The sequence below is a fragment of the Uloborus diversus genome, chromosome 6, assembly GCF_026930045.1.
Source record: "Uloborus diversus isolate 005 chromosome 6, Udiv.v.3.1, whole genome shotgun sequence".
In the NCBI taxonomy this organism is placed as follows: domain Eukaryota; kingdom Metazoa; phylum Arthropoda; class Arachnida; order Araneae; family Uloboridae; genus Uloborus; species Uloborus diversus.
In genome coordinates this window covers 68,589,675-68,661,763 of record NC_072736.1, presented here as the reverse complement: position 1 = coordinate 68,661,763, position 72,089 = coordinate 68,589,675, and positions in this window count along the sequence as shown.

Here is a 72,089-nt window from a genome sequence, read left to right as displayed (position 1 = left end):
TTCGCTCCATAAGCTTGCACAGTGTACTGGTAAGTGAAATCGGCCTGTAGCTTTTGCAGTCAGAGGCATTTTTTTCCCGTCTTCAGAATCGGAATAACAATGGAGGTTTTCCAAATCTTTGGGAGCTTGCCGGAAGTCCAGGAGAGATTGAAGATATCTAGTAACATTTTCTTGACTTTGTTGCCGAAATGTTGGATCATGTAGCCAAAAATGAGATCAGCGCCTAGAGCTTTCTTCGGATCGAGCAGAATCAAGTTCTTCATCTGTGAAAGTGTCAGAGAAGATGTTTTACTTTGGGGGGTTCGAAAGAGTTTTGGATTAATCTTCTTGTGGTTTTAAGGGTAGTAATGTCTGATTTGCTAAAAGTGAGCTTGCTGTGTTTATTGTAGAAATCGGCAAGCATATTGGCACTTTCAATATTGGTGCGCGCTAGTTTTCCACGGCAATTAATGGAGGGAAATAATCTCCATTGAAAAATAATTAAAACACAAAAAGTTTGAAATTAGTACGACCAATATTCATCGCCGTCAATAACACCTTTTGGGGGAAAATATAGCGGTTAACAAGGGTTTGAAATTATATGTGTGCAAAGAGTGCGGTTTTTCAAATTGTTCGTGGTTTTGTAGTGTGTTTTTGCGTATCACGGCAAAACATTTGCATTTGTATTTGAATAGCAATGAAAACTATAATTACCTTGTTTTTCTTACTTAGACGACTTTTCATTCTTCTAAAAGGGCAATAAGTTCCAATCTCATCTTCTGTATGGTCCCTTGAAACTTTGAACCGGAAGATCTCCTTGAGTTTTGGTCGAACGAATGTCAAGTGTTTTGTGTCAGTAGCAGTTTTCAATGGAAATTATTTCTCTAAATATTAGTTAGAGGACCTAGGGCCTGCATAAAAAGTCAAATTTCGTATTTTTTGACTAATTTTTATTTTTACTTCAAGCTTTCAATATCTTAACTCTGCATCTGATTTTGAATATTTCTGCAATTGAAAGTATGCATATAAGACTAACGGTTGCGAAAATAAAGGTCTTGCAGGTTAAAACGGAACATCCTGTAAATGCCGCTGTCCACGTGGTTGACGTATAGTTCTTTCACGACTTATTGCGTGGTGAGTTTTCTGCACTGATGAAGAGGCTCTGCTGTAACCATAATATACAGTAAAACCCCTCTAATGCGCACACTAACGGGGCAAATTTTTTTGTTCACAATAGAGGGGTGTCAGCAGAACAGGGGTTTAATAATGTTATATTCCTTGGAATCGGGGAATTAAAAATTGTCCGCATAAGAGGGGTGTCCTTTAGGAGGGGTTTTACTGTAGTTATATGATGTATTTAAAAAAAATCTGCTTTAATTACATTGGTTTTTTTTCACTTTACTCGTATTTTACCACAAAGTTTGTTTGCTCATTTTCATAAGAAATTACGTTTACCTTTTTAAAAACTCAAAGAAAGTATACCTTTCAAGAAATTTATCTCTTTTAAAAACTTGAAGCCTTTAGCTCCCATGAAAGACTTAATATGTTTATCATCTTTCACGAAACCTCTCCTTATTGGGATTACTGCTTTTGCCGCGCATCGAAACATTGACAATGAAAGGGGCAAGTTTTATGTATTTTAATCTCACGTGAGAATTATATCATTCAAAGGCAAAGTAATAATTCAATTGGGAAAAAATGAGGAGATAAAAAATTAATGCTTAGCGAGTGTAAATATTATTTTCTGTCTCTTGTCGTTGAATTGTTCTCTCTTTGTAGTACACTTCATTTTCCTTTGACAGAAAAATATTTTTGTTCAATTTAACCAGTAAAAACTTCTTCCTTGATCACTTTATAATCCCTCCTAAAAGCAGAAAATATATCTGCTTAGGATAGAAGAATTATGTATTTTTTTTCTTTTATGTTTTCAAACAAGTACAAAACTTATTTACAGAAAATTATTTAATCTTTTTTCAAATTTTTAATGAAAGTCAATTTCAGAATTTTTTTAATGAGCTAGTAAAATGAAAGAAACATATTCGGGCTGAACAATATCTGAAAGATAAGTCCTTTAAATCTTTTACTTTTTTCCTCATCACACTTTGGTAGTTGAGCTTAATGTATCAAAAATGCAACAGCGAAATAAAAGATTAAATCTAATATTTTAAATGTAGTGAAACCTGTGTAAGTTGACCACGTGCGGTGCACTACTTTATTGGTCAACTTAAGCAGGTGGTCAACTTACAGAGGTTGATTTATACGATAAATGCTAATTCCGTGCCTGAAAAAGGCGGTCAACTTAGACAGACGGTCAACTTACAAGGGTGGTCAACTTTACAGGTTTTACTGTATTATTAAAAAAGGTGACATCTGTACAGGGAAAAACGTTTTGCAGTAACTTAAAGTATTGTCATTTGTCGTGGTTCCAAAACATTTTCGCACGAATTTTTGCGAAAAATCACTGCATCGAATCAACATCGAACAGTTGATAAAGCAGATTCAGAACAAATTCTTGTTTTACAAAACCAGCTCATATGTACACTCCAGTTTAAGTCTGATTTGTGTAGTTTTCTCTTTTTACTTCCTTTTATAAAAAAGGAAGTACTAAAAAAAATTCACTCAAAAAACCACCTTAATTTCCATTTTGCTCACCCCCGAATGAATATTGAGTTTTTTTCGACTCAACCACACGTGGATAAGTGCTAAGAAGTATAGACACGCGAAATATCCATAATAACGATTCCCGAGTTAATTACAATGAATTTTCTCGTGACGTCTGTATGTACATATGTATGCATGTGCGGATGTGCGTATGTACGTATGTAAGTAGCATGACTCAAGTATGTCCTAGAAAGTTGAAATTTGGTACGTAGACTCCTAGTGGGGTCTAGTTGTGCACCTCCCCTTTTGGTTGCATTCGGGTGTTCCTAAGGGGGTCTTTTAGATCTTTTTGGGGGAAAATCATTGTTCATTTCGATGCAAACTCAAGTGGTGTTATAATTTGGCGGACATTTGGCGATATATCGCCAGTTTTTTGGTCGTCAAGTTTTGTCGCCAAGTTTTGCCGCCAACTTGGCGACAAATTTAGCAATTTTTTTAAAAAATTCGTTTCAATTTGGCCATTGTTGGTGATATTTAGAGAGTTAACTATTGAATCACATTAAAATGGCCAATAATGGGGGAATAACATTAATTTGGTGTAAAAGGAAGTCATGTTAAGCACACATCAGCTCGTTTTTTATATCAAAGTAGTGTCGATTTTGTGTCCGAATTTTTTTGCCGTTTTCAGTGTTAATAATTTGACATAGGGGAAGGTGGGGTACCTCGGACCTATTTTCACTTTTCCATTTTTAATTTCATAATTTTTTGCGAATTCTAAATACAAATACCTTTAGTTTAACCTTTATGATTTTTTGCACAACATATAAATTTCTTCAAAATTTATTTAACTTTTCAATTACATTTTTCAGAAAAAACAGAAAAATGAGCACCGAGGTACACCACCGGTGGTGTACCTTGGGTCTTGGTATGGTGCACCTCAAAACAAAGATTAACAAGTAAAGAAAACGTGATTTTCAGTAAGAACATCACTATCTATCAATCAGTAAACCACACATAATTTTAGAAATACATTTTTTATTTATTTCAAAGATAAATAAAAATTTAGATCTTATTATCTTATTACGGTTCACTGTTTTAATAAAATGACAAGACGCTCTAGCTTCTGAAAACCATACTAAAGATTATTTTTTAAAGCTACACTTATTTCTAACTAAGATTGTAATTGGATAAGTCAATTCCAAATGTTAACTTCTCGAGCTGCCTTTCAGATCTACCAGTTAGTAGTGGGTGTGGTAGCTTGAATATGATATCCTTTTTGTCAACTTCATAAAGGGTAGCATCTTCTCTGGTGAACTTCTGACAGTTTGATCAGTTTTTTCAGATATTACACTTCATATTTATCATCAGCAATAGAAATAATTTATAGTTTTCTTGCCAGAGAATTTCACCAATAAAAAACACCAATCTGAATATTGACGTTATATGGATCTTCTAGCTCATTAAAATGATGATCTGAAATATCGGTATCCTCATATAAATCTTTGATATTCTCAGATTCAGACTCTGAGGAATAATAAAGTTTTCTTTTATCTGGCTTGGTAGGAGGTTTTTTACTGTATTAGTTTGCTTTACTTTTCTATTTCAAGATTCTCTTTCTCGGGTGTGTCGGTCAAAATACAAGACTTTCTTTTAGCGGTAGTGCCTTTGGATGTGGCCTTATTTCTTCAGGACTGACAAGGCTTGGCAAAGAAATACTAGCTTCTGATGTTGACACACCAGTAAAATCATTTTGTGCGTTATTTTCTTGTTACTTTTGCATTGTGAGATTAGTGACATTTGATAAGAGGAAATTAAAATCTTGAGAAATATTTTCATTCAGTATATGTAAGCCTTAAAGCAATTAATTATATTTGATAATATGAAGGCCAACTATTCCAACAAACTGCAGAACATGTAGCTTTAGGTGTTGTAATAACTATGCAGAAGTGTGTACCTTGGACCAGTCCAAGGTATAATTGTATTGGGTTCGAGGTACACTACTTGGTTATAAAAAACAAAATAGCTGACCATCATATTACAGTTAGGTCTAACTTTGTTTCAAGCACATGGTGTTATAGCTAGAACAATACTGTATAATGCATGACCTTCATTTCAAAATAAACAATATTTGTTTCATAATAAAAAATGCATAAAAGTATCTGGAAAAACTTACTTTTGAATGGCATATTTCTTTTTTTAATAATACTTCCATCAGATGAGCTTTCAACAAAACAGAAAGGTATGCAATGAGACGTCTAGTGTCAAGTACTTTAACTACACATGTTGCTATTCAAATATTTTAATTAGCAGAGCTATAACCAGCCTAGGTCCAAGGTACACATATGTCCGAGGTACACCACTTACCCCTACTCTATTTCGACGTATGCTTCTTCAAATAGTTCAAGAAAAGTGCCTTTGATGATTTTTTTAACAACGTCTAAGAACTTTTTGAAAAAGAAAAAAAGAACACTTTAAAACTAGTAGGTTAAATTGTTACATAGTAGCAAGCTTTATGTATAAATTCAATCCGGACGAAAACTATTACGTTAACTCGAAAACCGCGAAAAAACGATTAACTTCTACTAGTTAAAAGCTACCCTATTCTTCACAAAACACCGTGTATCTCAATTTATGTGATATAATTACTTAAGCATCCTATAGGGCAGTTAAAATACACTATACAAATTGACTTTTGGGCGGAAAAAAACACTCATTTTTTTACGAATAACTCTCAAAAGAAAAAGATACAGGCTCTTCCGTGTAGGTATGTTGAATAAGTCAGTCACAAGACACTCTCTTATTGAAGCACAAGCAATAGAAAATTAAAGGCATTGTATTCACTTTACTCTTTACCAACGTTGCTGAGCAAAGAGCGATTCTTTTCTTTCAACTCTCCCTTATCTTCATACGATTTGCATATTATTTCAAGCTAGTTTTGGGAGATTTTTTAGTTTGTCATGTATGTGAAACTTGATATTGAGAGTTGATTTTTGTGAATCCTAAAGCAGTTTTACTGATGTATAGATTTTTCAAAAACAGAAAACATATGCTTGCTCCCGTGAATTATTTGAAGTCTTTGTCTTTTTTTTCGAACTAGTTAGTTTTTTAAAATTAAATTTAATGTAAATGTACAATTTCTCAGTGGTTTCTACAATTATATGACTAATTCAGGATAGCATTTCTCATTTTCGAGGAATGTATTCGTTTCAAAGATTAAATTTAAAATTGTAATAATAACAACAGCGGCGTACCTAGCATGGGTGACACCCGGAGCGGTAAGTTGTGGCGTCTCCCCCCCCCAAAAAAAGAATTTTTTTTTATGTTGTACAGAAAACATGAAATTCATACAATCTCCAAGTATGTTAGGAAAAGGAAGATTCGGGGGAAGTCCCCCGGAAATGTTTGGAACTTGTAGCTCTTAAAACGCAGTGTTAGACGACTTTGGTGATGATGTTGCGGGAAGGAGATGTTCAAGGGGGGCCACTCCGGAAATTTTTTCTAATTCATAGCTTTGAAAGGCATTCTAGAATATATTTGGTCTAGAAAATTTTAGGGATTGAAAAGGTTCGGGGTTTTTAAAAATTAGAGGACATTTTTCTGAATTAAAGTATTTATACTTTTCAAAAGATTGCAATTCTACTCTAGGTATCACACCCCAGACAGGTGACATCCGGGGCGGACCGCCTCCCCCATAGCAAGGCCACTGATAATGATAAAAATCCCAACCAGCTTACTACATATCTTTTAGACAGTTTCCAAAAATAAAGATCGACTCTGAAAGAGCTTCATTTTTAAATGCATTTTTTCTTTATTCACAGCCTGAAGTAATGATTTTTTCCCTAAGATTATACAAAGAAAAACGCAGAATCTTGACAAAAATCGAAAAATTTAATCAGTTTCACTCACTTTCAAGACGACTTTTAAGAATTTAAGAATTTTTACTTAATGCTTTTGCGAAATGTAACTTTTTTCGCTAAAAAAATCGATACCTGGTTGGATAAATGAGCTTTTTTATGTTATGTTCGCACGTCTTTCTTTCTGATTCGTTTACCGGTTTTGTTCTTAAAAAGTTCAATAACCTCTCCATTTACGGTAAAAAGAATGGTTTTTGTAAGTGAAATTAAAAAAAAAAAACTTTTAAAAAGAAGGTCCAGACAGATACGGAGAAATCTTTTGGGCACATTTAAAGACGTATCTTTATGTATTTAAATTTAATGAAGTAGTATGAAAATGTACCAAGTTGTACACAGAGATAAAATAAGACGGTTTTGGATGTCGAATTTCTATATGGTTTCGTTGCATCAATAGGAATTATATTAGTATTAGCGCTATCCGCATGGCTCTGCCCGTAGTAGAAAATTAAAAGTCATTTGTTTCCCTGTATATTTACAAATAATGGATGATGAATTTCTCGCTAATATGCTATGTTAACTTGTACGTCTATGTTATGTTCATTTTCTCGTCCATGTTATGGTAATTCGTTCGGTAAGATGGGCTTAAAATTGGAATAGACAAAGAACAAAATCGAATTATCAAAAAAATCGCTTCGAGGTGCTCCCCCCAACGCTACGAACTAATATTGTGCCGAATTTCATGAAAATCGGCCTAACGGCTTGGGTGCTATGCGCGTAACAGACAGAGATCCAGATATCCAGACATATAGACTTTCAGCTTTATTATTAGTAAAGATAAAGATTTAATTAGGGTTTTACCCGTATCTTTATTTATTCGTCCACTTGCTTGTTAAAAACAATGGTTTTACTGACAATGAAAATTTGAAAATCTGTAAAGGAAAGTTGCGATAGAAATCTTAAATGTTGGTTAAAGATCTTTTGAGACATTTTTGAGTTGTTCAACAAGTTTCTGACATTTTGAGAAATACATACTATGTTAATATAAATAAATACTACATACTCAATTTTTTTGAGGTATTGGCATTAAATAAAACTATCAAAATACATCTTCTTGTTTTTTTAAATTTATTAACATTTTCAAATAAATTTTATTTTGATATTTTTGTTATTAATCCGTCTAAATTATTTAAAAAAAAAAAAAAAAAAACAGAGCTTTCTGTTATATGTTCTTAAAAAAGAAAATAATTATAAACGAAAAAGTGACGAAATACAATATTGCACAAATACATTGCTGTTTTCGAAGAGTGAAAAAGAATCAATCAGATTTCAAGGAGTTTTAGCAAATGCTATTGATGTGCGGGATTTACTTCAGCCGTGAAACCTGGTATATTGACCACCTGCGCTGTAGTACTTTAGTGGTCAAGTTAAATAGGTGCTCAACTTATGGAAGGTGATATATAGAATCCAAGACTCACTATGCACCTAAAAATAGCGGTGAATTTAGTGAGGTAATCAACTTACACAGGTGGACAAATTTGCAGATTTCACTGTATTATGATTTGTATCGTCTGTATTCGAGTTTAGTTTCCAGAATTAAGATTAATTCATTCTTTGTAGCATTTATATATAGATGTAAATAACTTTTCTGTCATGAAAATACAATGTAACTTGAAATCTTTTGTCTCGTTACCTAGCGTGCCCTATTGTAAGGTTGCAAGTCTGATAAATGGAACAAAATTCCTTTTTGTATGGGGAAACTTTTACATACATGGAAATGTCTTCAAAACTAAGATTTAAGTAAGCGTCATTTTGCTGTCCCCGCTTCCTAAATCGTCTCGTAAACAATTTGCCTTGTTTTAAAGAAGTTAACGAATCCCGAAAGTAGTCTGATAATCTACATTATTGCAATCCATTAAAAAATTACATTATTTTCACTCATAAGTATTTTCATCTAAACGAGCAGGTTTATCGCTGTGATGCATCCGAAGAAGTTACATCCAATAAATTCCAATCCTTATAATATGTACCACGCTTATCCGAAATGTCGGTTAATCCGAACCGTTATTTTTTCTTTTGAAAAAAAAAAAAAACTTTTACAGCATGCATAAGTTTGAATACATAGATGAAACCGATGCAATATTTCAAGGATCATATATCTCTTTTTATAATTCTTTTATGAATTGTGATCTCATCAAGTGTGAATCATATCAACCTAGCAACAATCAGTTTGATTGTGTTATAAATTAGCTTATAGCATTGCATTAAAAATATTTTGCAGTCTGTACAAATAGAATAAAAATTATTTTAAATCAAGAGACAATATTTATATCAAAACTGGTGAAATGGGGAGTGTTACATAATAGAAGAGTTGGACTTATGCATTTAAACGTTTTGTAATACTTGCATATACGACTTTGAATATACACGTATGTCTTTTACAGTTCTGTTTCGTATTTATATGAATAAACAATACAAAAGTCATTGGAAATAGTATTATTATTTGAAATATTTTGTGAAGTTCACTATAAAAGAAATGTTGGTGCATGAGGTTACATAAACCCCACTTAACAGCTTACGTTATAAAAGAAATCGTCTCACCAGTTATGGGCTAATTCTTCGACGCATAGCGGCTTCGTTCGAAGTCATCAAGCCTCTTATTTTTTCTCACTCCATTGGCATAGCGATTTCAACAGTTAGCTGGAAAAAAAAGTGCAACCAGCACAAAATATCAAGCATTCAGCCCCTGGCATTAATTTGAATTCTGACATCTTGAAATTCAAGTTATATTTTTCGCAATCACGAGCTGCGGTAGGACACTAATCTTTTAGTCCAAGAGCCCATGAGTACCAGAGCAACTTCATAGTATAAAGGCTAAACATTATTTTACGTAAGGACATCCCAACAGGTAAGAAAGATTCACTATTATTTAAGCTAAGTCGCGCTGGATTTGGCAGGAAAAAGGTAGCAAAGATGCGTAAAATTGCTGAAAAAGCTAAACATTATAGATTCATTCCATGTCACGTGATCTTATGGTCCTCATCCAACCATCTCCGATTTGGAGGACGTTCTATTGAGATGCAGCCATTCCTCTGAAACTAACCTGTGCAAATTTTTAGTTTTCCAGACACAAATTATTAGGATCTAGGATATCTCAAAAAGAGAAAAAAAAGTGAGCTCAATGAGGGCCTCAACGAGGGAACTGTGCTAAACATGGCAATTCGTTTCACAAAGCTGATCCGGCATTTTGGAGACCCCCCCCCTTTTTTTTTATCCATCCCAGATCCTCAGGATTTGCGTCTCGGAAGCTGAAAATTTGTATAGGTGAGTTTCAAAGGCATATATGCACATCTTTAAAATTTCTTTCAAATCGGTGATGATCGGGCGGAGACGACGAGGTTACTTGAGATGGAATGACTCAATTTTTGACGCAACTTTTGCAACCTGTTTCTTTCCAAAACCAGCGCGACTCAGCTTAAATAATAGCATACCTTTCTTGTCTGGTGCGATGTGCTTACGAAGAAAAATTTTGATCCTTTATACTATGACGTAGGACTAGCGCTCACGGGCTCTTGCTATATTTGAGTTTCTTGTTCTTACAAATGGCTCCTGTCGCAATAATGATTACGGAAGACACAACTTAAATTCAAGATGTCAAATTTCAAGCTCAGGCCAAGGGCTGAAAAAAAAAACATCCTGCACAGAACATCTAGCATTGAGTCCTAAGCATTAATTTGAATTTTGACATCTTGAAATTCAAGTTAAGCTACCGCAACATGAACTCCAATACAAATGGATCCCATTGAACTAATAATTGCGAAATACATAGTTTAAATTCAAGATTTCAAATTTCAAATTAATGCCCAGTGCTGGGCGAGGAACCAGAGGAGTCACCGTCCAGGAGTAGGAGCACCCCCGCGCGGACTCCTGTAGACATAAAAAAAGTTTGGACGCCCAACTACGGTCAAGTTATAAGCAATAACAATCGTGAGTGGTTAACAGAATTCTAGGTGCCCTAAAAAAGTTACCGTTACTCAAAGAGCTTACTAAAATAATGGAAATATTAATAAATATTCAAAAACAATTTTCTGCATACATGTTCGGAATAAAATCGTATCCGAAAAAGAAAGGATGGTGGAAATCTCACTCATCCTCACAATCCGGAGTGCTCCTCTGATTCTGTTCCACTCTTTAAGCATGACCTTTTCCCCAATACGTTCTGTCGAAATCGTATTGATCTGCAAAAACAAAGATGGGAATTCCTTTCCAAAGAAAACAATGAGGCATAACGCGAAAAAACTTTTCTACTCTTCGTGATGCGAAAACAGTAAACCTGCGATGAATTTGCAATGAGGTATGTTTGTGGAAAGCTCTTATGTGCACTGAATAGCTGTTACCTCAATTGGGAAATATTTTAAACAGATATTAATGAATTTCTTTTCAAAAATTCTGAGACATGTCTGCTTTTAAGTACTATCATATATATTCGGTTACAAAATGGTAAAGAATTGTTTCATAATTGGAATATTTCATTTCTAATTCGTCGGAAAAAATAAAATATTTAGGTATTTAAAATTATTTTCCAACAGTTAAAGAACATAAATTACAATTTATTTTGAAATAACTTAAACTGATATTGATACTAAATGTGAATTTATATATGCTCTTTATTTTAAATTATATATATATACACACACACAACGCGATCCGACTTACGCGAAATGGCTATAACGCGAGTTTTTCCTGAGTAATGATTTTTTTTAAATTCTATTTTTTTTACCGCCAACTTCTCGCCTGCAGCGCGAAAATTTTTGGAAAAGCGATGCGGGGCGCGAAGTTTCAATTATTGAAATTTCGAATAGCTATAACCTATGATTGAACCACTTTCGCTAGGGCAACCCTGTAGGCTTTGTAATGTAACGGATTCGGTGCGACTTCCACTTTCTTGAAAGGATGACACAATTCTTGATAAAAACACAGGAAATTTATTTACACTATGTACAGGAAATATCTTCAACAACTGCTAAATTATTCATCAGCAATTAAGCAATTATCACACAACACCATAAACTCAACGTTTACACACGTATTTACTTCCAAATACGAAAACAACACAGCGAAATGCTTCGCTATAAACAGAGCTAATACACTCTCAGTTCGAAATCCTCAATCGAAACTCCACTGTTTATCCATCGCTAACGGCTTATATACACCGAAAGAAATCTCTCAAATATTCCACACCCTTCTCGAAATGCGTAGACCGTTATTAAATTTTATCAATGAAAAGAAAAGGAAATAGGGGTCGTATACTTTAGCCGAATGAAAAGGGGTTGTATATTCATTACGGGAAACTATTTACAGGTTACGTTACTACAATAATTAATATTTACAAGATTTGTAACATTGCCCCCTTCCCAAGGACTGCACGTCCCGGGCAGTACAAGCCTCAGAAAGGGTGCCAAACTTCTATCACAAGTTTACAAATATACACATTAATTAATAACTAACAGATACAGAAAACACAATAATAACAAGAAATATTACTAAACATTAAAAGCAAAAATTATCTACAATTTTTATGTTATCAACCATGGTTGCTTACGTAATACTCATGAACTATGGCCATAGTATAGGGCTAACCGATCATAATGTACAACCCTAGGTTTTGCATTAGGTGATTTTTGGATCCTCACTACGACGTCATTTAGTCGGTTAAGGACTTTGTAGGGTCCATCCCAATGCGACTGCAATTTGGGTGACAGACCTTTCCGTCGGATGGGATTCCATAACCAAACCTTGTCGCCTTCGTTGAATTCATGTCCAGTAGACCTTGTGTCGTATCGGGTCTTCATCTTCACCGCTGCGATGTTGATTCGCTCTCGTGCGAAGTTATGAACGTCTTCCAACCGGGCCTGGAGATCCTGGATGTACTCCTCAGGCGATGCAGGCGCATCCGGAGGACGACCGAAGACGAGATCACAAGGTAGCCGAAGCTCTCGTCCGAAGAGCATCTGAGATGGGGCATATCCGGTAGTCTCGTGGACAGCACTGCGGTAGGCCAGCAGGAACAAAGGTAGCTTCTTGTCCCAATCCTGTTGATTTCTGGATACCATAAGTGAGAGATTGCTCAGGATTGTGCGGTTAAATCTCTCCACCATGCCGTCCGATTGTGGGTGTAGTGGTGTTATCCTAGTTTTCTCAATTCCGAGAATTTGACATATGCCCTTAAACACAGCAGAGATGAAATTCCTCCCTTGATCGGAATGAATCTGCAAGGGTGTTCCATATCTCGAGATCCAATGTTGGACTAGAGTCTCTGCTACGGTTGTAGCCTCTTGATCTGGAATGGGATACGCTTCCGGCCATTTGGTGAAGTAGTCGATGGAAACAAGAATGTATTTGTCCCCATCAGCAGTTCTTGGTAGAGGACCCAGGATGTCGATCCCAATTCGTTCGAAAGGAGCTCCAACGTTGTACAGATGTAGCTTCCCTCTGCTTCTCTTCTTCGGTCCTTTACGAGCAGCACAGGCGTCACAAGAATGGCACCACTTCTCCACGTCATCCTTCGCCTTGCTCCAGAAGAAGCGCTCCCGAACTTTATTGAGGGTTTTCAAGACACCAAAATGTCCTCCAGTCGCACTACTATGTATTTCTTTCAGAACATCTGAAATCCTTGATCGGGGAAGTAGTAACTGCCACCTTGACGCTTTGCCGTCATCAGATTCCCATTTTCGGTGTAGCACGCCGTTCCGTAAATGGAGCGAGTTCCCAGTCCTGCCAGCTAGGGCGTCGACTGTCACTTTCCATGAACTCCAAAATTGGTTTTATGTCGGGGTCTTCAAGTTGATCTTTTCGAACTTGGTCGTCACTCCATGGATCAGGTTCTGATATGATATTGGAGTCACTGTCACCTGATAGGCGATAGGGCTAGTCATTCCATACTGTTTCTCGATTCGGGAACAATAGTGGCAGTTCTCAGGACAGGGTCTCCTTGATAAAGCGTCAGCATTACCGTGAGATAACCCTTTTCGATGTTTGATCTCCATGTCATACTCCTGGAGCCGCTGTATCCATCTGGCTATCTGGCCTTCCGGATTTTTGAAGTTTAAAAGCCAAGTTAATGAGGCATGATCTGTCCGAAGCAGAAATTTTCGGCCGTAGAGGTAATGATGGAAGTGTTCTACAGCTTTCACTATGGCCAGTAACTCCTTTCTGGTGACGCAGTAATTTCGCTCCGACTTTGATAAGCATTTGCTCCAGTAAGCGATGACATGTTCATTGCCGTCAATTTCTTGGGATAAAACAGCTCCGATGCCCTCGTTGCTCGCATCAGTGTCCAGGATGAAGGGTTTTTCAGGCTGAGGATAGGCGAGGATAGGCGTTGATGTTAAAGCCTCCTTCAGTCGTAGAAATGCATCTTCGCATTCTTTGGACCATTCAAACTTTTGCTTGCTCTCCGTCAGATGCAAAGGTCGTGCAATGTTGGAAAAACCCTTTACAAACTTCCTGTAGTACGTGCAGAGCCCCAGGAAACTTCGCAGCTGATGGATGTCTTCGGGACGACTCCAACTCTTGACTGCAGATACATTTTCTGGATCGGTTTGTACACCTTCAGAAGAGATGATGTGACCAAGGTAGTTCACTTCCCGGCGGAACAAATTACATTTGGACGGGCTTAACTTCAGATTGGCTTCCTTAAGCTTTTGCAGCACCTTCCTAAGATTTGCCAGGTGTTCTTCGAAACTGCGTCCCACGATGATGATATCGTCTAAGTAGACCAGACAGGATTCGTAGGAAAGTCCTCTTAACACTGTCTCCATAAGACGCTCGAACGTAGCTGGTGCATTGCAGAGGCCGAAGGGCATCACTTTAAACTGCCATAAGCCTTGTCCAGTTGTAAACGCTGTCTTCTCTCGGTCATCAGGGTGTATCTCAACCTGCCAGTAGCCGCTTTTCAAGTCCAGGGTCGAAAACCACTTGTGTCCGGAAAGAGTGTCCAAGGTGTCGTCTATCCGTGGAAGAGGGTAACTGTCTTTCTTGGTGATTTCATTCAGCCGTCGGTAATCGACACAAAATCTGGTGGAGCCATCTTTCTTTCGGACTAAGACGATGGGAGAGGCCCAAGGACTGGAAGAGGGTTCGATTACATCATTCTCCTTCATCTCTTTCAGGAGGGTCTCAACCTCTTCCTTCTTGGCGAACGGTAGTCGTCTTGGATGCTGTTTAATAGGGGGGTGTTCTCCAGTGTAAATCCTATGCTGCGTTAAATTCGTACGGCCAACATCCTCCGATGTAGATGAAAACAGATGCTTGAAGTCATCCACCAATTGTTCCGCAGCAGTTCTTTGATCTTTCGATAACGGCGCACTCCCAATTAACTTCGATGTCAAGGACTCGGAAGACACAGTCTCGGGGGAATTGATTCTTCTAATGATGCAGTTTACTGGAGTACAAGTTGCCAACACTTCACCTTTTCGGATATTCCTTGGCCTTTCACTCACGTTGGCGACCCTCACAGGAATTACATCCTTAGAAAGGTCCACAAGCGTAGATGCTACCAGCACTCCTTTTAGGCTACTGCTTAGGTTAGGGTATTCAATGAGTCCAAATCGAAAACTATTGCTTTCTTCAAGGGAGCCAGGTATTAATGATTCTGACCTTGAGAGAACCGATAAATCTGTTTGGGCTATTATTTGATGAGCGGATTTTACATCATTTTCAACGTTGAAGACGGCTATGTCTTCTCTCATCGAGTGCAGCTCATTAGTCTTGAAGTCGAGAGTGAAGTCATATGTCTTCAAAAAGTCCAATCCGAGAATGAAGGGGTCCGTGATATTAGCGACGAATGCCGTATGATGGTAGGTGGCATTCCCAAACACTATTTCCAAGTCCACATTACCGTCAATCTCGATCTTGTCACCTGTCACAGTCTGGAGACTTACGCGTGGCGATGTCCACAGCAGTTTCGATCCAAAGTCACGAGCCACATCTGTCCTAATAATTGTCACATTGGCTCCAGTGTCGACAATCAGTCTGCAGGGATTCCATTTACATGTGCGTAAATGAAAAGTCCATCACTGCCACTACTAGAAGAGGAAATCTGCAGAGCTCTAGTGGTGGTGATTTCCTTCCCTCGCGTAGCTTGGCGAGCCGGACAACTCCTTCGCAGGTGTCCTTCACTACCGCATTTCCAGCACTTCTGCTCTTGTTTCTTTTGGGCTGTTATGCTGCTCAAATGTCTTGTCAAGTCACCGAGTTGTCTCTCAAGTTCAGCGAGGTGGGACGACCTGGAATCAGACTCATCAGCTTCCTGAGTCCGTATTAGATGGCGATCCACACGGGTTGCTTCTTGGGCGGCCTCGTATCTCATCGCATACACAACAGCAGAATTCAGGTCTTTGACATCCGCCATCCGTAGAGCTTTCTGGATTTCCGGATCTCGAACCCCGTCGATGTAGTAGTTGAGTGCCAGGTTGTCTCGAACATCCGCAGGGCAGTCGTAAAAAGCAAGATGAGACAGTCTCTCGATGTCCGTCGCAAGCTCTTGCAGGGTTTCCCCAGTTTTCTGGAAACGGGACTTCAACTGGAGTCGGCTGAAATCTTTCTGGCACTTCTCACCGAAGCGAAGATCCAACGCAGATGTGAGGGAGGCGAAATCCAGGCGCTGACTGTCCGAAAGGGTCTGAAGAATGTCCGCTGCGTCACCTCTCAGGGATGCTGCAAGATGGCAGGCCTTGGTAGCAGAGTCCCATCCGTTCGCTTCCGCCACTATCATGAATTGGGTCTTGTACACCTGCCACGAACTTTTCCCATCAAATGTGGCCAGTTTAATGGACGGTCGAGCAACAGATGTGGGAGCGCAAAACTGTACAGAGCTGCTTTCCGCGGTCGCCAATCTCCTTTCCATGTCTTTAATTATTTCTTCCTTAAATGAGGTAAATTTCTTGTCTTCTTCTTCCAACTTATTTTCCACATTGGCGATACGCTCTTCCACAGTATCAAATTTTTCTTCCCGAGCATCAACTTTATCTCCCATGGTGGTTAGTTGATTCTCCATCATGGTTTTCATCGACGTTAGGTCACTTTTTATTTCATTTTGACTTGTAGTAATTTTATCAGTTAAATCACTATTTAACTGTTCTTGGTTAGTCGCCAATTCATTTTTTACAGAGTTGATTGCGTCAAGAAGTTGTTTTAATTTTTCATCCATTGCGCGAGTAATCACCATAAAAATAAAATCCAAATTTAAAAAGTCTTTATGAAAATAATGTCCAAAGTCACACTTACTCCAAGAAAGTCCAGAAGTAGCCCCACGTTGGGCGCCAAATTGTAACGGATTCGGTGCGACTTCCACTTTCTTGAAAGGATGACACAGTTCTTGATAAAAACACAGGAGCTTTATTTACACTATGTACAGGAGAAATCGTTAACAACTGCTAAATTATTCATCAGCAATTAAGCAATTATCACACAACACCGTAAACTCAACGTTTACACACGTATTTACTTCCAAATACGAAAACAACACAGCGAAATGCCTCGCTATAAACAGAGCAAATACGCTCCCCATTCGAAATCTCAATCGAAACTCTTTTTATCCATCGCTAACGGCTTATATGCACACCGAAAAGAAATCTCTCAAATATTCCACACGCTTCTGGAAAAAAGTAGACCGTTATCAAATTTTATCAATGAACAAAAAGGAAATAGGCGGGTCGTATACTTTAGCCATATGAAAAGGGGTTGTATATTCATTACGGGAAACTATTTACAGGTTACCTTACTACAATAATTACTATTTACAGGATTTGTAACAATACAATTTTACCGCCAACTTCTCGCCTGCAGCGCGAAAATTTTTGGAAAAGCGATGCGGGGCGCGAAGTTTCAATTATTGAAATTTCGAATAGCGATAACCTATGATTGAACCACTTTCGCTAGGGCAACCCTGTAGGCTTTGTAATGTAACGGATTCGGTGCGACTTCCACTTTCTTGAAAGGAAGACACAGTTCTTGATAAAAACACAGGAAATTTATTTACACTATGTACAGGAAATATCTTCAACAACTGCTAAATTATTCATCAGCAATTAAGCAATTATCACACAACACCGTAAACTCAACGTTTACACACGTATTTACTTCCAAATACGAAAACAACACAGCGAAATGCTTCGCTATAAACAGAGCTAATACACTCTCAGTTCGAAATCCTCAATCGAAACTCCACTGTTTATCCATCGCTAACGGCTTATATACACCGAAAGAAATCTCTCAAATATTCCACACCCTTCTCGAAATGCGTAGACCGTTATTAAATTTTATCAATGAAAAGAAAAGGAAATAGGGGTCGTATACTTTAGCCGAACGAAAAGGGGTTGTATATTCATTACGGGAAACTATTTACAGGTTACGTTACTACAATAATTACTATTTACAGGATTTGTAACAGTAATATTTTTCCCTAGTTTTTTTTTTTAAGTGGAAACTCGATAAAGGAAAATTATTCATTTTTGAACTCCTTTCCCCCCTCCTCCTGACAAACCTGATTAGGGACCAGAAGAAGGTAAGCAGCCTTACTTTAACGTTTTCTTTACAGATTTTACTTTTCATTTATGAAACAATTTTTGGAAACTCGATGAAGGTAACTTACTTCTTTTTGAGCACCTTTTAGCCCCGTCGATACCTTGATTAGTTCACATGCAATAGGTAGGCAACCTTATTTAAGCATTTCGTTTACAACTTTTACTGTTTATTTAGGATGATAATTTTCGGAAACTCAATGACGGTAAATGTTTCATTTTTGGGCACCTTTCATCCCCTGGTAATTCTGATTAATTCACGTAAAAGAGGTAGAAATTCTTTTGTTTGCGTTTTATTTACAAATCATACTCTTCATCTCTGATAACAATTTTTGGAATCTCGATGAGGATAGATCAAGAGCCTAGTGGGATCTTAGACTGCGACGAGTTGCCTGATGTGCATGCGCTGTCACACTACTGATAACAGTCTGATCGAGCTGCATAAACCTTCTTCATTTTTTAAATTATAAATATATTTACTATATCTACAGTTCAGTGCTATTATAATGCTGTAGTGCACATACAGTAAGAAACATACTGCTTTATTTTATGTTTCTCTCCCGCATTGATCATTGATTCTGTGCTCCTTAACATTATTTTATGTTAAATAATAACGTTTTTTCTTTCTTCTAAGCTACAGAAAAAAGTCAGTTTTTTTAAAAGATACTAAAATATATAGTTAAAAAATGGTTTGAAACAATTTGAGGGGTGTTTACAAATGTCTGAAGCAATTAGGTATGCCTTTAAAAAATTAATATTCTAACCTTGTTCCACAGCGCGAAATTTCACCTTACGCGACGAGTCTTGGAACGCATCCCTCGCGTAAGTCGGGACTCGACTGTATATATATATATATTGAGTAAGTGTACGAAAGTACGAATTATTTATTCTCCACATTAATCATTTGAGGGTATTTTTTTTTATACGGAAGCTTTTCTTAACTTACTATATGCACTGGTTTTCACTCAAATTCACTCAAATTTAAATCCCTGTTAGAACTCACGACATAGTTTTCAAACCTAATTTTAATGGCTTTCTCGCAAAAAACAACATAAATAATAATGTATTTTGAGTATTTTTACCGATTTCAACTAAAAATCTGAACTGTAACTGTAGAGGTATGTTTTCGCTCTACATATAGAAAGATTTTATTCAAAAGATTGTCTGTCAGTGTGAAATGAATTCACGCAGCTTTCACTTATTGGTTAGTACTTTAGATGAACATTTTTTTAAACTAAATTTTTGGCTGAAGTACATAATATGTATACATTATTATATTAAAACTTAAATATTATAAATGCTTGTGATTATACATTAATAATAGTACTATGCATTAAGATTATAGTTTTATTGCGGTAATACATTAGATAGTTATTTTAGCTGAAATAAACTTCTTTCTCTTGAATAACAATTTTAATTAAAATAACGAAGCATTAAAATTTCACTCGAGAAACTAACAAAGCTTTTTTATAAAAGATACGCAAGAAAAAACACGATAGAACGTAGATGTGAATTTTTTAGTATTCATAAAATTACTATGAAGTAAAAACTTTAAAATTCTTTTCATAGGTATATTATGTCAGTTTAATTTGGGTTTTACATTTCATTAAGTAAGAATATATTTTACTTCACTTTTTCTTTCAGAAAATTAATCATTTTTTCAGCATCCTGATTTTTACTATGATCGCTTTTCACCTTTTCGTATTTCTCTCATCTTACAGGGGTTACAGCCCATCTTAACGGGGAAGGGGGGGGGGGAAGCATCCCAGGTTAAGAGCTGCTAATCATAAACCCTCCCCCATTGTTTACTCTGAAAACAATATCTTCGCATGGAAGATCTTGAGGAATGATTTAAATTTGAGTGACTTATTTGAGTCGTCGATATTCAAAATACATGGGAGCAAAAGGTAACTTTCAGCAGAATAGATGATAATCTGTAGACCAGCAAGAGATTAAAAAAATGACACTAAGCAAAACAATTAAAACTGGCTGAGCAGTTCGGAACACAAGAAAAACAATTAAAACTGTCTGAGCAGTTTGGAACGCAACAGAAAATGGTCACGAAATTTTTAAGCAATTAGCCCTTTTTGATAAGTAACTGTTCTTCACCTATTTCAGTTTTGATAAAAATATCGCAGTTGTGAACAACTTGTAGTACAGCTAAAAAAAAAAAAAAAAAAAAAGAAAAAGAAAAAGAAAAGAAAAAAAAGCACACACACACACACATGCACACACCTTTCATTTCACGATAATGAAAGGAATATTAGTTGAAACATCTCTACAAGTGTGTTAGAAATAAGTATTCTGTTTTACTTATTTTTTTTATAGAAAAACATTAAAGGAAGGAATGGAAAAAGAAGTTTTTAAAATCAGATTTTGGTGAAAAAGTTTCATAATTAATTTATTGTTACATAAAAGTGCCTGGTATTTTATTATTGGAATGTCAAGAACTTTATAATATTTTCAAAGCAATCAGAATGGCTTTGCATAAAATAAATTCTATGTTTTGAAATATTTACATAAAATCGTCAAAATAAATAAATAAATAAATAAATAAATAAAATAAAATAAAATCTGTAAAAAATTGATTAATAAATAAATGAATGAGAATATTTAAAATCATTTTTCATTGCCAGAATTTAAAGGGGTAAACCAGTTTAGGAGGCCGAAATTTTAGTTTTTTTCGTGATTTTTTTTTTCAACAGGAAAGAAATAATCAGAATTTCTTTAAACTTGGAGGCTATTTTATTCATCTTTTGAACGACACCTTATAATTTTTTGAAGTCATTTTCACCAGAATTAGTGAAGTAAGAAGCTGTTGTCCATGGGCAGGTGCCATCAGAGCTTGTTGCTGGTGTGCATTGCCGAAGCCACAATTTTTGCTGCAATCATTACAGCTTTTCTTTCTCGTAAACAACATATTTCCCTAGAGTATAAACCTAATTGTTATTAAAAAAAAGGTGAAAATTGCTCGTTTTTGAGGTGTTTGATTACAATGTTATGTTTTCTACTATTTTTTTCACACATTTTGTATTAAAAAAATACTCTTATTAATCTACCATCAAAGAGTTAGTTTCATATAGAGCATAATTGAATAAAGAGTATTCACACAAATTTTCAGAAAGATTGGGCAAAAAAACTCTTTGAGCTAGAATGTATACCAGTTGAAAAAAAGTTGTTTGGAGAAAAACGAGTTAGAAAAAAAAAAAAAAAATGCTGTGAACAGTTTTGAATCTACACAGTCACTTTGAGTGTTCATAGAATCGGAACTAATCGGATATTTTTACTCAAATTTTGGCAACATAGTCTTGAATATGAGGTTGTTCTTCGAGTTGAACCGAACCATTGCTTCGGTCACTCGTCTGGTCTGCTAATTCTATATTAGCTACCAGTTTGTTTGGCACTCTTGGCTTCATTAAGAGAGCTCAGTCACTTTCCTATGCCGGGCTGATGAGTGCTAATGAGCACGAAACTGCAGTCCTCGGCTGAAAATGACTGAGCTGGCGGTATATTTCACGAATATTCTTGAATAGTTTTATTAACATTTTATGACAAAAAAAAGAAAACGGATTTTTGTGTGACCGGTCTAAACTTTTTTCCTTCCCTAAATTCTTCTAAAATGTTCTTCTAATGAGAAAACCTCAAAGTCTTGGGTATAACAAACAGTAAATAACATCCATGTTACTGGTGTCATTTCATTTTTAAGCAAGAGAGTTGTGAAAAGAGTCACAAGTGTTTAATTGCCACAATTACTTATTGTTAGTGGTCAAAGGCAAAATTTGTGCCATGCACCCCTTTAGAAATAATACTCTTAGGACTCATCTTGCCTTAGTGGCGCATGAAGTATATGGCTTACCCCTCACATAGCAAATTAAAAAATTTATTTGAAGAAAAAAAAACTTAATCTAAACTAAATAATTAAGAATTCTTTTGCATATTTAAAAGTATTTTTTCGGAAGATAAGATTACTTTGTAGCTCTCTAATAAGAAGCAAGTATTATAATAATTAATTATTTTCGTTGTGAAATTAAAAATAAAAAATATCAAAGGAAAGGTATAATTTTTTTTCTGCTACTATAACAGAGAAATTGTCCCCTGAGTGAAGAAAATTGTTGATAAGTAACGAAAAAGCTTTTACACAATGTTATCTTCAGTCCAAAAATATCAAACCTAAATTTAGATCGCAGAATTTTAATTAGTATGACATAGAAATTAAAATTCCCTTGAGTTATGAAACTCATTACAGATGTCTTTCAACTTGTTCCTTTTTTGAAGTGCTACAGATCGATTTCTTTCAAGAACATCTCTCTCCTGTTTGTTTTAAAATTTAACTCATGCATTTTTAAGTGATGATTAGAGTAATTAGTTTGCTTTTTACCTGACTACGGAAAGCCTAAAAGAAGTTTATTATTTTAGCAGTCTAGGTGTATTTTTATGTACGTATGTTCCACCGTAGCGCTTAAACAGTTCATTCGATTTTGATGAATAAGGTGTCAATTATTTCGCTATTATGGCCCGGGTAACATATACTACATTTTAATTGACTTCAATAATAGGAGGAATCGATTTTATTTTGTACTACAATTCACAATCTCAAAAACATTACTAAAACTTCCATGTTTACTTCTATGGGAAGGAGAAAGATCAATGGTATATTCGGAGCAACTGATAATTTGTTATTTTCTTTGGGGATTAATTAACTGACTAGGACCAGTCTAGCTGGGCCCAGAGACTGATGCTGGTCGTCACATTTGTATTTGTATTTGTAAACCTCCAATTTTAACCGATTTCATTCCTTTGTTTGTTTTTTTGTAGTACGGATTTTAAATAAATTTATTAAAACTAATCCGACTACGGGAAAACACCAAAAGGTAATATAAAAGTTAGGAACTGAATTTCCTTATAGGTTTATTATCTAAGATCAGGATTTCAATGTTAAATTTTCTATCAGTTTGATATAATAACATTACACTTTAATTTACTATGCCGACGTCCCCGTTTTATACAACTTTTCCTTTACGTTTTAGAATTTATTTGAATTATTTGGTAGAATTTATTAAATAATGTATCAGTGTACGAACATTAAAAAAAAGCTAATAATAAAATGCATAAACCCTTTGTTTTTTTTTTAAAATTCTGTTAATAGATTTAATTGTTTGTTTCTAAATCAGCTGTGAAAATCCAGCCGAGGACTGCTTTAGCCCTGGCTATTGGGCGGTAATTTACTGAATATACATTTCAATGCCGTAAAAATATAAATAATAAACAAAGTCTATAAAACTCACTCTCACACTCCCTTATAATGTACTTAAATTATTAATGCCGTTCCCAGCTTCATAACGTGAAAAAGTGTCTTTATGATCCAAAACTTTGAAAGAAGATATCTCCCACCTATTATAAAAATGTTTCTCTTTTCGAAATTTACAACTCACGTAACATAATAGGAGATTAACGAGTACGAAATTTTTCAAGAGTTCATTTCTAATAGGGATTATTGCTCCTAGTAGCATCGATACACGAAATTGTAAAATGCACAGGCTCTACGCATTAATCCCACATGAGAACTGTTTCAATTCAAAAGCAAAAATTAATTCCATTTCTTTGCTTAAAAAAGTAATATTTAGGGAAGAGTAAATATTAGTTTCCGTCTTTTGTCATGAAATTGTTCATTGTTAATGTTTTATGTCATTTTCCCCATCTCGATGGAATACTTTTCGTGTAATTGAACGATAAAGAACGTCCCCCTTGATTGCTTTGTAATCCTGCTTGAAACGAGAAAATGGATATTCTGAGCGAGGATGAATTGTGTGATATTTTATTTTTAAATATTTGGAGAATAAAGTTTTGTTTAAAAAATGTTGTTTTCTTTCGTTTGAATCATGAAAGAAACATAATTGACTAAAGTTGAAATGCAAAGGAAGTGTACGCCAGGTAAAATGTCGTGGCTGCGCTTTAGAAGCCGATGGGCCAGTAAAAATGGCGGAAAGAGTCATTCCATGCTAGATTTCTTAACACTAAAAGAACGAGTCGAACCAGCTCTGTCTTGTTAGACATCCGGGCAGTGTTTGAAAGAATTATATCAAAAGCGCAGTAGTGTAATTTGTAATGCAGAAGGTAACGCAGAGCTGAAGTGAAGTGAGGTTGAGAGTCTGACGAAATGGATAGATGTTAATTGTTCGTTCTGTGATGCGTATATTGTTCTTGTTCATTGCATAAAAATAGGTGTTTGTTCTTCTAATTACAATATGTCTTAACATTTGTGTATGTTTTTAACGCTTTGTAGTTTTATCAACAGAATCTCTTATGTTATTTATTGACGCTGTTTATTAGGACGTCTAGTGCGTGATCGAGAGTAAGTAATGGTTCCTTGAAAAAAAAATGTGCGCAAAATAAAGAAAACAAAACGTAGTATGGTAAACATTAAAAAAAAAAAAAAAATTGAATTTTGACATCTTGAATTCAAATTATGTTTTTCGCAATCACGAGTGTGTGTATGTAGGCGTGTGTGTTTGTGTGTGGGGGGTATGTGTATGTGTGTGTAGGCATACGTGTTTGTGTCTGTGTGCAGGCATGAATGTGTGGATAGTTGTGGGTATGTGTGTGTATGTTTTTGTGTGTGTGTATGTGTAGGTGTGTGTGTGTATGTGTAGGTGTCTGTATGTATTCGTGTGTGTATGCATGTGTTTGAGTGTGTGTATATGTTTGTGTGTGTTTGTGTTTGTGTATGTGTGTGTAGGTGTACGTATTTAAGTGTGCGTGTGTGTGTGTGTGTGTGTTGTGTATGTATGCGCGTGTGTGTAGCATATGGATGAACCTGGAGACGGTTTTCGCTGTAGGAGCAGCATCGTGAGGTGCCGGTCGACGGTGATGGTGCGGAGGGTGGCGGTGGTAAAATAAAATGATAGGACGCCAAAAACAGTCAAATGAAAACAATAAGCAATCGTGATTGCTCAAAAAAAAAGAAAATTAATTTGAATTTTGACATCTTGAATTCAAATTGTTTTTCGCAATCACGAGTGTGTGTATGTAGGCGTGTGTGTTTGTGTGTGAGCGTATATGTGTTTTTGTGTAGGGGTATGTGTATGTGTGTGTAGGCATGTGTGTTTGTGTCTGTGTGCTGGCATAAGTGTGTGGGTAGTTGCGTGTATGATTTTTTTTGGGGGGGGGGAGGGGTATGTGTATGTGTGTGTAAGCATATGTGTTTGTGTCTGTGTGCAGGCATGAATGTGTGGGTAGTTGTGTGTATGTATGTGTGTATGTTTTTGTGTGTGTGTGTATAGGTGTCTGTATGTATGCATGTGTGTATGTGCTTGTGTGTGTGTATGTGTATGTGTGTGTATTCGTTTGTGTGTGTATGTGTGTGTATGCGTGTGTGTGTGTAGTTGTGCATGTTTGCGCGTGTGTGTAGAACATGGATGCAACCTGGAGACGGCTTTCGCTATAGGAGCAGCATCGTGAGGAGCCGGTCGACGGTGAAGGTGCGGAGGGTGGCGGTGGGAACATAAAATGATAGGACGCCAAAAACAGTCAAATGCAAACAATAAGCAATCGTGATTGCTCAAAAAAAGTAAGTCTACGTGTCCCGTCCTTGGAAGTCACAATGAGAAAACGGAATCTTACCATACCAATCCGTTAAGTGATATTTTTGTAGCTGTAAAGAGCAATTTTTCAACATGTTTATGTTTTTAACAGTCGAATTTATCTTATTGGAAGAAAAAATAGATGTAGTTCATTCTAAAATTTTTTCATATGCATTGAATGTCTATCCCCTTTTCATAATTAAGCATACAATTCTAATTTCCTGCCTACTGTGACATAAAAGAATCTAGTATTCTATGTGGATACTTCAGCAGCATTAATCTGAAAATGTATCCTAAAACGAAATTTTTGCTGGAGAACAGTGATTTGGTTTTCTTAGATCTTACCTGATTTTTGAGTAACTGATAGGCTCTATGTTCAAAAAGGATTTCAACTTCAATCTCTCACACCAAATTTTTAAAGTTAGGTGTAGATCAAGGCGATCAATTCACAAAATATGAAACATTTATGAAAAAATAAGAAACAATTTTTTTTAAGCAAGCAACAATCATTAAATGTTGCCTATGGAATAAAATCCACCTTTTTGGGATATTAGAGAAATCGAAATTATTAAACCTTCCTTGTGGATCTTTTAATTTTAGATAGGTCAACCAATAGAGGGGGTTAAAATTTGTCAAAAAGAGTAACCATAATATTTTGGAAATATATATACATGCATATATTTTTGATTAAAAATATTTTATGTCAGCCAATAGGAGAACAGAAAGACTTCATGTGATGCTTTTTTCTCCCGCGGAAAGTAGTCTCATTCAAATTAAGTATAGAGGAAAAAAACCTGACGTAGTAGAAGAAAAATGACTAACTTTTTTGAATCAGCAGGTCTATTTAAGTCTAAAACAGCTGAAATATAGAACTCAACAGAAATTGTTCTCCAGTGGTATTTATTTTGAAACAAAACATTAACATATCATAAAAGCCATAATATCTTCATATATGGTTTAATAGTAACTTATATGTTTGGATTAAATTCAATTACGAACGATGAAGCACCTCTCTTATCATAAAAGCAAGCAACGATATTTACCTTTAATTTAGAAGACGTTACCATCTTCTGTTTCAAATTCACTTCAGGAATCTAACATGTCAATATTTACTTAAATAACAAAATGAAGTGCAGGTAGAAATTACAAAAGTCTTTTCTTAAGAATAAACGGAATAGCGCTCTGCGCTTTATTAACAATTCATTTTATTTCATACAATGGTTTGATATAATACGATTCCATGTTCTAATGACATTCGCGTCTTTGCAATTTGTACTGTTCGAAGATTTCCCAAATAATTCTTACGCTTGTGGGTCGAGCAAGTACATGACTTCGGGTATCTAGTGATGCGTAAACATACTGAATAATTCATAGAAACTCGATTGTACCCGCGAGGACTTTCTCCTAAGGTTGTCTTTTATTTATTTAACTAGATGTTATCAGAAATTAAACATCGAAATTATAATTAGCAGTTGTGAAACAAAAATTTGAGAAAAGGATTAGGAATTACATCTAGCCTCGAAATAAAACATGAAGCTTAAGTTAAATATTTTGATCTCACATATGGAAGCTGTGTACACAGGAAATACTTTTTGTAGGCGGCGGTCGAATGTGAACTATGCCTAAAGATTTTCATGTTTTCATTCATACGTTGATTTGAAGACACCACAAGGTAAATGATAAAGTAAGTGGCAGCTTAAGGGCATTACTTCAACTACATTAAACTTTAAAAAAAAAAAAAAAACTTTGCGATAAGATTGTTTCTCCGCTATTGTTTGAACCTTTATCCATCATTATTAATACTCAAAAAATATTAAATGTGCGACTTAGTTGAAAATCAAATTCTACAACTTGACTCAAGTGAACCTTAAATGAGTGTTCTAAATAAAGAATATGCTTCCACTTATGCTGGAAATTCCGCAAAGAAGAGGTAGATAGAGTAGATAAAAGTTAAACAACCCTTAATCTTTAGACTATACTTCCTAATTACGAAAAGCAGTCTTAGTGATGTCTAATACTCAACTTGTGATCAGTCTGCTTGGAAGGCTAACAGTTATAATTTAAAATTGCCCACGTAGTATCCATTTTTTGCCTACGTAAAAGAAAGAATAAAAATCAAAAAGTCAAAATTAATATGATAGTCTGACCACCGATTACTTGAAAAGGCAAACGTTCGGTTTACATGCGGAAACACCTATTCATTTTCAGGAGTGTCAGCTTTTTCAGATTTATGTTAGCATCTAAATTAAGCAGAGTCATATTCAAATGTGCAGAACACGCGCATCAAATATTTACTTTTACCTCTCATTCATATAGACTCGTCTTAACTAGACGTTTGTTAATTCCATACAATCCGTGGGCAAACTGTAATTAAATATATATTCAGAAGTTAAAAAAGAAAATTAGGGCATTGAGATGTGGAAAATGTGTATCTATTTCTTTGTCACAGATAATAAATTTTAGTTCAATAGTCCGATGCGAGCGAATGTTTTTTGCTTTCGATGATCTTGGCCAGGACAACTCATTCTGATATTTCAGTTTTTTGATTTGAAAAATTTGTCGCTTAAAAATTTTAACTTTAGCGCCTACGGGAAAATTTAGGGCAGATATAGATCCCGAATTTAAAAACAAATTTGCATCAAACATTCGTTGTTAAAAAAACACTTGACGATGAACATGTTCAAAAACAAACATTCAAACTAAAAAATGCAAAAAAATTTAACATTAGCGTCAACGGGGAAATTTTACTCAAATAAAGATCCCAATTTTAAATGCGTATTTGCTAGAATCCAACTAATTGCTAAAAAGCTTTCTACGCAGAATCGTTAAAAAACAAGTGTTCGAGAGAATTTCAAACCTACTGATACCAGCAACACAAAAAAAGATTTTCCTAGTACCGAAAAAATAGTGTGCAGATTCTGAACATATTCTTAAATTTTAGTTTCAAGAAATAGCAAAAAACTTACCAATCAAAGTTGAAACACCATCTCTCAGTTTTTAATTTTGACCAAATATTGATCAACCGAATAAAAATCCAGTGAAGTTGAAGCCCAAAATGATGTAGTATTGAAAAAAAAAAAAAAAAAAAAAACTGTTGAATTTTTTGTTAATTATTCTAAAGTTTAAATTCAACTTTCCTATTTTTGGCGAAGGAAAATGGAAGAAAAGTTGAGCGCTACATTCAAGAAAGATTTGCAAAATATTTTAATTTTGAAAACATTTATTTGCTTAGGTGTACTTTTATTAGTACAGTTTTTAATCGTTATATTTTTTTTCCAAAAGAGAGCTGTAAACGCGACTTTGTTTTTTAAAAATAAAATATTTATTTTATTGACACGAAAACAATATCTATTTTTCTAGTTTTTAAAGCATTTTCAAAACTTTCTTTTTGTTGTTGTGATATTTGAACTGAAAACATCTATACTTTACCAGTTTTTTGTATTAAAAAACGGACTTCCAATCAATAACGTGTTGATATAATTGTTTTGCAAGCATGACGAAGATTTTAACCTTCTTTTGTCGTAAACTGCCTTTTTTTTAAAATGGAAACTAAATACTTTCCTATCTCATAGATTTTTTAAAAAAACATTATTTATGTGCATTTTGTTGGCGTACACGTTTGAAGCTTAAATACTAAATTGTTTTTAAACGGGAACTTTCAAAAATTTAGAACTCTAATAAATATTTCATAAAGTTGTGACAGTTAGAAATTAAAATTAAAAGACCAAACCTTTTCTGACGGCCTCTCTTCTATTTTAATAATGTAAGCCAATGAGTAATAAATTATAGGAATTTTTCAATCTGTTTTAAAGTAATAACTTTTGAATTTTTGCTGAGAGTTCCAAAAACCCTCGCGTAATGAAAAACGAAAAAAAATCAAATAATTTTCTGAATGGGTTCTAAACATAACAGAAGAGTTGATTTAAAAAGCTAACCGCATGAGTTTTTGAAATTTATTAGGTTTGTGTTATTATTATATGCTAGTATTTAGTAAAAGTAAGTTTGTCATTTGAATATTTCTTTATTGTATTTTTAACGAACACCCAAACGTATTTTATGTTTCGTTGTTTTCCTACCGCAGTTAATTTATCGATGCTCTTGAGCAGAAACCTATACATAATAGCCAATTCACTGATCGAGTAACGCTCCTGGCGTCACTGACAATGAAATTCGCGTCATAGCATGATAATTTGACACTTTTTTTTTGTTAATGTTTGACATGCATGGAAATGCTTTATTTTAAGAAGGCTGAGCTGGATGCCGTATTTTAATTGTTTTACCGGTAAGACTGTCAATTATGAGAACTAAGAAACGAAAGATTGGTCAAAAGTGAGGGTTAGAATTTTAACTATCAAAATATCACCGAACAGGCAATTGCTTCGTTCGAATGTAGAAGCAATTTTCTAGTTTTTGTAAGAAAACTCGTCCCATTATAAAGTAAGGGAACATGGGGCAAAATGAAATAGCGGAGCAAAGTGAAATGGTGAAATATTTACTCTACTCTGCTCTTAGCTCCACCTACCTGGTATTATTTTCACTATATAGTACCATATGAGGCAGTAAGAAGCAAAGGTTTGTAAGTGGACATTTTTAAGTTTTGAGTAAAACGCGTTTAAAGATAACATCCTAGGGAGGCTTTCATTGAAATTTTTTCTTAATTATGCTGTATAGCAGCATATACCAGGGCTACAAGTACCATCTCTTGCACGAAGACAGAGGAGAGGTTCACCTACCATGTATCCTTTATATCTCAAAATTTTTAGTTTTGCCACTTACTGCTCTTTGCTTCTTACTGCCTCATATGTAGTCTATTCCAGTCAGGAACGAAAATTCCGCCAAAGATTAAAGCATTTGGAAATACATGCAATTTAAAAAAAAATGACTTATGCCTGTATTGCAATATTTTGTAAGTCAAAAATTATTCTCGTTATTATAAAATGATAAAGTTCTTGTTATTAACATTAAGTATTAATTGAGAGCTCTTAATATTCAATGCAGTATTAGATTAGTTAATGTTAAGCTTATTTGTATTTTAAATGCATTGTTCAATTAGTCAAGACAATACATGGCAAAGTGGATGGGACAAAGTGAAATAGTTTGTTTCATTTACTGACTCAATCATTTAATATAAATCACTTACGTTTTCATTTATTAATTAATTCATTTACATTCCTTCATTTAGTAATTCACCTATTTATTCATTCATTCGCTTATTTTTTTAAACATTCATTCTGTTACTCGCTCATTTATTTTTCTTCATACATTAAATGATTTATTCATTTAATTGTTTGTTTATTGTTTCATTTCTTTCATCTTTTCAACTCTATAAAAAAATTATGAAATTTTTCCAATTTTTTTTGAAACCTCAAATTTACTGCCAAAAATTTAAAATATACTGTTTTAACGGAAGTTTTATCATAAAATATAATGCTCTTTCTTTATGTATTGTAATTTTCAAAACAAATTTCCGATTTGTTCATTTTGAAAAAACTCAGTCCTCTTAACCGTTTCTGTTTGCCCCACATTCCCCTACTAAAAGAAACCGGGTTTTCATGCTTCAAGCAATCTGTAGAGATATTCATCTTGATTACATTCGAAAATTTTATGAAGATGATTGCAGATGAATGTTTTTATTTTTCGTTATTAACCGATAAGAAAAAAATATTACTTTTAGTTTAATTTGAAGAAAAAAATAAATAAATGAATAAATAATAAAATAAAATAAAAGAAAACGAAATAAGTCATTTTGTTTTTTTGATACAATGATAAATGCTTAGCAAAATGCCTTGGACCCAAACTTCATAACGCAATTAATTACGCAGTCGAACGAACAATTCTTCTCGATCTGATCTATTACACCTCTGCAATGCGTGAAATAATTCTTCAGCTTTAAAAAGCATTGCATTCTGTTGTTTGTGATAAATGTTAGAAGAGGTCACAAGAAAGAATAAACGTATCGTATATATTTTTATTTTTCGTTATTAGAAGAAACGACAATATTTCTTTCATCCATCATGTTTATTTTTCCAAAATAATCCGAAATTTTGAAGAAGCATAAAGATTAATAATGTAGAAAAAAATACATTAATATTACTCAAACTTGAACAAGAGGTTTGTTTTAGATGTAATTTATTCTTTGTGTCTTAGAGTGACACTATGACGTTGGCACGTTTATAAAATGGAAAGAAATTGCCGATATTTTTCCCTTACATATCCTGAGGAGGAGTTTTACTTTTTGCCTCCCACCTTTTTTGCTTTCTCTGTTTTTTTAGTAGGGAAGAGTGGTTCACATTAGGAAACTTTTTTTTCTTCTTTTTCATATTTTTTTATTGATTACTTTTTTTTTAAAAAACTTAACCAGGTGTTCTTTTAACATTTGCCTACATTATTAAAAAAGTTTCAATCCTATGTCTATTACAGAAGAAAAGATATATTTTGTGAGCTTTTGTTTATTTCGAAGTTGTATCACAAGATGGAATTCTCCATATTTTCCCATCGTGATCATTGTGTTTCAAAAAAGATAGGAAAAAGCATTGGAACGGACAACTTTTTTAAACATTTACGCATGATATTTTCTTTACGAAAGTTTTTCACATTGGGGAAAAAAAAACAGTAGTAAAAATTTTTTTAACTCTATTTACTGCTTAATTTTACTAAGAAAAATTCAATATTTTGTAAAATTCAATGAAATATCAAACATATCAAAATATAATCATCAGTGTTAAAAAAAAAGTAAAAAAAAAAAAAATTCAAAAAAATTTTTTTTTAAATTTTTTTAATGAATTTTTACCAAATTTTTGTACTTTTGCTTACAAGCTTGCTTATTTTGTTTCCTCAGAAAACAAATATGCGCGGAATAAACGTCTGATTCCAACATTTCCCTGTTGTTAGTATTGAATCCAATACGTATTTCTTCAACTATCTGGAAAACTGAAGATACTTCCGTTTACTTGTCCACGGCCATTTAGGGGTTACTAAGCAAATTCAAAGACTCTACATTGGCGTAGTCATAAAGAATTTTACTTGAAGCAAAAGTTTCTGGGTTTTCATAATTGAGAAAAATGAATAACTGACAGCAAAAAACAGAGCGAAAACAAGTGTCTTTCTTTATTTTAATGTTCCAATTGTGGTATGCACGTTTTGCTTTTAATAGAAAGAGATATTAAATAGTAAGTCTTAAAAATTTTATTCGTTTCCCCAAGAGCTTTCGCAATGCGTACGTTTGAAAAACAATTCTATTATATCGACAAAAATGTTATTGAGAAATGTTGGGTTGTAAGTACACACAAATCGAAACAATTCTAGGAAGATAAATTTTGAAACGAAAAATTATTTTTCTGAAACTCCGAGAAACATTTCAAGCATATGTGTTTCTAAATTATCTTCATCAAACCACAACAATGCATTTAAATTTTGCAAACGAAGAAGAACTCAAATAGTTCAAATTAATTACTTTGCACTTGGCAAAATAAAAAGTAACCTCATTCGTTTACAAAGTAAATTCATACGTTTCGTCCCATAAGTAGAAGTTTAAAGGTGAAGAATATTTCATACTATCAGTCTTTTTCAAAAGTTAGAAATGTACTTCAATTTTTTCACCAAGAAAAAGTTTATCCAAAGTGCCAGCCATCGCTATTTAATACGAATATAAATATTTCTTTGTCCCTAATCAGAAAGCATGTCATTTTAATAAATATACATAAACAAATAAGCTAATAAATTAGTAGAGAAGAGAAAATATTCTTTTTTTTATAAGCTTTTGAATTCAAACTGACTGTTCTCAATCGCTCATTTCATATTTTTCATAACTTAAGTATGCGCTTGATGTACTTTAACAGCAAAAACATTCGCTCGTCGATTGTTTAATACGCCATCTTGAAACGAGAGAGTGGATCTCAAGAGTATGGTTTAATTATGTCTTATTTTCTTATGAATATTTCAAGAAATGAAGTACTTACTTTTAAATGTATTGCTCTTCTGTTTTTTTTATTATAAAAAAAAATAAAAGTTGAAGGATTTTGAAATAAAGCTCACTGTTGCTCCTACATCTAAATTAGCTTACAATAATTTATTTAGAGACCCAATTAAGTAGGAAATTTATTTAGTTTTTTCTCCGGAATTAATTTTTTAGTTTATAGTAAACTAGTTTAGTTAGAAACATATTATTACAAAAATGATTAAAGAAAGATCTTTAAATTTTTCTTTCATATTTCCCTTTTGCTTTTTTTATTTTTAATTTTTTCTGCTTTTTAATTTTCAAATTTTGTTGTTCAAATGTGCAGATCTCTGTCACAGTAGGGTAAAGGCATCATATTTCGTTCCCCCTAAGTATTTTGGTCTGATTAGCATGCGTTACGATTAATTAATAATCCAGAAAAAGATATTTTGCACCACCAACTAAGCCTGCATGTGGTATTTAGGCTGAAATACATTAAAACAAAATTTGTTTTTCGCTAACGAAAAGTTCCTCAAAAATGCAAGAATTAAAAACTTTTACCAGAATTAAAATATGTTGTCCTATTTTCGCCCACCTCCAATGCACCATCTAAAATGTGTGATAATGGGTAAAAAACTTGGTAATGATAAAAATTAATTCAGAACTGTATTAAAGGGAAACATAACAGATTGTGCATTTTTTTAAAACAAAATACTTATTTAACAAATGTAAGATTCATTTTTCAAGCCTCCAAACTGGCGTCACAAATGATTTTTTTTTGTTCTTCGCTGGCACCTTCGCAAGTGCATTGAAGGCAACGTACCTATATTTATCCATGTTATTGTTAATAAAATCATTTTTGGCCCATAAAACACACTACATCAACGTTTTTAATAACGTTTTTAAAAATCCAATTAGAACCCATTTCTTATTCCCTTATCATCTTCCATTTCATCAGCAGAAAGTGATTTATTTTTGTATTTTATTATATTTCACTCCTCCAAAATAAATTTCACTCCGATAAAAAAGTGAAGGAGCATTTTCTCTCCTTTAAAAATATCCCTGGCACCAGTGTGCATAATTAACTGAGTGTAACTACCAAAATTTTACTATGGTTGTTACAATTTTACCACAAAAGTAAATATTTTAGATAAATGTTCACGATGGCAAAGGCCTTTAAAAATGTAAGAATAAACTTTTTTTCTCTTTTTAAGCTTTGAAGACTTCTTAAATAAAGAATTAAATAATAAAGAAAAAAACTCGTTTCTCTTACCACTTACTGCCTAGGAAAAATTTTCCCATGGGTGAAGAAGATGGTTTGATAAGTAAAGAAAAGCTTCAAGGGAAAATTTCACTTCAGACGAAAAAAAATACAAACTTAAATCTTAGAATTTGAATTAGAATTTCTTATTCGATAAATTTCCCCGGAGTTTAAAAACACATTAAAGGATCTAGGATTTCTTTCATCTTGTTCCTTTCAAGTAATATTATAGATGTAATTTCTTACGATTTTTTTTACCACCATTTTCACGTTAAAGAACATCATGAAAAATATTTTGTGAATATTACTTGACATTGAACGCCTATTAATCAATCGTATACAGTACATTTTTTGAATTTTTCATGTTTCTTATATAATGTTAAAAAGAAACTTTCATGATGAGAAATTAAATGTAGTAAGAAAACTACACATATTTAGGGTAACAAAAGCACTGAGAACTATTGGCGAAAGAAAGAAACTTATTCGTAGGAGAATTATAAAAAATCAATACGGTGGATCAAAAAAAAAAAAAAAAAAAAGGTTACGAGCAGTTGTTGGTAATGTACAGAAATATTTTCTCCATTAGTATAAATTAGTTATTTTTCTGACAATTGCAACCAAAACTATTGCAATTTAAACCAGTCAATTAGCTTGTTTTGTCTATTATAACCTGCGGTGTAAAAAGATAAATCAGTCATAACTACTACAGGCGAAATAAAATAATGTTCTCTTGCTAAAATTTAATTTTCCTCAAACCTTGTCCTGTTGCTGCTGAAAATTCAGAAAAAAAGAGTGATTATTTTAAAAAGTTTATAGTTCTTCATAAAATTGTCTTTTAAATGCAGTTCATCTAAAAAATAAATAAGCTACAAGAATAAATTTCATTGTGAATTTCATCCATAATCAACTGCAATTGTATATTCTACATCGATATCAGAAAAAAACCTTCTCAATTACAGGTGCTAATTGCTTCTTTATTTTATTCATACCACAATATCCTTACAATACTGGTACAACATCCATCAATAAATGTCCTTTAACATTCTATACAACTCAGAGAAACGTTGAAACGCATATTAACTGTTAAAGTAGAACAACTTGTTACTTTTGGTCACTTCTGGCATTTAACATGTCGATCTCAAATTTAAATAACGTATTCTAGAGGAAATAGGAACGTATTTCCATATAAAATCAATGAAATAAATTCCTTTCTTCATTAACATTTTATTTTGCTTGGTGTACACAATGTTTGCTTGCTTCTAATTTCTATCGACACTAATATCGCTGTTATTCGAATTCAAATATTTCATTGGCAATTCTCACACTTGTGGATAGAACATGCAAATACATGTCTCTAAAATCCAATGATGCACTAGAAAGGTGGATAATTATTCATCTTGATCGTCTCCATTACGAATTCCTTGTATGTTTCTATATCATGTAACAAGATTTTAGCAATTGACAATTTTGCAGTAAAAGTTTGTTAGCAGTATAGCGAATGACATCTTGTTTTGCTTAAACATATGTTACAAAACATAGCACAGACACGGATCAAACTTATATAGCAAAGCATGTAGACAGATTTCTCGTTACATTATCATCGTATATGAAACAGATCTCTAAATATTTTGAAATATTTCAACTAGCATTTGACATTATTAGCTAGCGATAAATTTCCAGCGGAAGGTAAAATGTTACAAAAAATGTTACAAAAAAAAGTTTTTTTTTTTCTTCGGACCACTTCGTTGTGCAAGAATATTCATATTAAAACTTCATGTTTAAATAATCGTAAAAACTGATAACATTTTTTTCTTACAAAAAATGTAAGAAATAAATTTTACTCTTTAGCTGCTGTGGAAAAGATAAGTATATATTTTAAAATATTTTAAACATGAACGTTGCTAAACGTGAGTGGCGACGAAATTGACGGGCAATGGCAATTTTTTGAAGCGCCTTCTGTTGACATTTGTAAGGAACAAAATCTACGCATTTGAGGCAAATAAGAAAAAATCCTAACACTTCACGTGGATTCTGTGACTACAATGATATCTTTTCCGTTCTATACATCATAGAAAATCGAAAAACGTCCGAAGAAAAAAAAAAGTTTTTTTTTCTTCGGACCACTTCGTCGCGTAACAATATTCATATTAAAAATTCACTATGTTTAAATAATTGTATAAACTGATAACAATTACCAAAGAGTAAAGTAATATTAATAGACAGCTTAAATAAAGGGAAAAACAAATGCAGTAGCCACCGCTTATACGAATCACGTTTGTTCTAAACAGTTTTTATCCCATAAAGCGGCTGATTTAATAAAGCGGATGATTCAATAAAGCTGGATTTTGTTCTGTTTGGGCGCTGTGACGATTTGGTTCATTAAAGCGGTGGATTCAATTAACCACTGACTCAATTAACCGGCGTCCATTGTACCTGAATAATTTTCATAACTCATAGGAATTATATGACGAGTTCAGAAGGCATACAGTATCTGTCTAACATTTGAGTCTCACTTCATTGGGTTAATAAAATCGTCTTTTCATGAACTTTGTATCTTTCGCTGTTATTATTTTTTAACAAACAATTTATGAACAAGTGTATGATAAAAACATTACTTTAAAAACGCTTTTAAACTGAGGTTGATTTGAATAGAAAAAAAGCTTCGAAAACCTGTATTATTTTTAATGTTTCAAAGCCCAAAATCCGCAAAGATATGATTGCTGAAGATCAATTACGAAATTAATTAGTCATTTTAGTAACAAAATTGTATTTTTTATTTTAGTAAAAAAATTAACTATATAACTACTATATTACTCCTTTTCGTTTTGGTTAACGATTAAAAAGGGGTCACTTGTCCACCAATGACAAAGTAAGCGAAACAAAAGATAATGAAAATATCAAACTGTAAATACCATAAAAACGAATAAGAATTTAAAAAAAAAAACGACAATGAGGGAAGTTTTCTTATTAAGATGATTGAAGCTGCACAAAACGCAAACAAAATTGTTGAAAAATAGAAACAGGCAACAGATAAAATTTTAAAATCTTTGAGCTTTCTCTCCTCAAGCAGTAAGTTACCGTTCTCAAGCCAGGGCTAAGATATGCCTATACTACATGCAGTATACTAACAGCTTGGTTGTGACACACTGAGACTTCAGTTTTGACCTTGTAATGTAGTAATGAGCCTGGAATAGTGGACAACATAGCTTTAGGCAGATGCCATCTCATTGAAGCTGAGAGTGCCAACAAACAGGTAGTTAAAGTAAATTTCTCTCACTCACGAGAGACCGCAGCATGGTGCAATTCAACTCATAAATTGAAGGCAAAGTTGAAGTATGAAGCGGTAAGTTAGCGGCCTTAAGCCAGGGCTAAGGCATAACTACAAGCAATATACCGACAGCCCAGTTATCACATTCAGAGGTCTCTTCTTGCATGCAGACAGGAAAATCCGCTTCAATGAAATGACATCTGACTCCAGCTCGGTTATTAATTATTCTAGCTAGACAAATGAGTCCATAATAAGGATGAAACTGCAGTCTCTGGATATCACATTATCACAACCGGGCTGTAGGTATACTGCATGTACTTTCTCTTCTTGTCTGGCAACAATGAATTCGCTGCTAACAGCGTGAATAAAGGCTTTAAATTGTATTTAAAATTTATTCTAAAAATGTAATAATTTCAGTTCTTTTTCCATAAAAAATCAAACTTAAGCTCCATCATATGCAAAAAATCACATGAAAATTCGTTCTTTTGGTTTGCACTAATATTTAAATATACAAAAAAAAAAAAAAAAAAAAAAAAAAAAAAAAAAAATTCACAGTTTCAAATTCCAAATTCCAAAAAAAAAAAAAAAAAGTTAGCAGTTTTTAAGTTAAATGTTTCACAATGAAAAAATAAGACCTTGCTAAGGGACACCTCTTTTAATTCCCATTTTAATCAGAAAACATAAGAATTAGCCAAACCGGTTCATTCGTTTCGGATTTACGATGCCAAAGACAGCCACAAATATATCAAACTAATAACCCCCTTCCTTTTTGCATAGGAGGTTACAACTGGGTGTGATTTACTGTTCAAAAATTACATGAAAGGTTTAACGCTGATCGAAATCTGATTGTAATTTATACTTGATATTGGAATAGCTAACACTTAATTTATTCAAGAGTTCTAAGTCTTTGGAAGTTCATTATTGCCAAATAAATGCTAGTTCAAATCTTTCTGAATAGTTCAAACCTTTCAAACACAGAAAGCATTTCATAAACTAAGTTTCTGGTCCTTATTCGGAGATAAGCAGATCTGAAATCCTTTCTTCGGTTTCCTCTTTCAATTTCAAGTGAATGCTATTAAAGAATTCAGGATCAACCATCTGTGCCACTGCTGATTAACGAGAGCCGTTAACGGCTCAAAAGAGCGTACATTAATATTATAGCAGGATTAAAATGAAATTTCAATGTGCCTTCGAGCAAATAATATGAAGATGTCAAGATAATATCTTTCAGTTATTCTGTATTTTCTCTTAAGAAAGGGTGAACAAAAATGGTTAAGTTCACCAATGTCTGAGTGTAAATTTCACGGAAATGACAATTTTTACCTCCTTGTATGAAGTTCAGGAATTACTGCAATCATGAAAAAAGATTTCCCTTAAATTCCATCCTCAATCTCCCTTTCACTGACCCCCTGAATGAATGAAGACACGATTTACCGGCACGTTCGTCCATTACCAAGGCCTCTAAGAGCCAATGCGGGCCGCTTTTCAGTTTAGCCCCCGGGCCACCTCTCCTCCACAAAACTTATACAATTTATACTGCTCCGATTCCGAGCCCGGCCCTCGCAAAGGCCGGGCCCCCCAGTTTCTGACTAGTCTGACATGGCTTCTTATCGGCCCTGTACGTCATGTGTAAAGACAACCCAAATTTCTTTATTGATCAAGCTCTAGGTCATTGTCACGAGGACCATCGTCACATAAGGATACAAAATGAAACTTCGTGTGGATGCGAAATGAAATTTAGTACATAACACTGAAATTCATTAGTAGTAATTGAACGGAATTTTGCAACTTCATTTTTTGCTTCAAATTGGATATTTAAAAAGAGCTACTTACTTTTTGTGAGTAATCAACATTAATTTCAAGGCAGACTGAAGGAACGTTCTTAAATTGAGGATCACTTGGCGATATAACACCAAATGGTCAAGGGTCTAAAAGAATGAGATTCCGAATCCGGTAAAGATTTGGTAATATTAGTGATGTTTAACGAGGTACCGGTGCAACCAAAGTTTTAACCGTCAAAATTTGTATTATATTCTAGGCCCCACAGTGTATGCCCGTAAAAATTTCTAGGTCCAGAGATTTTATCCTTAGAATCTTGATCTGTAGGTGTTCTAATGTGAGAATATCTTGGGTATACATGTTGTATCCTGCGCGAAATAATTTTACAGGCCATCAAAGATAGCGGCCATTTTGGTTCACTTGCTCATTACGTTTTTCTCAACGAGCGTACCTATAAATTTAATTTTAGTTTTGAACTGAGATTTTTGGGGCTTAGAAAGTCAATTAATGTAATAGTTACGTCATAAAAGCCGCTATGGCTATTTGCACAATTTTTGAGTGAGATATCTCCGACGTTTTTTGTTTACCATTCTGGTTACTAAAAAGTGAACAAAAATTAATAACTCTTAATGAAACCAAACGATTTTAAAGTGTAAAAACTTTTGTGTAAATCAATATTTTTCAAGGTCACCAGCGCAGCCAGTAATACCTTCTGGAGGGGGTTTTTTGATCAAAAATACCTTCTGAAGGGGAGTTTTGACCAAAGTACTGTATGAAGGGGATTTTTTGATCAATAATACCTCATGAAAGTGTTTGTTGATCACAATAGCCCTTTCATTTGCATAAGCTACTGTATTAATATGTGCATTCATGTGAAAACCAGTGGCTATAGGGGTTTTTCTTCCCCCCTCCCTTCGCTCCACCACTGTTCAAGGTTATTTATCGTCTGCTATCAAAGTAATTGTTTTCCAGTAAAAATAATCCACAGTTCCAAAAACTTTTTGTTTCATGTTTTTCTGTGACAATAACTATTTAAGCAATTGCTGATATTTCTAAACTGAGTTCAAAAAATTTTAGTGGGCAATTGAAGACATCTTTAAGAGAGTTTTGACCAACGAATATGTAATTTGTCAAGAGGAATCAAGAGAAAAATTATGTTCTCCGACAAAAACGAGTTCGTGAAGCTGCTGAAATACGCAAAGACGCAATATTGAAAAACGCTGCAAGAAAATATAGTGTGTCATTGCAGCAACTAGTGCTACAAGAAATACACGTGAGGAGAAACGCTAAAAAAATGGTAGAAAAAAATGCACAGACTGCTGCGAGTTTATATACACATCCAAATTGTATAAGTTCTTATATTCGAAAGTATGAGCGAGAAACCAATACAGTCTGTGCAACATCTATCCTCAAAATTTGAATTGTTGAAAAAGGCAAATGGAATATAAAAGCCTCTTTTAAATTCTGGGCATGGATTTATTCTTTCAGAAATAAAAGAATTGATGCTCAATGCTCAATGTAGATGAAAATGCATTGGTTTATATTAAGGAAATAAAACTGTTTCTCTTAACAACGTATAATGAAAGCATTCTTTTCTGTGCTTCAGAAAGAAATGATGAACCTTTGTTGGTTTTTTCTCGACATTTATCTCCAAACGTTCTTGCTGCTGCTTTTAGCTCACAAGAAGCCGTGAAGACTGCAGAAAATCATTATAAAATGTCGATTTTAGTCTACAAGAGAAGTTTACTAAGCGAGTAAAGATGGTTCAGGATGCTCTTGGGTCAAAGAATGAGGAAAAAAGTCAAATAATGATTCAATCGCTACGCACAAATATTGAAAGCATGAAAACAGAGATTGAGTTTTTGTTCAGGGATGTAGTGACAAATCGGAACTGTGCAGGTATTGGGAAGTGTTTCGTTCACTGGTATCTCTTGTAAAAACACTTGATTATTGCTGGTCGGGAAGAAAATTACAAATTATACGTTCAGACTGTTGAATTACTGTTTCCAGTCTTTCGTATATTTGATTGCATAATTTATCTACTATATGCAACATGGTACTTAGAGAGGATAAGGGCGGTAGAAAATGAGTGTCCCTACCTGTAGGAAAAATTCATTCAAGGTAAATTTGTTGTTAAAAAATAGAATGGTAAGTTCAATGCTTTGAAGCCTGAGAAAAAGTTGGAAGAAACGATTCAACGGTCACAGAAAAGTGCCGGAGAAATTGCAGGGAGCGTACGAGAAAAAGTATGTTGCCGAGTGGCATTTACACTGCAAAAAATAATTGTTGTTTTTACAGTAATATACTACTTTTTCCTACAGTTGAATACTGCTCTACTAAATAACAGAGAAAAACTGTAAAAATATTTTAGATTGCGCAAAACGATGCGCAAAAGGTGTTTTTTTCATACGGGAACAGAAACTAATGAATTCAAGATATTGGCAGCCATGTTTTTTGATGATTCGGGTGTGCTGAGGCAGTACTGTTCAACTGTAATCCAAGTTAAAGGTAAGTGCTGGTTATATTATATTCATTCCCTTTTCCTCAAAATATAGTTTTCTTTATCATCGAGAATGTATGTAAAATAACAGTTTATTTTGAAATTGCAATTCGTATCCTAATATTCGTTGATGCTGACTTAGCAATTTCTTATAGTTGCTAAGTTGTAGCGATTGCTTTCTAGCAAAAATCCGAGTAGTTGTTGTGATTCTGAATATTTTATTGCACCTGTGATAGTTTTTAAACATTTTCTGAAACTCAAATTTTATTTAAAAATAAATCAATTCCTTTCTTGATCGTATTTAAAGTTATTAGAACATCAAACTTTGTGTACGATTATATTTTGTGTTATATACTATGTCAGTACTTAAAATTTAAATTTTTATTTTCTCTAGTGAATTTTTAACATATCGCGATTGACTTCTTTCTTCTGTTTTTTTTTTCTTATGTTCAGTTTTAAATTCTTTAACATTTTGCATTTAACCATTTTATTGCAAAACTTTACGTTATAGCATCATTAGCTTTTATACATAATTCGACGAATAAAATGAAAATAAATAAAATAACAACGTGACAGAGAGACATGCAAACAGTATACAATTTACTGATATTTTTTGCTGAAGAATTTGACACTGTGGAAATACAATACTCTGATGTCTGAACGACTCAAAATTCTCTGAAATCTGGAGCCAGCTTTCATACTTAACGGTCGAAAGTAAAATAATAATAATTGAAAAAATCATCAATAAAGAACTCAAAAAAAAAAAAAAAAAAAAAAAAAAAAAAAACTCAAAAAATAAGCATCTTAAAATACAAACACGAAACCCTTGTGTTTTAAAAGTTTTATATTTGCGTCAGCAGGAAATTAAAGTTTTATTTCAGGAAAATTGCACTAGTACCATTGAAACTTGGGAACGTAAAAATAATTTTAGAAACTATATTCAAAGGCACTCGATTGGAGGTCACGGGAAGTCTCTATGACCTCCCCAAAAATGCCATACTGGGAAAATTTTGTCTGGCTATTCGGCAAATTTGGGGACATAATTGTAATGCTGCAATTTTTAAATTCTCGAATGTGCAAATTACATTAGATATTGTACTTAATTGTGCGTACTTAATATGTGCATTTACCAGTATTTTATTAATCGGCAAATATTTATGTTCCATTTGGCAAATTGAGATTATCCGCCTTCCCAACATATTTAAGTTCAGGCCGTGCCTGGCTATATTTTAAAATTTTCAGCTTTTCATTTCTGATCTGGCAGTGTTTTGTTCTCGTCAAAATTACAGCTTTTAAATTTAGAGTAGAATATTTACATTACTATGCATTGTTTGTCATATTTTATTCGCTTTGAAGGGCATGCTCATTTAGAAAAGTAGATGCTCGAGAAACTACAGTAGAATTTGAAACTCTTACAACCTTGAAACTCATCAGTTTCCTTACATTTTAACTTTTAGAACACTTTTAGCATCAACGAGTTCAGGATGAAGACAAAAAGTATATTATAAAAAATGAAAAGTGTGATTCTGTACTTCACTGTCTTTCACTGCTTATCAAAAGTAAAAATATGTCAGATTGTTATCCGTGTAAAATGAAAAAATCGGAAAATTTCGTTTAAACCTGTAACGGAGATTCAAGCCAACACCCGGTAAGATCTTTTGCATTTGAATACGATGGGTTCCTTAGCAGTTGAGTTCTTTAAAGCGGGGGGAGGGGGGGCGATTATTTTCACAATAATAGACGATTTTTCAAGAAACTCTCCAGTTTATTTCTTTAAGAAGAAAAGTGAGGTTTAAGAACATTTTGTCAGGTTTCAAAAGATAAGAGATTTGTGGCAAAGCTCCGATAACGGAAAGGAATTTCTAAACTCCCGGTTTGAAATTTACCTTAGCGACCAAAGCATAAGAATCGAAAAAACCAACAAATCTAGTTAACAAAGTAGCGTCATAGAACACGATAAGTCAACATTAATTAAATGGAAACTTTGAAATGAATCGGGTTTGCCTCAGCAGTTTTGAGCCGAAGCAGCTATGTACTTCAACTGCTTACGGACTAGAGAGGCTTTAAAAGGAAAAACCAAACCCTTTTTTGAGCTTTTTGGAGGAAGAAAGCCATCTATTAAACAAAACCTATTTTGAGCTATTTGGGGTAAGAAAGCCATCTGTTAAACACTCCCGGGGTTTTTTTTATATGCATTTCGCATATTGGACTTCCAAAACAGAAAATAAACAAATTGGATATGAGAACTCAACAAGGAGTAATGGTAGGATATGCGTTTCATACGAAAGGTTACAGAATTTGGGATCTCAAAAATCGCGAAGTGACAGAAACGCTGAATGTTAAATTCGATGAAAATAAATTCTGGACGAACCCCCCCCCCTCCCCCCAGGAACGAGAAACAGAGGGACACAGTTTTATTTCACTACTGAGTAAATCTGAAGTAGAAGAAGAATATCCTGAAAATCATAAAATAGCATGTTGAGAATTAAATGGGTTAAAGCAAGTCCAAGGCAAAATAAAGAATACAGGGATAAGTATTATTCTATTAACACGACGGTTCTAAAGTCCGAATCGTGAAGCCGAGGTTTATTGTTCTGAAAATAACATTGAATATGACACAAAATATTATAATTTTACTTGTGATGATAATTCAAGAAAAGTATAGGATTTTTATGAAGATAGGGGGGATAATTCAAGTATGCTAGAAGCTAACATTTCCGAGATTTAAAATTGGCAAAACGGAATGGCTCAAGAAATTCAGGTGATATGAGAAAGAAACGTTTACGTATTGGTTCCACTGAATGAAAGTTTTAGAAAGAAAAAAGGGTACAGATATTTTTTTTATTTAAAAACAAATGAGCAGAATGAAATAATGCGCTTCAAGAACAGACTGGTAATTTTAAATACCCACCAGGTGGGGGGGGGGGGGTACTTTTCGAAAGTGTTCTCTCCAGTAATTTCCTTTCCTGTGATTGAGGCTTTCTTTTCAATTTTTGTGTATAAGCTACATTGCGTCCATTTCCATGTAGATGTTTGCAATGCGTATCTACATGCGGATGTAAAAGCGGAGATTTGTGAGACAACCTGAAAGGTTTGTCCGTCCCTGAAATCTAAATTTTGTCTGTAAATTGAATAAATCATTGTCATTTTGATACAGGTTACGCCTCGAATCACGACAACCGGATTTCAATGGGGGGGGGGGCAGGCGGGCTTGTAGTGTTTTTGGATAATGTACGAATAATATGGTGGTACATTCAAACAAAAATGCGTACAACTGTTAACGATGGAAGCGGAGTATATTTCAATTAGTGAATAATCTAAGGATGTGGGTTAAAGGAATTTTAAATCAATTGGCTACGAAAAGAGTTCAGAATTTTAGATTGTCACAGTACAGAGTACTATTAATAAATCTAGTTGCAATCGATTTTTCTAGTTCTGCAATAGAAAATTGCAGAACTAAGCAGATTGATGTGGGGTACTATTTCCTAAGGAATTTGATTGATAAAAATGAATTTGGAATACAATTTGATGAAACTAAAAATAATGTAGCTGATTGTTTTACAAAACCTTTCTCTAGGGAAAATTTACATAAAACTTGAATTGCAATGACATATTTTTCTAGGTTTTTTTTTTCTTTTTTTGAAATGTTTCAATTATTCCATTATGTTTAAGTTATAATTTGTGCACATAAACGGATGGCCTGTAATATATTTCTATTTTTTTTATTCATGTCTTAAAGTATTTCATTCCAGCCGCCTGAATTTCCTTCATCTAAATTTATTCACTAATGCAATATTATTTCTATGAGTTTAGTGGTATGCAAATGTAAAGAACTACGTAACTTGTGACCAGAATTGAATGGATGGTCTCATTTTATCAAGATGGCAATTCGTGGTTGTGTTCCGCTTGGAATTTCAAAGAAGCCTCTAGTCTGAACGATGTTGCGATGATTCACTTAGTGACATGAATGCCGGTAATGGAAGTTTACAAGTACCTTTTTCATTTATATTTTTATGTTTTAGGATGTAATTTGTAATCACAAATGCTTTTGAGCTTTAGAGCGTTCTTAGCCACTAAAGCCTATCCTACGGTCTGTGTGCCATATTGGGCCCCTGAAGCTGATTTTTGTGTGCCCGTTTTCAGGTTTTATGTTACAATCAAGAACTATGTATTCGAACAAGATAAAATAAATTTTGTTTTGATTTAAATGTGATGGATCATACAATTCATTTACGTCTGGGTTTTTTAACCGACTTCAAAAAGGAGGCGGTTATCAGTTCATACCGTATGTATGTTTTTTTTCTTTTTTTTTTGTTTGTCCACTCATAGCGTCTCACCTAGTGAACCGATTTTGATGATTCTTTTTTTAATGGATAGGGGATGGCTCAACTTAGGTCAAATTATTTTGTTTGACCATATTTGTTCTTTAGAAAAAAAGTTATGGGCAAAAAACAGTAAATTTTATGCAATTTCCCTATTAAATGATTAAAATGATAAAGTAGAGAAGTTCGCACTTTTCATCCGTGGATAACGGTGGCTCAGTGGTAGTATTCTCGCCTCCCACACAAGCGACCCGGGTTCAAATCCCGACTAGGACAAAGTGAATTTTACTAAAATTTCGTTTCTACTGTTTCCCGCATTTTCTAGAATCTTCTATTAATTTCTGTATCTTTCCAAGTCTGAAAAGTTCCAGCACTTTCTCAAGTTGTATATAAGGAGATGTAACGTTTATTCGTGGTTCTGAATAAAGATCTCTAGTTGAGACTAACGAGTATTCGCTTCATTTGGCTTTCTCATTGTCTTCGCTATCTTCATCTACGCGACAAAATGAAATTCATTGTTATAAAAGTTTGGTGCCATATAACAGTAACATTAATAGTAATTGTAATGATAATTTTGAATGAAGGCTTCTCTGAAGCAAGCATCAAATTTCTTCAAGGGATATTTCGATAATGGGGAATCTGGCGCTGTCGTCTCATTTTTGGCGTAAATAATTTTATTTTAGTAACCCTGCTGATTTATAGTAACCTTATGTGAATTATCAAAATCTTCCTTTCTTCAGTGCTATTGCTCCATAGTAGGGGTAAACCTAACCTGGAAGCGAGGTGATGCAGTGATTAGGATCTGCTTAGCCTTCACAATGCTACCATTAGGTTTGACTCAACTACTCTCTAGTATTTTTATCGTTATCACCTATTATGATAACAGATGATCGGGGCTAAGTAAGAAAATACAGGATTGCATCATGAGCAACTTAGATGCTGTGGAATGTAAATTAGTTAGGAAAAACATAATACTTAAATGGTTATAATTAAATTAACTACACATGATTTCCAGAGAGGAACAAAGATAAGTTTTTAGTTCCAATCGCTTAAAGTTTAACACGTGTCAATAGTTTTTTTTTTTAGTATGGAGCATTTTTAAGAAAAAAATGTGAAGTTTCGTGATGGTAACTTCTTATTATTTCTGAAATACCTACATTTACACTAAAAAGAATGAAATAAAAAAATTAAAAAAAAAAAAAAAATAGAACCGACTTCAAAATTGCTCTAAAAAGAGAAAAATAATTTTATTCTTTAAACACCATCGATAATGCTTTTAAACATAATTTTTGAAGTTGGCGCAAAAACGATAAATAAAATAATTCACAGTCATAACTCAAATACAACTATAAATTTAACCAGGACTAGTTTCTTCACTATCACATACATTATGCATTGATGACAGCATATTTGAACAGCGATATAAATGTTTCGTTCGTAACTTTGGATGCTTTTCTGAAAAAAATTATGAACGAAGCATGGTTACACTGGATTTTAGGTTTTGTTTTTGCGCCAACTTCAAAAATTATGTTTAAAAGCATTATCGATGGTGTTTAAAGAATAAAATTATTTTTCACTTTTTAGAGCAATTTTGAAGTCGGTTCTATTTTTTTTTTTCAATTTTTTTTTATTAAACTTGTAATTCAATATTGGTTTTTATATGTAGTTGAATAATATCATTTCAAGAATCACCGGAATATAGAAATTTCTGTTAGTGCTAAATTAAACGTAATTTATTTCATTATTTATTTATTTTTTTATTTTCCAGTAAATTTTGGAGCACTGATTCTTTGTTTTTACATGTTAGTAAAATTGAAGGAACCAAATCAGAATGTTAAGTACTTTATTATTTATTGTACGTATGTTTGTAAAAATTTAAAGGAACAAAATTTAAAGTCAACTTTATAATGAGAGCAACAATAAAGATTAGAGTTTAAAGTACGATGCATTACAGCGTATGAAACTTTCTTCGTATATTCAGACTTGTGACACTTATCAAACAAAATTATAGATTATTTTTATTGTAATGTAAACAAAAAGCAGTTATTTTGCAAATGTGAGCATATTTAAATTTACAGTTAAAAGAGGTGCGGTCTTCTGGCAAGCATTTCCAAGAAGGGTAGCATTGTTTACAGCAAGGACGGCGGGCCAAATGTGGACTTACAATTTCTTAATGATTAGAACTGGCAGTATCAGATTTAATCTATTTCTTGACATGTTTGTCGATTTATTCTTTTGTTAAAAACTTTCAACTTTTCTGATCGATTTTCACTTTTTACTGAATTGACTTGAACTAAGTCATCTTGATTTTAGGAATATAGAACTGCTTCTTCCGAGTTTCAGGTAAATTCTGAAAAACTTAAAGATAAATTGTCTAATTCCTATCAAAAGAAGTAGCACTTAAAAAAAAAGCCGCTGGCGGATTAAATGGGGATATCGATAGCTGTTCAAAACGGGGGGGGGGGGGGGGCGTCCACATTTTAAAAGACATAAAATATAAATGAAACATCTTAAATTATGCTTAAATATTAAGACAGATATAAGATAGAATGCTCTTACGGTATTATTTTATTTCAGCTCAAATGATTTTTTTATGCAGTTCCATAGTACTTGGAAAAAAAACTCCAAAAAATTAAATTTAAACAATATAATAACACAATTGTGGAATAAAATATATGAAAAAAAAAATATTTTAAAAAATTACAAGTAAAATATTTCATATTAAGTACAGAAATCTAAACTATTTTACCTCACACATTGTTTCATATTCAGATTTCTAATAATGGGCAGCTGTCGAAGAAAAAGAATATGAAGCTGGTATTAGTTGAACATAGCTCGAGCTGTTAACAAGTGTTGGAATGGAATATGAGTTAAAGAAAAAGAAAGAAAAAACATCTACGGTTTTCAGTGCTACTATAGCAACTCGGGGAGGGGGGGGGGGGACTAAAAGAGGCTAGATGCAGTATTCATTATTTTAAATGAATACCTCAATATTTCCCAATTGGTTGTCCTAAACGTCGACCTTGCTCCATTTTCCAAAAAAATAATTCTCTACCGCATCCTAATTATTGCTTTAAAGTAAACATATTGCAATCCAATAATCTGGAGTCTATTATAAGAAGAAACTAGTTTCAAGTTTTATTATCCTTAAGATATATATTCTCCCGATCACCAATCACTTCAGTTATCCGATCGAAAAAAATAAATAATACTCTTAATCAACGGTCTCCTATGTATTATAAAATCCTTCAAAACTACCGAAAGTTAGAAGGATTTTTTAAAATTGGATTTCAGAAACCAGTATAAGTGCATTTCTTGACATGGAAGATAAAATGTAAGATTATGTTCTTTCTTTTTTCTTTTTTTGAGTTCTTATGTAAAGTATTCAGATTAGGTCTATTTCAATTAGACACTAATAAACCACCCTTTCAATTGCGTAGTTTCCAAATTGCTGCACAGCAGTTTTTTTTTCTCCTTAAAAAAACATATTTAGCGCTTAACTGGTTCCTGAAATAAACGATTCAGTTACAATTTAGGTATATGTTAAGCGGTTCCAAAATAAAAGCAACTCACAAGGCAATCTTAATTTCAGATCATTCAGAGTCATAATTTTAATTATTTTAGGGCGTATTTTTATACCTACGTAATTTGATTTTTCCATGAATATTTTTTGTTGTCCACAAGTTTTATGAGATTCTAACCATTTTTATTTTGACAGATGCTTTCATGATATAAGGCCTAATGATGGCACCTAAGTCTGCAAGGATGTCACAAAGAAGAATCAAGTTTGTAATGTAAAAATATTGGCCTTGAAAAAAATAGCATTCGGTTTTAAATGAATTTCTGCAATTTCACTGTAAAAACTACTAATCGATATTTATAGGTGATGTATACGAAATAAAATAATTTGGCAATTTTTAATGGTGTGAATGTTTCATTTTTTCTCATGAAAACAGTATAACATAATATAAAGTTATATAATTTTTGGAGTAGTAAAACCAATTTTAAACTTTAATACTAGTACTCATAAACCTGCAGATTTTATTATACCGAGTGAAAAATTGTTTCTGTTTAGTAGCTCTGGAATTTTAAACCGTCATATATTTATAGTTTTCATCTATGTAAATTTTAAAAGGTTAATAGGATAAAGTATTATCTAATCTATAATAATCAGTTTAGAATAAAAACCATTCTGTGCAGTCTAAATGCTGTATACTGCACATATGGTGTGAAATAAAATTAGTTTGTTACTAGTATTTCTCAAATAAAGTAGATCCAAATGCAACTTATAACATTAAAAAATGAAGAAAACCATGAAAGTATTCTGTTTTACCATAAAAGAAAAATAAATGCATATAATTGCATCCATCAAGTTAAAATAAACTTAAAGGTTTAATGGATTGCATATTGCAAAACATTTCTCACGTTATGCTGCACATTTTAGCATTACAATAATGCTGAAAGTGAAAAAAGTACTTTTAGTGAAGATACGATGTAGTATTTTCAGTTATATATAAAAAAAAACTTTCTCATTTTTACTACCTCCATGGATCAAAAAGTTTTGTATTATGAAAAAGCTATAACTGTTCTTAAAATAAAGCTTCAGACCATATTTTGCAATTTCCTTCAATTTGTAAATTTTAAGGTCTGCAATAGAGCTAAAAGTTTTTTGTTGAAATGAAAATGCACCACTTTTTCTTATTTAACATGTGTTTATAAAATATTGAGATGGGGCACTGATTTATTTTGTGTACAAGGAAATTAATATCAATAAAACATATATTTAGCAGCAGTTAACTATTTTTATGTAAAAATGTTTTATATTTGTTTATTTGTCGATTTTCATAGCCTAAAACATTATTTTTGTTGTTGAAAAACTTAAGAAAAGGAACAGATTTCGTATGTAGGCTGATTTATACAACGTACATACTGAGTCAATTGCTTTACTTTTCGATATTGTTCTTCAGCTGTAAAAGCAGTGATTTCGGCTATGAAAAGAAACGATAGGGTGAAAAAACCCTTTTGCATAAAAATTGATAACTTCATTTTATGGTTTACTGCTGTTAATTTTACTGTACAAATCATTTATAAAACCGTATACTACTGCTGCTTTTATGGCACAATATAGTTGATTCCGCAGCATAATACTGCGAACTTTACAGTTTGATACTGTTAATTTTGCAGGGCAATTCCGTTACAAAACAGTATATAACTGTTAATTTTACATATTATCTCTGTTAAATTTACAGGTCAAGTCATTCCTAAAACAGTATATTACTGCTAATTTTACAGTTTGATACTGTAAGTTTTACAGGGCAGTTCTATTAAAAAGCAGTATATTACTGCTAATTTTACAGTTTATCGCTGTAAATTTCACAGTAAAAGTCTGTTTTACTGCAAATTTTACAGTTTAGAATTGTAATTTTTGCAGTTTTTCTTTGGAATGCGAGCTGCCAGTATTTTACTGTAAAAACAACAGCTTTTTTTTGCAGTGTAGAGTATCATGAAATTTTAATGATATGCAATGTGTTTCGCGGTCTTATTAGTTCTCACTTAATGGATCACTGTGAGAGATTTCCGCATCATTATTTTTATAGGCAATCGTAGCCAGTATTTTGATAAATGTCAAAAGACTTGTTGATTTTATCTATCAACATATAAATCCCTATGAGATTTCTGAAACCGGGCAACATGACAGCTTTCTCACTAACTTACTTGTCAATGGTACACTGCAAAAAAAAAGTTGTTGTTTTTACAGTAAAATACTGGCAGCTCTCATTCCAAAGAAAAACTGCAAAAATTACAATTCTAAACTGTAAAATTTGCAGTAATATACTGTTTTATAACAGACTTTTACTGTGAAATTTACAGCGATAAACTGTAAAATTAGCAGTAATATACTGTCTTTTAATGGAGTTGCCCTGTGAAATTAACAATGATTAACTGTAAAATTAGCAGTAATATACTGCTTTTCAATAGAACTGCCCTGTAAAACTTACAGTATCAAACTGTAAAATTAGCAGTAATATACTGCTTTTTAATAGAACTGCCCTGTAAAACTTACATTATCAAACTGTACAATTAGCAGTAATATACTGTTTTAGGAATGACTTGACCTGTAAATTTAACAGAGATAATATGTAAAAATAACAGTAATATACTGTTTTGTAACGGAATTGCCCTGCAAAATTAACAGTATCAAACTGTAAAGTTAGCAGTATTATGCTGCGGAATCAACTGAATTGCGCCATAAAAGCAGCAGTAGTATACGGTTTTATAAATGATTTGTACAGTAAAAGTAACAGCAGTAAACCATAAAATAAAGTTATCAATTTTTATGCAAAAGGGTTTTTCACCCTATCGTTGTCTCTTTTCATAGTCGAAATCACTGCTTTTACAGCTGAAGAACAATATAGAAAAGTAAAGCATTTGATTCTGTATGTACGTTGTAGAAATCAGCCTACATACGAACTATGTTCCTTTTCTAAAGTTTTTCAACAACAAAAATAATGTTTTAGGCTATGAAAAGCGACAAATAAAGAAATATAAAACACTTTTACATAAAAATAGTTAACTGCTGCTAAATATATGTTTTATTGATATTGATTTGATTGTACACAAAATAAATCAATGCCCCATCTCAATATTTTATAAACACCTGTTAAAGAAGAAAAAGTGGTGCATTTTCATTTCTACAAAAAACTTTTAGCTCTATTGCAGACTTAAAAATTTACAAATAGAAGGAAATTGCAAAATATGGTCTGAAACTTTATTTTAAGAACAGTTATAGCTTTTTCATAATACAAAACTTTTTGATCCATGAAGGTAGTAAAAATGAGAAAGTTTTTTATATATAACTGAAAATACTACATCGTATCTTCACTAAAAGTACTTTTTTCATTATTGTAATGCTAAAATGTGCATCATAACGTGGGAAATGTTTTGCAATATGCAATCCATTAAACCTTTAATTTTATATTAACTTTATGCATGCAATTATGTGCATTTATTTTTCTTTTATGGTAAAACAGAATATTTTCATGGTTTTCTTCTTTCTTTAATGTTATAAGTTGCATTTGGATCTACTTTATTTGAGAAATATTAGTAACAAACTAATTTTATTTCACACCATATGTGCAGTGCATTTAGACTGCACAGATTGGTTTTTATTCTAAACTGATTATTATATATTAGATAATACTTTATCCTATTAACCTTTTAAAGTTTACATAGAATGAAAACTATAAATATGTGACGGTTTAAAATTCCACAGCTACTAAACAGAAACAATTTTTTACTCGGTATGATAAAATCTGCAGGTTTATGAGTACTAGTATTAAAGTTATATAATTTTTGGAGTAGTAAAACCAATTTTTAACTTTATATTATGTTATACTGTTTTCATGAGAAAAAATGAAACATTCACACCATTAAAAATTGCCAAATTATTTTATTGCGTATACATCACCTATAAATATCGATTAGTAGTTTTTACAGTGAAATTGCAGAAATTCATTTAAAACCGAATGCTAATTTTTTCAAGGTCAACAATTTTATATTACAAACTTGATTCTTCTTTGTGACATCTTTGCCGACTTAGGTGCCATCATTAGGTCTTATATCATGAAAGCATCTGTCAAAATAAAAATTGTTAGAATCTCATAAAACTTGTGGACACCAAAAAACATTCATGAAAAAATCAAATTACGTAGGTATAAAAATACGCCCTAAAATGATTAAAATTATGAATCTGAATGATCTGAAATTAAGATTGCCCTGGGAAGTTGCTTTTATTTTTAAACCGCTTAACATATACCTAAATTGTAATAATTGAATCGTTTATTTCAGGAACCAGTTAAGCGCTAAATATGTTGTTTTAAGGAGAAAAAAAAACTGCTGTGCAGCAATTTGGAAACTACGCAATTGAAACGGTGGTTTATTAGTGTCTAATTAAAATAGACCTAATCTGAATACTTTACATAAGAACTCAAAAAAGAAAAAAGAAAGAACATAATCTTACATTTTATCTTCCATGTCAAGAAATGCATTTATACTGGTTTCTGAAATACAATTCAAAAAAATCCATCAAACTTTCGGTAGTTTTGAAGGATTTTGTAATACATAGGAGACCGTTGATTAAGAGTAATATTTATTTTTTTCGATCGGATAACTGAAGTGATCGGGAGAATATATATCTTAAGGATAATAAAACTTGAAACTAGTTTCTTCTTATAATAGGCTACAGATTATTGGATTGCAATATGTTTACTTCAAAGCAATAATTAGGATGCGGTAGAGAATTATTTTTTTAGAAAATGGAGCAAGGTCGACGTTTAAGACAACCAATTGGGAAATATTGAGGTATTCATTTAAAACAATGAATACTGCATCTAGCCTCTTTTAGCCCCCCCCCTCCCCGAGTTGCTATAGTAGCAATGAAAACTGTAGATGTTTTTACTTTCTTTTTCTTTTTTTAAAACTTAGATTCCATTCCAACACTTGTTAACAGCTCAAACTATGTTCAACTGATACCAGATTCATATTCTTTTTGTTTGACAGCTGCCCATTATTAGAAATCTGAATATGAAACAATGTGTGATGTAAAATAATTATTTAGATTTCTGCACTTAATATGAAATATTTTACTTATAATTTTTTAAAATATTTTTTTTTCATATATTTTATTCCACAATTGTGTTATTACATTGTTTAAATTTAATTCTTTGGAGCTTTTTTCTAAGTACTAAGGAATTGCATAAAAAAATCATTTGAGTTGAAATAAAATAATACCGTAAGAGCATTCTATCTTATATCTGTCTTAATATTTAAGCATAATTTAAGATGTTTCATTTATATTTTATGTCTTTCAAAATGTGGACGCCCCCCTCCCGTTTTGAACAACTATCGATGTCCCCATTTAATCCACCAGTGACTTTTTTTTAAAGTGCTACTTCTTTTCATAGGAATTAGACAATTTATCTTTAAGTTTTTCAGAATTTACCTGAAACCCGGAAGAAACAATTCTATATTCCCAAAATCAAGATGGCTTAGTTAAAGTCAATTCAGTAAAAAGTGAAAATCGATCAGAAAAGTTGAAAGTTTTTAACAAAAGAGTAAATCGACAAGCATCTTAAGAAATAGATTACATCTGATACTGCCAGTTCTAATCATTAAGAAATTGTAAGTCCACATTTGGCCCGCCGTCCTTGTTGTAAACAATGCTACCCTTCTTGGAAATGCTTGACAGAGGACCGCACCACTTTTTAACTGTAGATTTAAACATGCTCTATTTGCAAAATAACTGCTTTTTATTCACATTGCAGTAAAAATAATCATGAATTTTGTTTCATAAGTGTCACACAAGTCTGAATATGCGAAGAAATACGCTGTTATATATCGTACTTTAAACTTTAATCTTTATTGTTGCTCTCATTATGAAGTTGACTTTAAATTTTGTTCCTGTAATTTTTATAAAAATACGTACAATAAATAATAAAGTACTTAACATTCTGTTTTGGTTTCTTTGATTTTAATAACATGTAAAAACAAAGAATCAGTGTTCCAAAATTTACTGAAAAATTTAAAAAAATAAATAAAGAAAGAAACGTACGTCTAATTTCGCTCTATCAACAGAAATTTCTATATTCCGGTAATTCTTAAAGTGATAATATTCAACTACCCGTAAAAACTAATGTTGAACTACAAATTTAAAAAACTCAGATTTAAATGAATAGTATGCCCGATCACATTTCAATTAAAACAAAATAAAATTCAGTTTATCTTGTTCCAATCCATAGTTCTTGATTGTAAAATAGAACCTGACAAGGGTTCACAAAAATCAGCTTCAAGGGACCCAATAGGGCACGCAGACCGTAGGATAGGCTTCAGTGGCTAAGAACGCTCTAAAACTCAAAAGCATTTGTGATTACAAATCACATCCGAAAACACAAAAATATAAATTAAAAAGGTACTTATAAACTTCGGTTGCCGGCATTCATGTCACTAAGTGAATCATCGCAGCATCGTTCAGACTGGGGTCTTCCTTGAAATTCCAAGCGGAACACAACCGCGAACTGCAATCTTGATAAAATGACACAAACCATTATTCCATTTAGTTCTGGTCACAAGTTAAGGAAGTTCTTTACATTTGCATACCACTAAACAAAAAAAAAAAAAAATAATATTGCATTAGTGAATAAATTGAAATGAAAAATTCAGGCGGCTAGAATGAAATTTGTAGTTTAAATTTTTTATGTTGAAATACCAAACCGCAACCATATCACCGGGCACAAATTCAAAATGAAATCAACTACAATTTTATTTTCTCCGTGCGCTGGAGGGAAAGGAACAAAATATTCGCTAGCAAATTCCCCCATTCGTGGCACGCCAGCACACGGAAAAAAAGAAATACTTTAATACATGAATAAAAAATATATTACAGGCCATCCGTTTGTGCGCGCAAATTATAACTTAGACATAATGGAATAATTGAAACATTAAAAAAAATCTAAAAAATATGTCATTGCAATTCTGAAGTCATTGCAAATTCAAGCTTTACGTAAATTTTCCCTAAAAAAAGGTTTTGTGAAACAATCAGCTAAATTATTTTTAGTTTCAACAGATTTTATTCCAAATTCATTTTCATCAATCGAATTCCTTAGGAAATGGTACCCCACATCATTCTGCTTAGTTCTGCAATTTTCTATTTCAAATCTAGAAAAATCGATCGCAACTAGAATGTCACAGTACAGAGTACAATTAATCAATCTAAAATTCTGAACTCTTTTCGTGGCCAATTCATTTAAAATTCTTTTGATCCATATAACTTCCTTAGATTGTTCACTAATTGAAATATACTCCGCTTCCATCGTTGACAGTGCTACGCATTTTTGTTTGAATGTACACCATATTATTTGAACCTATACAAAAACACTAGACCCCTCTCCCTCTCTCTGTCATTTAAATCCGGTCGTCGTGACTCGAGGCGTAATCTGTATCAGAATGACAATAATTTATTCAATTTACAGACAAAATTTAGATTTCAGGGATCGACAAATCCTTCAGCTTGTCTCACAAATCTCCTTTTTTATACCCGCATATAGATACGCATTGCAAACATTAGTTTGGAAATGGACCCAATGCAGCTTATACACAAAAATTGAAAAGAAAGCATCAATAAAAAAAAGGAAATTGCTGGAGAGAACACTTGCGAAAAGTATCCCCCCCCATACCTGGTGGTTACCTAAAATAACCAGTTTGGCCTTGAAGCGCATTATTTCGTTCTTTTTATCTGTTCTGTTGTGTTTTATCAATCTTCACTTTCTGGCGTTCTCAAACTTTGTTTCAAATTCGAAGGAATTACATCTTCGGAAATGCTAGCTTCTAGCTTACTTGAACTATCCCCCCCCCCCATCTGCATCAGAATCCGATACTTTTCGTGAATTACCATCTCAAGTGAAATCGAACTGTTTTGGGTCACATTCAATGTTATTTTCAGAACTATAAACCTCGGCTTCGCGATTCGGAATTTAGAGCCGTCGTGTCAATAGAATAATACATATCCCTGCATTCTCTACTTTGCCTTTATATTTCTTTAACCGATTTAATTCTGAACATGCTATTTTATGATTTTCAGGATATTCTTCTTCTACTTCAGATTTACTCAGTAGTGAAATAAAACTGTACTCCTTTGTTTCCCGTTCCTGCCTCCCCCCACCTATAATTTATTTTCATCGAATTTAACATTCAGCGTTTCTGTCACTTCGCGATTTTCGGAATCCCAAATTCTATAACCTTTCTTATGAAACGCATATCCTACCATGACTCCCTGTTTAGCTCTCATACCCAATTTGTTTATTTTCTGTTTTGGAAGTCCAATATAAGAAATACAGCCAAAAAAAAAAAAAAAAAAAAAAAAAAAAAAAAAAAAAAAAAAAAAAAAAAAAAAGTTTTTAATAGATGGCTTTCTTCCCCGAAATAGCTCAAAAAAGGTTTTGATTTTTCCTTTTAAAACCGCTCTAGTCCGTAAGTAGTGGAAGCACATAGCTGCTTCGGCTCAAAGCTGCTTAGGCAAACCCGTTTATTTAAAAGTGTCCTAATTCCATTCATTAATGTTGAGTTATGATGTTCTATGACGCTACTTTATCAACAGGAGGATTTGTTAGTTTTTTCGATTCTAATGCTTTGGTCGCTAAGGTAAATTTAAAACCCGGGGGTTCAGAAATTCCTTTCCGTTATCGGATCTTTTCCGCAAATATCTCTGTTCTCTTTTAAAACCTGACAAAGTATTCGAAAACCTCACTTTTCTTCTTTAAGAAATAAACCGAAGGATTTCTTGAAAAATCGTCTATTATTGTGAAAAAAATCCCCCCCCCCTAAAGAACTCAACTGCTAAGGAACCCATCGCATTTAAATGCAAAAGATTTTGCCCGGCTTTGGCTTGAATCTCCGTTACAGGTTTAAACAAAATTCTCCGATTTTTTTTTTCATTTTACACGAATAACAATCTGACATATTTTTAATTTTTATATGCAGTGAAAGACAGTGAAGTACAGAATCACACTTTTCAGTATTTATGATATACTTACTTTTTGCCTTCATCATAAACACGTTGATCCAAACTTTAAGACTCAAAGTTAAAATGTAAGGAAACTGATGAGTTCAAGGTTACAAGAGTCTTAAATTCTTTTGTAGTTCTCGATTCATCTACTTTTATAAATGAGCAATTCCTTCAAGGCCAATAAAATATGACAAACAATGCATAAAAATGTAAATATTCTACTTTAAATTAAAAAGCAGTAATTTAGACGAGAACGCAACACTGCCAAATCAGAAATGAAAAGCAGAAAATTTTAAGATTATAGCCAGGCAAGGCCTGAACTTAATTAAATATGTTGGGAAGGCGTATAATCTCAATTTGTCGAATGGAACTTACATATTTGCAGATTAATAAAATACTGGTGCATGCATACGTTAAGTACGCACAATTAAGTACAATATCTAATGGAATTTGGACATTCGAGAATTCAAAAATTGCAACATTACAATTATGTCCCCAAATTTGCCGAATCGTCAAAGTTTTCCCAATATGGCATTTTTGGGGAGGTCATAGAGACTTCCCGTGACCTCCAATCGAGTGCCTTTAAATATAGTTTCTAAAATTATTTTTACGTTCACTAGTTTCAATGGTACTAGTGCATTTTTCCTGAAGTAAAATTTTAATTTCCTGCCGACGCAAATGTAAAACTTTTAAAACACAAGGGTTTCGTGTTTGTATCTAAAGATGCTTAATTTTTATTAGTTTTTTTTTTGGAGTGCTTCATTGATGATTTTTTTTTAATTATTATTATTTTAGTTTTGATCGATAAGTATGAAAACTGGCTCTAGAAGAAAGAAAAAAAAAACAGAAGAAAGAAGTTAATCGCGATACGATAAAAATTTACTAGAAAACATAAGAATTTAAATTTTAAGTACTCACATCCTATATAACACACAATATAATCGTAAACAAAGTCTAATGTTCTAATAACTTTAAATACGATCAAGGAGGGAATTGATTTATTTTAAAATCAAATTTGAGTTTCAGAAAATTTTTAAAAACTATCATACGTGCAGTAAAATATTCAGAATAACAACAACTACTCAGATTTTTGCTATAAAGCAATCGCTACAACATAACTAAAAGAAATTGCAAAGTAAACATCAACGAATATTGGGATACGAATTACGATTTCTAAATAAACACTGTTATTTTACATACCTTCTCGATGATAAAGAAAACTACATTTTGAGGAAAAGGGAATGAATAATATTACTAGCACTTACCTTTACAAAAAGATTACAAATGAGCAGTCCTGCCTCAGCACAGCCGAAATATCAACAAAAATGGCTGTCGATACCTTGAATTCATTAGTTTCTGTTCCCGTATGAAAGGAAACACCTTTTGCGCATCGTTTTGCGCAATCTAAAGCATTTTTACAGTTTTTCTCTGTTATTTAGCTGAGCAGTATTAAACTGTAAGAAAAAACAGTATATTACTATGAAAACAACAATTATTTTTTGCAGTGTAGTGTCAAGATTTGCCTTCTCAGCATCATGAATATAATGAATCATTGATTAAAACAGTACCGCCAGTTTAGACTGGATATATTTTGTTTCAAAAATTGTCTGATTTACTTTCGAAAGTCAACCTACCATGCTTTGATGCACACAGTTCTTCATAAAATATCACTTCTAAGCTAATGGGAAAGAATCAACATTAACAAGGGTGCAGAGACATGGAAATAGCGAAAGAAAGGGGAGAATGCATTAAAAATATTTTAGCTCATGACTTTTTTCCAACAAACAGATTATGTGATGGTCAGAGGCGTGGACAGAAATTTTGGGGCACGTCACAAATGACTTTTCCGGTCCCTCTTCCATAATGTTTACCCATATATTTCACCCTTAGGTTTCAAAATATTGGGCCCACTTCAGGCTCAGGAGCGGGCCAACAGGTTTCTCTTCTCCCCCAATTTTCACGCCCCTGGTTATGGTGATTCAGCTACCAAGCTAGATTACAGAAATATCTGTTGCCATAACATTTTTAATTTAGCAAAGTATCCCCAATAAAAACTGCACTCGTTATATATTTCATGTCACAAGTCCGCTAAATAAAGAAAACTTTTGGCGAAGTTATCAGCAATGTTCTGCACGGATTCATTTCTGTATGCTCTTTTCATGAACCTCATGGTTCATGAAAAGAGCATACAGAAGTTCGATAGTTATTTGCAGCATTTTGTGAAATATTCTGAAAGGATGAGAAGAGACCCAACTAAGAGCACAACAAAACTTGCTGTAATTAACAGAAAAACAATAGTGCTTATGCAGGTAGAAAATTTCTGGTCTTTAGTATCAAATAAGGAAAATTTACAGTATCTAGCACGCAAGGAAATATAAAAAAAGTGTAAAAATGCCACATTTTCATCTATTTCTAGTGGTTTAACAGTTAATGAAGAAACAATCTGCAATACTTTTCATAGGAGATTTGAGACATATCAATGAAGAGCTTAATTAGAATAACTCATTATAAGATGCAGATCAACGAATTTTTCCACACATAGACAGGGCTGATAAAAATGATTCAAAAAGAGTGGCTGCGGCCTCATATGATTCAGACGTCCTTCGTAGTGCAATAACATGAAATGCAAAAACAGATCGTAACCTTTTTTCAAAGTAACTAATCTTGTATTTTTCGTTTATTGTGTTGTTGAAGAAACATGTGTGTGATAAACACGAGTTTAAAATGAGCATTTTGGATTATTTATTAATTTTTGTACACTTGATAGCAACCAGAATATTCAACAATAAATGTCAGAGATATCTCCACTTAAAATTGTGGAAACAGCTAGAGCGGCTTTTGTGACATAATTAATAAATTAATTGACTTCCTAGACTCCAAAAAACTGCCGTTCAAAATTCCTAAGTCGGGGCTAAAGGAGAAATATATAAAATACACGGCCAGCTCAGTTATTCCATCCGAGTACTGCAATTTCTTGCGTTTTAGCACTCATCAGCCCGGAATAGAAAGTAACTGAGCTAGAGGCGGAAAGCTCCTTAAAGAATCAAACAAGAATTAGCAGGTCTGGTGTGCTAATTCTACATTAGCTACCAGTTTGTTTGACTCTCTTGGCTTCTTTAAGAAGTTTTCCGCCTCTATCTCAGTTACTTACTATTACAGGCTGATGAGTGCAAAAAAGCACAAAACTGCAGTCCTTGAATAGAATAACTGAGCTGGCGGTGTATTTTATACAGATTTTACTTCCTTTTACAAAAAAGGAAGCATTGTATTCGCAAAAAAAAAAAATCACTCAAAAATCGATTTTAATTTCCATTTTACTCACCCCCGAACGAATGATGAGTTTTTTTTTTCGACTCGACCACACGTGAATAAGTGTCTAAGAACGTACAGACACGCAAAATATCCATTCCGACGATTCTCGAGTTAATTAAAACGAGTTTTCTCGTGACGTCTGTATGTACATATGTGCGTATGTGCGCATGTATGTCGCATTACTCAAGAACGGTATGTCCTAGAAAGTTGAAATTTGGTACGTAGACTCCTAGTGGGGTCTAATTGTGCACCTCTCCTTTTGGTTGCATCCGGGTGTTTCTAAAAGGGTCTTTTGCTGCTTTTTGGGAGGAAATCATTGTTAATTTTGATGTAAACTCAAATGGTGTTATAAAATGGCGGACACTTGGCAGTATATTGCCAGTCTTTTGGTCGCCAAGTTTTGTCGCCAACTTGGCGACAAATTTGGCGTTTTTTTTAAAAATCTGATTTCAATTTGGCCATTGTTTGTGATACTTAAAACGTAAACTATTGAATCACGTTAAAATTACCAGTAATGGAGAATTGACATTAAATTGGGGTAAAACGAAGTCATGTGATCACACATCAGCTCGTTTTTTATAGCAATTTCAAGAAAAGAGGGGTGTAGTTATTGGAAATGAATTTCCAGCTCATTCTAACGCCAGCTATAGCTAAGTTGTGATATTTTTTTGACTACTATAGAGTTTTTAATTAATTCAGTGTCTAAGTTTTCATTCCAAATTGTTTATACTCATATACTTTACCGATTTATGTAATATACTGAAAAAGTAGAGTAATCATTTCTTGTAGAAAACGAAAGTAATTGGAATTTCCATTGCTTCCAGTAAACAAAGACATGTACCCAATGACATTTATAATGGATCTTAGTTTCGTTAGCAGCTACGATGCCATCATTAGAATTGTATGTTATTGTAAGAAAAGTAGTAGAAGGAAATATTTTGCCTATAATTTAAATTGCAGCTATTTTAGATTAACATTATCATTTTTTCATACCTTTAATCCTTATCTATCGTCCTACTACATTATAATCCCTATTAGAATCCCATATATATGTACACTTTGTTACATGATTACAGTTCCTTTGCAACTGTGTAGCAAATTGTACATTAAGGCATGTATTAGCTACACGTTTTTTTGCAATAAATATTTTTTCCCTTCGCAAATATGTACTGTTATCTTATCACAAGTGAACTGTATGGAAAGGGATCCATAATGCACATTTTTGATTTTGAACCCATAAATTGTTTTAGACCTCAATGACGCAGCACAGGCTGAATTGAAATAAAAGTTTAACTGGCAATTTGTGCATTAGTTAGTAATTTGAAAAACATCCGAAGAAAAAAAAACGATAACCGTCACCCATATATTGTTATGTTGTTAATTTTGTTTGCGGATTAATTAAAATTTTTAAGGCAGTTTTCGTGCACGTCCTATGCCTTTATTTATTTTTTTTTTTTTTGGCAAATTGTTTAACTTTTTAATAGCCTCATTTAAATATTTCAAGGATTATTTTTACTTTAATAGAACAATTAATTTTCTTTTATGACTTGGCTTTGTCAAAAATAATTATACAACTTTAACTTCCTGCATTATTGTGTTTAGCAACGTTTAACAAAACGGATAAGCTTTTTGTTTTCACTATCTTGGCGAAAACGCGTTTTTTTAAGCGTGCCAAGTGCTCTTAGTTATGATAATGAGGATGCTTCCTTCAATCAAATTCTTCAGTCAATCCCTTTTTAGTCACTGAAATTGGCAGAATAAGCAAAGGGAAAAAAATCATGGGCGCAGAAATTACTTTTATTTTCCCAACATTTATTTTTTGATTATTTTTTTTTTTTAATACCTGATTTTTAATGACATCATAAGTGTGACGTCACAATTGATGAAAAAGTGTCTTGGATCGGAGTACGTGGTTGTCTTTTGTGGCAAGATATCACCTTTTAATGATTTTTTTCCCACCGCGAACAATTCATTAGCGGAACGAGAATTGATAGTTAAATAAAATATTCATTTATCAAAGTTTGGCAGCGTCTTAAACTTTTTTCTGGTAACGCGATTTGCTCACTTGTGACGTTACCAGCGAAAATAAAAACAATGACTGAATGTCGTTTAAGATTATTTTTCAGAGAGAAAATATGTGAAAATTAAGAAAGAAATGTGTTAAATGTTATCCCATGTTTTTGACCGTGCTCTTTCAGAAAAAAAAAATATTTTTGAAAAATGAGAAGCAACCCAATTCCTCTCTGATTTCATTTTTTGACAGATCATTTTATTCTTTAAAGGAATATTCTTAATAATTTTTGGAGAATTAATAGGACATCTCATAATTGAGTCATTTCCAGGCCAAATCAACGAGCCTCTGAAATTGAATCACCGCCAATTTCTACAAAATTTACAGGTTTGAATCTACCCACGTGATGATCGATGAAAATAGTTTTTTAAAATTGTTTTAACTTTCCTTTTTTTGTGAGACCCGCCCCCCCCCCGCCGCCCCAAAGTACTCGAAAAGTAGCAGAAAGTGACATCTCGGGTTGTCACAAAATTTCCATTTTTTTAGCTTCCATAGGAACTAGTGTTGTGCTAGGTGTCATTTTAAAGCTTTTTTAATAGACTTTCACATGATATGTAACTTGGCAAGGTTACGTGACATTTATATTTCAGGGCCATGAAAATCATTATTTGACCTCTTTTTTTTGCTTACTAATGTGGTCTACACATTTTACAAATTTCAGAATAGGACAGCAATGGGATCGTACTGCAAATAAATTATGTCTTTTCAATTAGCAACTGCACATTGAAAAAATTACATTATTCTGCGACATCGAAATATTTCATAATTGATTCTCTAAGTGGTATAGTGTCTCTAGTGTATTGCTGATCTACGTCGCCAAAGATAACTGAATCAAGTAAAGAAACAGGATCACGAGCAACATGACACGTATTGTTGCGAAATATAAATTGGTTTAGGAAACCGTTAACATTTAAATGGTTCAAGTTAAATAAAGCACAAACAAATCCCCGAGAGGTACAAAGATAAGACTTTGGGGCCAATCTTTTAGTATTTCAGTCGGAGTAATTGCTTTTTTTTTAAATATTACGCATTAAAATGAAAAAAAAGGTGAACTTTCATGATGTTTACATCACAGTATTTCTGCAATACATACTAAAAGTAATAAATAAAAGCATTAAATTAAAAAGAAACATAAAACCATTTTCAAAACTAGATGTAAATAGCTCTAAAAATTAAAAAATAATTCAATTCCTTGCAAATCATTGGTATTACAGTTAATAATAGTTTTTGAAGTCGAAGCAAAAACAATAGAAGAAATCCATACGTAAGCATAATTTAATTACAAATATAAATTTTAATGGACCCACGTTCTTCATTAGAATTTGCATACAATGCATTGATAACCACATATTTGCTAAACGGTGTAAATGTTTCGTTCTTAAATTGAGTGGTTTTTCTGGAAAATGTGAGCGAAATATGGCTACACATCATTTTCGTTATCGTAGTACAACGTGATGCAACTGTGTCGAACTTAAGAATTGAATTTCATGTTAGTCAAGATTGGCTGACATTACATATTAGCATTTGAAAACATTAACATTTGTTTTTTTTTTCTAGAAGTAATAAAATTTAATATACGAAATGACTGGGGAAAGTATTATACATTTAAATCTTTTCGTTTCAAAAGGTACCGCATTTTCTTTTCATTCATAATGCTTATTTTTTTTACTAAAGTACTCTTAAAATTTTAAGCAATAGAATGATTAATGTTGCAGCAAGAAAGACATTAATATTATTCAAACCTTCACGCAAACTTTCTTTCTTAACTTTATTCTTATTCCAACGTCTTCTGGAATGAGAATAAGACACCAACACGCTTTGAGTATGCAGAGAAGGTATTGGGTCTTAATCGACCTTCAAGAGAGGGGATTCTTTTGAACATTTTTTCAGCTTGGAATTTTTTAGCGAGAATTTTTTTCATTGAGTTCTGCAGAGGTATTGAAAAAAAAAAGTTTCCTTAAATTTAATGTTGTGGAAGAAATTTTTGATCTTAATGCAGTTTATTATTATCACTTTTTTTGTATTTTTTAAGGCTTTTAAATATTGTAACATACTTTCTTTTTTAGATAACATTTCATTTATTTTATGAATGAAGCAATTTTTTTTTGAAAAAGTTTATTCTTAAGGTTTTTTTAAATGCATGTAAATTTCAAGAAAAAAAAGATCCCCTCCTCTTTAAAAAATTTTTTTCACGTGCATACTCTGAAACATAGTGTGGCTTGCTACAGGATCCCCACTTCAACACAATAAACTTAATTCTTCATGGAGAATGAAAATATGTGCACCTTAAGTTCAAATTTTATTTTACCAATTATTAAGTACAAATAATGTATAAATTATACACTTTTGATGTTATTGAGACATTAGGATTTGTATATTAGTAAGAAGAAAAATAAATACACTGTAATTTTATTTTGTAAACAACTGAAATGAAATACTTCGATTGCTTCGAAAACACTAATTTTACCAACATGCTTCTGTTTGCATTTAAAATTTTCTAATTTAGGCATAACTAAATTTAAGCATAATATGAATAAATATCCAATTATTTCAGAGTTGAATGATAATCTAATCAAATTTTTGAAAATTGCTGCAGTTTTGTATCTTTAATGGACCACGTAGATACATATGCCCATCCATTGACACAAAGGCTTTTAAACCAATTTTAAAAATCTTGACACACAGTTTGTTTATGTCACCATTTAATTGCTTAATTTACAAAAAATATCCATACTTTGCTGAAAGGTTTATGGTCTTAAAAGATTAAGATATAGATAAAATACTAATAAGATACTAAGAACGAAAGTATTTGTTTATACACAGTAGAGGATCAGAAGAATAAGAGGTTTTCAAAGAGCAATTAGTAAACACATTTTCAATCCGATTTTTTAACTTAAACTGAAAAAAAATAAAGAAAATTTAATTTTTGGACATCTTGAATTTAAATTATGCTTTTCTCAATCATGAGTGTGTGTGTATGCGTATGTAGGTGTATGTGTGTGTGTGAGTGAGTGAGTGAATGTGTGTGTGCGTGTGCATGCGTGTGTGTGTGTGTGTGTGTGCAGGAGTGTATGTGTGTGTGCAGGAGTGTATGTGTGTGTGCAGGTGTGTGTGTGTGCAGGTGTGTGTGTGCGTGCAGGTGTGTGTGTGCGTGCAGGTGTGTGTGTGCGTGCAGGCGTGTGTGTGTGTATGTGTGTAGGATATGAACGCAACCTGGAGACGGTGATCGCTGGTGGAGCAGCATCAGGAAGATACGGTCGAGGTGGAGTCCTCTACAAAAATCCACCATTGGCAGCAAAAGTAAAATCAAAGGACGGATGGACGGACGGGAGACGCCTAAAATGGTCAAGTGAGAACAATAAGCAATGCAATGTACACAGTGTTTTTCATTAAACTTAATCATACTGTCAACTTAGTCAATGCTATTTTGTTTTGTTGTAGATTAGTTACAAAATTTCATGTATATGATTCGAGAATCAATAAATGTGTGGCTTATCAAGTGTACCAGATAAAGTTTCTGCTATGGGAGACAAACATAAAACCGCACGTTAAGGAGACAATTTTGTTTATTTCAGTATATAAACTTCATTGCGAATTGCATTTTATAACTAAATTGGCATCAAGATTACATGTTTTTGAAATGAATTGTCAAGAAAGCAACTTTAATAAAAATGATTGATTCTGTAGGAAATAATCATGTGCAATTTTTGTGACAAAAAGGTACAATAAAAAAGTTTTACTTTTGACTTTATTGTAAACTTCAAGCATTCGCATTCTCTTTTTGTATGTCATTGATGGTGTTTCGTTATTTTACGTTTAATTACATTTTACAAATAAAATGTGCATTAACTGCGTCAGAAATTAGTAAAAAATCTACCTTTTCGTTCTTAAAACATTTTTACTCTACTTTATGCAGAGGAAAAGTAATCTATCTTTCAAAAATAGCTAAAATATTTACTATTTTCATACTAAAATACCAGTGGATAAAATTGTCAGTGACTAAATATCAGTGTATTTAAATAAACCATGCTAATATCCAAACTTAAAATTTGCAAAACACTGCGTTTCCCCGTTGTTTTTAAAAATGAATAGAATGTAAGCGCAACACTTCATAAGAAAAGCATGATGTGTTCCGCGCAGAGTCAGAATTAATGATCAGTTTACCTCTGTTTAGAGGAAAATAATAATCCTTCGATGTAAACATCCACTCGTAGTTTGCAGGGGTAATGAGCTTCAAGACATGACCTACTTTTATCATACTTTAGCGAAGATAAAAATAATAAAAATGTGTCGCTTGCAATTTGTAGAGAAAAATTAACATGGAAAAGGAATTCGTATTTTTTCAGGAACAACTTGCAAGCTAATTGGAGAGGAAATGCACGTTATCTTCTATATTTTGTTTACTTTTGCCTTTGCTTCAAACTAATGAATTGGATTGAATTTGCAATTCAAAAAATTGCTCTTTCGCGTTTATGAATAAGAATAAAAAAAAAATCATTTCAAAATAAGCTGAAGTTGATTTTAGTCAGAAAATAATCTTCAACATTAAAGATAGACAGCGAAATATAATTATGTAATGGAATTATTTAATCATTTTCAAATAACTATTTAAAGTGATTCTATAACTGTGGTATAGGGTCTGGTGAGGTAGAGTGGTCATAAAATCCATTTTTTAACTAAGGTGGATAATAAATGCGATATTTTTTTCAAAAATTTCAAAGTTATTTTGTTGTTAATTTACATTACATTCATAAATACACGTTGCATCGAATTTTAAAAAGAGAAAATTTAATTTAAGTAGTATTACGATTTTTTTATATGTGCTTATGAACTGAGGTGGAGTAAAGTGTATATAGTTTAAAAAAAATATAAAACCATCATGGGTCAATCCATAAGAAATCACCCAGGCCGTGTTGCTCGACATTTTTGATTTTCCTAATTTTTTTACTAGTTATTTTCCACTACTAAGTGAGTTCAAAAGTGTTGAAAGAACATTTTTTAGGCTCATACTTTTTTTTGCGCGCCATTTTAAGTTTGCTTAGTGGCCGTTTTTGGACCAAAAACGAGTTTTACCTAAATGCATATAACTCGGTTAGTTTTGCAGCTATCAGGACAAAATAAAATCCTATATTATCAGAATGATGCCTTAGATATGATTTTGTTGCAAAATATTATTTAGACAGTGAGTAAGATGAAGCAAAAAATTCACAACTACAAACTTAAAATTCGCATAAAATACGAGTTTTAGTGCTGCAAAATTAGCAAAAGGAGGAGAGCCTCAGCTCTATTTTTTTTCTTGTGTATACATAATCTCAGCAAAAACAACCCTGTTGTAGAAATTTCCCTGCCAAGAAAACCTTTAACTCTTCCCCACAAGAAAGAAAGCCTTTATCCTAAACCAAAAAAAAAAAAAAAAACCCCAGCCTTAAAAAGTCATGATATCTAGTTTGTCCGCCAAGTATCTGCAAACTATCATCCTCCCTGTACTCCTCTTTCATCACACCTACTTCAGTTAGATAGATCTCCCACCTTCAACTCCTCAGAAATATGGATAGATCCTTTAAATTGTTCATCTTGTTTGGCGGGAAGCTTTTCTAGTTGAGGTGTGGTTGCTTGGTGAGTAAAAAGCTTCCCGCAAAATTTTGTCTGTTAACAAATTGCTGCAAAACGCGGAAATCCACACACATATATCATATATTTCAAATCATAATGTGTTATGTTTGTGAAAAATGCATTAGTTTAGAAAATAAGCAAACCAGTAAATAAGTGCTATTCTTCGCTCTCAATTATAAAGTTGGATATATCATATACATATGCGTAGAGTTACATATAATATGTCACGAAAAATATTTTCATGGTTTAATCCCAGTTTCGACGACATTTAAAATTTCTTCCCCCTTAAATATATCAAAACTGAAAATCAGGAAGAAAAGAAATTTCGTATCGGCGAAATTGAGGTTGGGGGAGGTACCGTATTACAATCTTATTCTTTAATGTTTCTCTGCTTAAATATAAACAAACTACATAGAATCTTAAAACAGAAAGCCCAATGAGCTAAGTCTGCGCGCATGCGCAGTTGTTGTGGCAAATTTGTGATATCCGCGATTTAACGTCTAGGATGGACTGTTGGATCTGTTTTATTAGTCTTGATTAAATTTCATTTTCAAAAACAACTTTTGAATAATCGTTAGATCTTAGATCAGTTCTAATCTTGCAACTGCAGTCAGACATTAACAAACCCTATAAGCTGAGAGCAAGTATATATGAATTTAGGGGAAATTAGTGATTTTCAAACTTTAATTACTCCGGCCCATGATATCCCTGGGGTTCGAATTTCTGTATATGTCCTCAATGGCCCCCAAAGAATATGTTCACAAAAAATCATTGCCATAGCCCCCCGGGGGGCTGCTGCAGAACCCCGGGAAGGTACGATTTGAGGGGTAAAAACGCGGGGGGAGGGAGAGGGGAGTCAAATGGCACAAAAGGCACATCAGTAAGGCACAAGGAACGTGTGTGCGAAATTTCAGCTTGATTCCTTTTTTCGTCTGGGCTGTAGCCCTGTCAAAGAAAGCGAAAAATTTTTTGAACAGCGATTTTATAACTTTAATACCTCCTCCCCCTGATGTTCCAGGGGACTGTATTTTTGTTTACGGCGTTAGGGGCCACTAGAGATTGAGTGTACCAAAAATCAACTCCGGGAGTCTTCATGGGGCGGAGATACGGAGGGGTGAAAAACCCAAAAAACCCCAACTTGTTCTGTTGTGTAAACTTGTTCTTGGTCGCTTTTATTTTCTTTCGTCTTTGGCGGTGGATTTGCTTCTGTTGGCTGCTGACGTTTGGTTTCCTTGGCGGGGAGGGACGCTCCCGCGTCATGTGATATAGGACTACTTGTTCTAGAAATTTTAAGCTTAAGAACTTGGTCCTTTTTTTTTGTACAATTTTTCAAAAATGGCAAAATTGGTATTTTGGCAAAGTTTAAAGTAAATCATCTGAAAAGGGACTGAGTGAAAAATTATGAAATCGATACAGGTAACACCTTTTTATGACATGAAAATGTGAAAGCAGTTTTATGACTGAGATTCAACTGGTACTAGAGTTATAGTGCATTAAAGTTGGCCAAATATTACAGTTTAGCAAAGTTTAAAGTAAAATATTTCAAAAGGTACAGAGTGAAGAATAATGAAATTAATACAGATAGCATTTTTTATTGGTATGAAGTTGTAAATTTGTAGTTGTGATTTTTTCCCTTCAGCTTGCTCACCATTTAAACAATTTTTGCGAGCAAATCATATCTATTGTATCGTTCTGATGATTCTAGGATTTTATTTTGTCTTGAAAACTGTAAAATTAACCGAGTTATATGCATTTACGTAAAACTCGTTTTTTGTCCAAAAACTGTTCCTAGGTAAACTTAAAACGGCGCGCAAAAAAAAGTATGAGCGTAAATATTTTTTTTCAGCACTTTTGAACTCACTTAGTAGTGGGAAA